The sequence below is a fragment of the Theropithecus gelada genome, chromosome 20, assembly GCF_003255815.1.
Source record: "Theropithecus gelada isolate Dixy chromosome 20, Tgel_1.0, whole genome shotgun sequence".
NCBI lineage: Eukaryota > Metazoa > Chordata > Mammalia > Primates > Cercopithecidae > Theropithecus > Theropithecus gelada.
In genome coordinates this window covers 61,110,557-61,182,470 of record NC_037688.1, presented here as the reverse complement: position 1 = coordinate 61,182,470, position 71,914 = coordinate 61,110,557, and the positions used below count along the sequence as shown (strand labels likewise).

General features: G+C 45.6%; 1 protein-coding gene across 1 annotated transcript; it reads left to right on the top strand.

The window, feature by feature from the left end:
• Nucleotides 1–26,862: 26,862 nt before the first annotated feature.
• SCNN1G (sodium channel epithelial 1 gamma subunit) lies at nt 26,863–58,478 on the top strand. The gene is made up of 13 exons (XM_025371145.1): nt 26,863–26,966; nt 30,399–30,759; nt 33,571–33,871; nt 36,552–36,742; nt 38,361–38,464; nt 41,389–41,552; nt 52,604–52,702; nt 54,881–54,998; nt 55,536–55,614; nt 55,695–55,752; nt 55,961–56,022; nt 57,573–57,648; nt 58,098–58,478. Exons 1-13 carry the CDS (start codon nt 26,888–26,890, stop codon nt 58,476–58,478), a joined length of 2,073 nt encoding a protein of 690 aa, XP_025226930.1. The 5' UTR covers nt 26,863–26,887.
• The last annotated feature ends 13,436 nt before the right edge of the window (nt 58,479–71,914 follow it).

The window sequence follows — 71,914 nt, the reverse complement described above, 5'->3', positions numbered from 1 at the left end:
TGCCCCATACATTTAAGATTTTTTAAAATTCTGTTGTATTCCATTGATAAGTCTCTGTATTCCAGGATAACATAGGTTTAGAATATGCTGAAATGTTTGATAGAGCATTATCTCCTAGTATTTTATTATCTATCTGTTTGCTTAATCTCTCAAATGAATTTAATCTTTTAGGGGTGTTAATTTGTATAGATTAAGTTAGGGAAAACTGGCATCACCACAATATTTATCTTCTATATCTGAGAAAAAAGTATGTCTTCAAAAAATTATACAAGGGCTTTTAGTACCCCTCCGAGTACTACAGTTTCCTCCCGTAGGTCTTGCATAATACTAATAAGTTTATTCCTATTGGTTGCTATTATGAATGGGATATTTTATGTCATTACATTTTCTGTTGTTTGTTTGTCTACAGGAAAAAAGTTATTTTTATAACCAGTCACCTTGATGTACTTTAGTTCTTTCTCATAATTTTCAGTAGATTCTGTTGAGTTTTTCAGGAATTTATATCAACATATGAGATAAAAACCTTGCCACTTTGTTTATAATACTTGTACCTCATCTTTTTTTTCCCTTGTTTAATTGCCCTTCCAGAATTTTGTCTGTAATAATAAGGAGAGTAGGAAAGCCTGCATTGTTTCTGCCATTAATCACATTTCATCCAGTGCTTTACCATTAAGCATGCTTGCTTTTGGCTTGAGATATATATTATTTATTGCATCAAAGTGGTATCCATTTATTCCTACTTCAGGAAGGGTTATTATCAGGAATTGGTCTTGAATTTTATCAGATGCCTTCTGGACATCAACAGAGATGAGCCTTTGCACTTTTCTCCTTTGACTTTTATATCCATCGTAATTTCTTAGTTACAAACAACACAAATGACTTTTGCTAACTTAAGCAGAAAAGGAGATCTTTAGAAGGATATCAACAGCTCACATAACTGTTAGAAAAGCTTCAGAATCAGACTTAGGAAACCAAGGAAGACAGTACATAGCCAGAACTCTGCTCCAGAAAATGCTGCTTAAGATGTCACCACTGGTGCCATCGGTGAAGCTGGCACCACCTTCAGACAGTGGTAGCTGCACCACTTGCCTCTTAGTTCTGCTGTAGCCACTATGCAACCTTGAAGAACTTCCAAATGTCTCTGAACTTTTGCTTTCCTACCTGATATAGTTTAGATATTTTTCCCCTCCAAATCTTATGTCGAAATGTGATCCCTGGCCGGGTGCGGTGGCAGACGCCTGTAATCCCAACACTTTGGAGGCCAAAGGTGGGAAGATTGCTTGAGCCCAGGAATTTAAGACCGGCCTGGGCAACATAGAGGGACCCCATCTGTACAAAAAAATAAAAAAAAAAATAGCCAGGCATGGTGGTGCACATCTGTAGTCCCAGCTACTTGGGAGGCTGAGGTGGGAGAATCACCTGAGCTCAGGCAGTCAAGGCTGCAGTGAACTGTGATCATGCTGCTGTACTCCAGCCTGGGTGACAGAGCAAGACCCTGTCTCAAAAAAGAAGAGAATCGAAGAGATGAGAAGGGAAGGGAAGATGGGAAGGGAAAGGAAGGAAAAGGAAAGGGAGGGGAGGGGGAGGGGGAGGGGGAGGGGAGGGGGAGGGGAAGGGAAGGGCAGAGGGAAGGGGAGGAGAGGGAAAAGAGAAGAGAAGAGAAAAGGAAAGAAAGAAAAGAAAAGAAAAAAGAAAAGAAAGGAAAGGCAAGGAAAGAAAGGGAAAAGAAAAGAGGAGAGATGAGAAGAGGAGAGGAGAGGGGAGGAGAGGAGAGGAGAGGAGAGGAGAGGAGAGGAGAGAAGAGAAGAGAAGAGAAGAGAAGAGAAGAGAAGAGAAGAGTAGAGTTGAGTTGAGTTCCAGGAAATGAAAGGAGAGGATTGAGGAGGGGAAGGGAGAGGAGAGGAAGGGAGGGGAGGGGAGGGGAGGGGAAGGAGGGGAGGGGAAGGGAAGGGAGGGGAGGGGAGGGGAGGGGAGGGTCCCTGATGTTGAAGGTGGGTCCTAGTGGGAGGTGTTTGGGTCGTGGGAGCAGACCCCTCATGAATGGCTTGGTGCAGTCCTCGAAGTAATAAGTGAGTTCTCACTCTGTTGGTTCACAGGAGATCCAATTGTAAAAAGAGGCTGGCACCTCCTCCCTTCTTTCTTGCTCCCTCTCTCACCATGTGACACGGCTGAGTCCCTTTAACTTCAGCCATAAGTGGAAGCACCAGACTGGCGTGGTGCTTCTTGTACAGCCTGCAGAACCATGAGCCAAAAGAAACTCTTTTCTTTGTAAATTACCCAGTTTTGGGTATTCCTTTATAACAATGCAAAATGGGCCAATATAATACCTTCAGCGTTCTAAGTTCAAAATGAAGCATCCATTTGGTTGGGCTAGGTCCTAGGTCTGTCACCAGCAGCTGGAAGGTAGGGAAGGAACCACCATCTTCCTCCAGCTTCCATAGTGGGAGACAAAGCTGCCTCTCATCTGTCTTGAGGTTCCCCCAAAATGGGAGATTACTCAATGCAGGACAGTAAAAATAGACAAACGTCCACTACATCTCATTAATGTGGTATGTCATATTGATAACATTAAATTGTTGCTTTATCTATTTACTAAATTTATGTTTTGAAACAGGGTCTTGTTCTATTGCCCAAGCTGGAGTGCAGTGGCACAATCATAGCTCATAGTAACCTCAAACTCCTCCTGGGCTCAAGTGATCCTGCCATCTCAGCCTCCCAAATAGCTGGGACTACAGGTGTGTACCAGCCTGGGCAACATGGCCAAACCCTGCCTCTATTAAAAATAAAAAATAAAAATTAGCTGGGTGTAGTGGTGCATGCCTATAATCCTAGGTACTCAGGAGGCTGAGGCATGAAAATTGCCTGAACCTGGGAGGTGAAGCTTACAGTGAGCCAAGATCGTGTCACTATACTCCAGCCTGGGCAGCAGAGTGAGATTCCGTCCCAAAATAAATAAATAAATAAAAATAAATGAATAAATTTTGGAGGGACACAATTCAGTCTGTAACACTGACATGTTAGGGACTCTGTGAAGAGTTAAAGAAAGAGGAAAGAAACACGAAAAGTGGCTCAACAAAGACAGGTTTATTTTGGAGAATAAATCTAAGAGGGGCTTCTGGTTGATTTCTGTCAGGAGCGCTCTCTCTTACAGACTAAGAGTATTTTTCGGTTTTAGGGTGAGAGAGCTTATAACAGGTTTGCAGGGCAGAAGTTTATGGTGGGGTTGGAATGTCTTTGGTCGGGAGGTTATCTTGGGGCTAACATCTCTCTGGTCAGAGGGGAGGTTATCTCGGGGCTGGCATGTCTCCGGTCGAGGAGGGGTTTGGAATGTTTCTGGTCAGAGATGTCATTTGTGGTTTATGTTCATGCTGACCTTAGCCATTAGGTTGATGCCCTTTAGAATAAGGCAGTTTTTGATCAAGGGGAACTATAGAATGGCAGTGCTTATCCAAGATGGCGATGTTCCTGCTCTGTCAATGTGCATGCTGTTGGCTTCCTCTCTGCAAGTATTTGAGAGCTACAGTTCTCAATACTGCTAATATCTTCACCTGACTTCCAGCTTTTTGAAACCTCTTGACATCTCTCTGCTGGATTGTCTGTTATTAACCTGACAGCATTCCCTCCCTCTTCTACAGTGTTCTCTGCATCACAGAATTACATTTTCAAGAATCTCTTTCTTAGAGATTGCCAATGAGAGGTACTTGCAAAGATTTGGAAGACAAAAGAAAAAGCTGTTCTTTGGCAGCAGCTGTGGGCAGACTGGATGAATAGAACTGCAGACCTGAGGTCTTATTGGCTTCCAGGTACGCTGTTGCAAATGACGCATCTCAGGGCTGTGGGTCGCCAAGAAGACAGTAACTTAGTCCTCACAGAGCTCTTGAGCAGAGATGAGATGGGGGAGACGTGAGTGAGAGAGGGTTGTGCAAGTGCAGAATTGGATGTTGTTTTTATTAAAAATTCAGACATTTTGTTGATCATGGGGTTTTTTTTCACATTGTTTGTTTTTAAAAAATATTGCATTGAAATGTTAATTAGCTGGATTGGTTCTTTCTACAATGCGTGCATAGATCAAAACATCACATGGTACTCCGTAAACACATAACTATTCCTTGTCAATGAAAAAAAATTTTTGTTTGATGGGCATGGTGGCTTGAGCCTACAGTCCCAGCTACTTGGGAGGTTAAAGTGGGAGGATTGCTTAAGGCCAGGAGTTGGAGACCAGCTTGGGCAACATAGCAAGACCCCTCACCTCTATAAATAAATAAATAATGCTTAAAAATATACTCCATGGCTGGATGCAGTGGTTCACGCCTGTAATCCTAGCACTTTGGGAGGCCGAGATGGGTGGATCACTTGAGGTCAGAAGTTCGAGACCAGCCTGGCCAACATGGTGAAACCCTGACTCTACTAAAAATGCAAAAATTAGCTAGGTGTGGTGGTGGGTGCCTGTAATTCCAGCTACTTGGGAGGCTTAGGCAGGAGAATCACTTGAATTCGAGAGGCGGAGGTTGCAGTGAGCCAAGATCATGCCACTGCACTCCAACCTGGGGGACAGAGTGAGACTCTGTCTCCAAAAAATATACACATATATATATATTTTACATATATATGTAAAAAATATATATGTATATATATGTATATACATATACACATATGTATGTGTATATATATTGCACTAAAATATTCTTTGATGCCCCCTTAAAACTTGTACCTGAGAAGACTGCCTCACTAGTCCTACTCCAGTCCCAGCCCAGCCCTTAAAAGATCCACAGAGTTTCCATGGGAGGTGGTGAGATTCACTCACTTCAGTGCTATCGTCTAAGACTGGTGGCAGTGGCTTGCCTGCCCTTCATTTCCTCAGCCTTCCAATGGTGGGGTAAGCCTGAAATTCCCCATATTCAAACCTTTCCTACTTGAAATATACAAGTTGGTTTCTGCTTTTCCAACGGAACCTTGACTTACACAATCCCTCATTGACTGGGTTCTCCTCTTCTGAGCTCTCTGTTGTGGATCTACATCTTTTTTACTCTTTTACTCTGATTTTAGTAAACTTCTGGTGTGGAGCAGAAGAAAACTGATATGTTTAACTGACACCAGCTTTCTAAAAATCCCTCCTCTACCCTCAAATTTCATTTCTAAAGTTTTGAATTCAATTACACATTATCCATTGCATTATAAACATGATCACTGACAGCATCTTCTAAATTTTTGTTTTTGTTCAGGTAATCTTCAGCACTCTATACCAAGTCCCCATGAGGTCCTTTTATTTATTTATTTATTTATTTATTTTAAGACAGAGTCTCACCCTGTCGACCAGGCTGGAATGCAACGTAACAATCTCGGCTCACTGCAACTTCTACCTCCCAGGTTCAAGCTATTCTTCTGTCTCAGCCCCCCAAGTAACTGGGATTACAGGTGTGTGCCACCATGCCTGGCTAATTTTTTGTATTGTTAGTAGAGACGGGGTTTTGCCATGTTGACCAGACTGGTCTTGAACTCCTGAGCTCAGGCTCAGGTGATCTGCCTGTCTTGGCCTCCCCAAGTACTTGGATTACAGGCATGAGCCACCGTGCCCAGACTAAAGATTTGATAGAAGAAGTTTAAATTGAAAAGAAGAGTTGGAAAATAAACTTGTAGAAATCTCCTAAAAAGTAGAATAAAAAAGCAAACAGATGCAAAGAAAAGAGAAAATCATAATAAAATTAGATAATTAATTCATTGAACGTTAATAATCACCTGACAGGAGTTATGCAAGAAGAGCGGTAATCTCCATCAGAAAATAATAGAAGAAAATGTCCAGAACTGAAGAACATGAGTGTCCAGATTAAAAGCATCCAGCACAATGTGTTTTTGAAAGACCCATGCCAAAGCATGTCATTGTTAGGTTGGTGCTATAGTAATGGCAAAACCGCAATTCATTTTGCACCAACATAATAGGAAATTTTAGATCACCAAAAACAGATATATCTTTGAAATGTCTATAATGAAAAAGCACAGGCCACAGAGTTACATTAAAAAGTAACATTGGGAGGCTGAGGTAGGTGGATCACTTGAGGCCAGGAGTTTGAGACCAGCCTAGCCAACATGGTGAAACCCTGTCTTTACAAAAATAAACAAAAAATCAGCTGGGCGTGGTGGCGCGCCTGTAGTCCCAGCTGCTTAGGAAACTGAAGCATGAGAATCACTTGAACCCGGAAAGCAGAGGTTGCTGTGAGCCGAGATGGCTCCACTGCACTCTAACTCAGAGTAAGACTGTCTCAAAATAAATAAATAAGTAAATAAATAAATGTGACAATCAGAAAAAAGACAATCAGAATGTCCTCAGACTTTTAAAAGCAACACAAGAAGCAAAACACAATGAAGTAATGCTTTCAAAATAAGAAGGAAATATTATTTCCAATACGGAATTCTATTCCCAAACTATCAATCAAGTGTGAGGGTGGAATAAAGGCATTTTCATGCGTTGTCTCAAAAAATGTACTTTTTATGACTTCTTTGTCAGGAAGCTATTGGAAAATATGGTCAACCAAAATGAAAGATTAAGCCATAAAGATTGGCAGGAGAGCCAGGATACAGAAAACATAACACAGAGAGAGGCCACAGAAAATTCCAGAATGCTTGGAGAACAACCAGTTCAGACTGAGTAAACTTATAGGAGGCCCTAGGAGAGATACGTCCAGGGAGGGAATTAAAAGAGAAATTTGATGTGCCTGACCACATGAAAAAAATATTTTTAGCAGAATTTTGCAATTCTGTTGGAGAGCTTAGAAAAAATTAGAGACAGCAGCCAGGCACGGTGGCTCACGCCTGTAATCCCAGCACTCTGGGAGGCTGAGATGGGCAGATCACCTGAGGTCAGGAGTTCGAGACCAGCCTGACCAACATGGAGAAACCCCGTCTCCACTAAAAATACAAAATTAGTCAGGCTTGGTGGCACATGCCTGTAATCCCAGCTACTTGAGGTGGAGGCAGAATTGCTTGAACCTGGGAGGTGAAGGTTGCGGTGAGCCGAGATCGTGCCATTGCACTCCAGCCTGTGCAACAAGAGCAAAATTTCATCTCAAAAAAAAAAAAAAAGAAAAAGAAAAAGAAAAGAAAAGAAAGAATTAGAGATAGTGACAGAGAAAACTGAGCATACAAAAACAAGAAGCCATAATTCCAAGGAAAATACAGAAGCTGACCAAAAGAGAAAATGTAATCATAGTACTTGGCACGGATCAGTAGGGAATAATATTTGCATAGTCATAATAACATAGAACATTAAATAAAAACTGTGCCTTAACCATATTGAGAGAATGGTAGGAGTACATGGTGCCATGAAACTGCTAAATCCTTTTCTATGTTGTGGCTGACATTGCTGGTTTCCCACCTAATATCTTTTCTCCTCTTATGATTTACCAATAGAACATTGATTCTGTTTGGAGCAGCAATGTACCTAATTTTAAAATCTCATTTTCAGCCAGGCACAGTGGCTCACACCTGTAATTCCAGTACTCTGGGAACCCCAAGCAGGCAGATGACTGGAGGCCAGGAATTCAGGACCAGCCTAGGCAACATAGTGAGACCCTGTCTCTATTTAAAAAAAAAAAAAAAAAAAAAAGCTGGGTGTGGTGGCACATGCCTGTAGTTCCAGCTACTTAGGAGGCTGAGGCAAGAGGATCACTTGAACCCCAGAGTTAGAGGCGGCAGTGAGCCAGTCACTCAAACCCAGTGATTGCACCACTGCACTCCAGCCTGAATGATGGAGTGAGCCCCTGTCTAAAAATAAAATAAAATAAAATTTAAAATTTAAAAATCCCAGTTTGCCTTCTAATGACTGAAATAGAACAGAAATCTGTAGTGACTTCTGAGAAAGTTTTTCTTTCTTGATCTCAGTGCTATCTTTTCCACCTTGTCACTTGCTGCTTCTTCCTCTTGGGAAAGGGTATTCCAGGCTTGGGGATGCCGTAGTCATTTTGTGACCCTGACGATGAAAACCACATGCTGAAGATGGAGAAGCCACAGAAAACAAGAGGCTGATTCTTGACGACATCCTTGAACAGCTGCACTAATTCCAATGTATTAGTAACACACAAGTAGAAAATAAAATTAAAGACTGGGTGTGATAAGTCACACCTGAAATTCCAATAATTTGGGAGTCCAGAGAGGGAGGACTGCTTGAGGCCAGGAGTTCGAGACCAGCCTGGGCAACATAACGAGACTCCTATCTCAACAACAACAACAACAAAAATTAAAAATCAGTGAGGCGTGGTGGCTGGTGCCTGTAATCCCAGCTACTTGAGAGGCTGAGATGGGAGGATCACCTGAGCCCAGGAATTCAAGGCTGCAATGAGCCATGATTGTGCCACCACACTCCAGCATGGGTGACAGGGCAAGATCCCATCTCTAAAAGAAAAAGAAAAAGAAAATGAAATGGAAAACACAATCATTTGTAACAATAGCAAAACTCATCAAATACCTAGAAATAAATCTGACAAGAAACATGTAAGACTCCTGCACTGAAAACTACAAAACATTGCTGATAGAAATTAAGAAGCCCTAAATAAATGGAAAGATATACCACGTTCATGGTTAGATGACTCAATATTGTAAAAATGTCAGTTCTCACAAAATTGATCTGTAGATTCAGCACATTCTCTATCAAAATAGCAGCAAGCTCATTTTTTATGTATGGAATTTGACAAGCTAATTCTAAATTTTATGAGGACATGCAAGATACCTAGAATAGACAAAATAATCTTGAAGAATGAGAACTTACACTACCAGAGATCAAAACTTTATATTAAAAAACTTATCTTCATTACTTTGTTGATCTCTACTCTTTATTATTTTCTTCATTCCAACTGATTTGGGTTTAATTTACTGTTCTTGTTCTAGCTTGAGATGGAAGCTTAGATCATTGGTTTTCAATTTTTTTAAATGTACCTTTTCATTTTGAAATAATTATAAGAAGTTATAAAATTAGTACATAGAGTTTCTTTTCTTGGTGTGTTTTTGTTTTGTTTTGTTTTGTTTGTTTGAGACAGGGTCTCACTCTGTCACCCAGGCTGGAGTTCAGTGGCCCAAATCTTGGCTCACTGCAGCCTCAACCTCTCTAGATCAAGCAATCCTCTTGCCTCAGACCACTGAGTTGATGGAACTATAGGTGCACACCACCATGCCTGGCTAGCTTTTGTACTGTTTTGTAGAGATGGATCTCCCTATGTTGCCCAGGCTGGTCTTGAACTCCTAGGCTCAAACGATTCACCCACCTTGGCCTCCCAAAGTGCTGGAATTACAGGTATGAGCCACTGTGCCTGGCCCTCATAGAGTTTCTTGAGCCCTTCACTCAGCTTCTACTTATGGTGACATCTTACATAACTAAAGCAAAATGTCAAAACTAGGAAATTGACATTAGTACACAATTATTGACTAGACTACAGATTTTATTTCACCAATTTTAACATGCATTCATTTATGTGTGGGGTGGGGAGGGGTGTCTGTGCAATCCAAACTCATGTATAGATTAATGTAACCATACCACAATCAAGATACAGAACTGGTCTATCATCATAAAGCAACTCCCTCCTGCTGCCCCTCTATATTTCCATCCATATGCTTTTATCCCAGTCCCTGTCCCTTAGCCACCACCAGTCTGTTCTCCATCTCTATAGTTTTGTCAGTTTGAGAATGTTATGTAAAGGGAGACGTGGTACATAACCTCTTAACATTGACATTTTTTCACCAAGCACAATGAAAAAGTTCGTCCAAGTCATTGCATGTATCAATATTTCATTCTTTTTTATTGCTGAGTAGTATTCCATTGTATGAATGAACCAGAGTTTGTTTAATCATTCACCCACTGAAGGACATTCCTTTTATTCCCAGTTTGTGTCTATTAAAATAAAGCTGTTATGAACATTGATGTATAGGTATTTAACATGCACTCATTTATGTATGCGTTAAATAGACAGATATTTGTCTGAACATAAGTTTCTATTTTTATGGGGAAAATGCCCAAGAATGCAATTGCTAGGTTTTGTGGTAAGTATATGTTTAGTTTTACAAGAAACTCCCAAACTATTTTCCAGAGTGGCCATGCCATATGACGTTCCCACCAATCTCTCAATATATAAGAGATGTAGTTTCCCTGCATCCTTGCCAGGAAATATTCTTTTAAAATATATCCATCAAGGCCAAGTGCAATGGCTCACACTTGTAATCCCCCCACTGTGGGAGGACAGGGTGGGAGGATCACCTGAGGTCAGTAGTTCAAGACCAGCCTGGCCAACATGGTGAAACCCCATCTCTACTAAAAATACAAAATTAGCCAGGTGTGGTGGCACATGCCTGTAATCCCAGCTTCTTGGGAGGCTGAGGCAGGAGAATCGTTTGAACCTGGGAGATAGAGGTTCCAGAGAGCCAAGATTATGCCACTGCACTCCAGCCTGGGCAACAAGAGTGAAACTCCATCTAAAACACAAACAAACAAATAAACAAACAAAAAATATATGCATTAGAGTTATAAATTTCCACCTGAGCCTACTTAGTTGTTTAAGTCACGATTAATCTGGGCTCCTAATACTCAGAGCTGACTGTAATCTTAATTGATTGCAGCCTGTCCAACCCCAGAGGGTCACCAATAACATCATGATCTAGTGCTTTAGAAAATACAATTTGAAGGCTTCTATTAAATATCTTGAATTAAATTGCAGGGGTAAACCTGATTAGCATGGTCTGGAGAAAACCTGGAATCTCTTCAAAGATGCTCTTTTCACTTTAAACTTTAAACATTTTTTTTTGCATAATTATATCATATTTTCATGAAAACTTGCCATCTAAATGGGATAAGGAAAAATATCTATAGACCAAAAAGTATTGGAAATATTGTGAGGCCGTTAAAAAGAATAAGATACCTCTTTATGGATTTATAGGGAAAGATCACCATAATTTATAGTTACATGAAAAAAAATTACAGAAAAATATAAGCCCACTTAGGTCATATATGTAGTTTTCTATATTTATATAACAATTTTTAAGCCTAAAAGAATACACAAAATTGTTAACAATGAGGTGAGATTTTTGTGTCTGAGGTGAGTGATTATTGAGCAAAATTTTAATATTTAAATATTGCTTACTATGTTATTAAGCAAAATTTAAGTACATTTCAAAGTTTTGAAAAAGAGACAGTCCTTAAACCATTAATACCTTTTCAAATAGCAGAATTCCCTCCTGCTAGTTTAAGTTGATTATTTACCAAAAGATGCTTAAAAACATTGAAAAGGGTCAATCAATCATTGGGTAAGCTATTGATCAGACCAGGGAGCAACAGATTATCTTCATCTGTAAACGAATAAAAAAACCTAGAAATGTACATATTATGTCATTGATACTGCCACATGGCATATTTTATACAGTATAGATATTTATATTACACATATTACCATATATGTTATTCTACTTCTTACTTTCTAAACTTTTTATTATGAAGTTTTATAAGTATACGAAAAAGCTGGCAGGGTGCACTGGCTCATGTCTGAAATCCCAGCACTTTGGGAGGCCAAGGCAGGCAACTGCTTGATCCCAGGAGTTCTAGAGCAGCCTGGGCAACATGGAGAAAACTTCCCTCTACAAAATATACAAAAATTAACTGGGCATGATGGCATGCACCTGTAGTCCCAGCTACTCAGGAGGCTGAGGCAGGAGGATCACTTGAGCCTGGGAGGCAGAGGTTGTAGTGAGCTGTGATCATGCCACTGCACTCCCAGACTGGGCAACAGAGCACAACTCTGTCTCCAAAAAAAAAAAAAAAAAAAGGAAGAAAAGAAAGAAAAAGAAAGAAAGAAAGAGGGAGAGAAAGAAAGAGGGAGAGAGAGAAAGAGAGAGAAAGAAAGAGAGAAAGAAAGAAAGAGAAAAGAAAGAAAGAAAGAGAAAGAAAGAAAACTGAAAGAATCGTATGTTGAACATCCATTCTTCTTTTTTTAATCCAATACAAACAGACAAAATCTCTGCTCTCGTAGAGCTTAAATTTAGTGAATGTTAGCTTACAGCTTACTTTTTTTTCCTTCAGAGCCTAAACTGACTAGCCCATGTTTTCAACCTGAGTACTGGCTCTCTTCCTGCTAGAAAAGCTCCAAGTTCAATTGGATTCTATTAAGGTTTGGTCTAGCAATTATCCACCTTTATCAATGTTTTTCAGTGTTTTTGTTTTTGTTTTGTTTTGTTTGTTTTTTGTTTTTGAGATGGGGTCGCACTCTGTTGACCAGGCTGTAGTGCAGTAGTGCAACCTTTATCAATGTTTTTCAATGTTTTTGTTTTTGTGTTGTTTTGTTTGTTTGTTGTTTTTGAGATAGGGTTACACTCTATTGCCCAGGCTAGAGTGCAGGGGTGCAACCTTTATCAATGTTTTTCAGTGTTTTTGTTTTTGTGTTGTTTTGTTTGTTTGCTGTTTTTGAGATAGGGTAGCACTCTGTTGCCCAGGTTGGAGTGCAGGGGTGCAATCACAGCTCATTGCAGTCTCCACCTCTCAGCCTCCCAAAGTGCTAGGACAACAGTGCCTGGCCTGTCAGTGTTCTTAAGTGCAAGGAATCTGCACACCCATGACCCAGTAAAAATGAAATAAAATGAAGGAGCCGAGCCCGTTGTTCAAAAATTTCTAAAAATTTCAAGACAGTAAAGGATCAAACCAAGCCCAAGGTCCTTTGAAGCATGGGGCCTTGGACAACTGCACAAGTCACATACCCATGAAGCTGGTCCTGTGCCTATCATTCATAACCAAATTCTAGCCCATGTAGAATATACAAATTGTAATATAACTGTCTCTGACTGGCCCATTCAACCCTCCAGCCTGCATTTCCATTGTCTGAGACAACCTCTTTCTCAAGCATAGTCTTCTGGAGACAGAGGAGACAACCGTAACCCAAATCAGAACTGGTTCTGTTATTTTACTCACTTGTTCACTCACAAAATGTATGTTGAGCTCCCATTGTGTGCCAGGCACTGTTCTTCACACTGAGGATAGAGCAGTGAACAAAAGACAGAAATGCCTGCTCTGGAGGAGCCTGCATTCTAATGCAAAAAGACAGACGACAAACAAGTAATAGACACAGTGTATCAGACAGAAATTGATGCTATGCGGAAAGACAAACATCACATGTTCTCGCTTATTTGTGGAATCTAAAAATTAGAACAATTGAACTCATGGACATAGAGAGTAGAAGGATGGTTACCAGAGACTGGGAAGTGTGGTGGGGTGCGATGGTTAATGGGTACAAAAAAAATAGAAAGAATGAATAAGACCTATTATTTGATTGCACCACAGGGTGGCTAAAGTCAAGAATAATTTTTTTTGTTGGGACAGGGTCTCACTCTTGCCCAGGCCGGAGTGCAATGGCACAATCTCAACTCACTGTAACCTCTGCCTCCCAGGCTCAAGTGGTCCTCCTGCTTCAGCCTCCTAAGTAGGTGGGATGACAGGTGTGTGTCACCACACCTGGCTAATTTTTGTATTTTTAATAGAGACAGGATTTTGCCATGTTGCCCAGGCTGGTCTTATACTCCTGAGCTCAAGCGATCCACCTGCCTCTGCCTCCCAAAGTGCTGAGATTAGAGGCCTGAGCCACTGCACCCGGCCTAAAGTCAATAATAATTTAACTGTACATTTAAAAATAAAGAGTGTCATTGGATTGTTTGTAACTCAAATGATAAATGCTTGAAGGGATGGATACTCCATTCTCCATGATGTGTTTATCTCACATTTCATTCCTGTATCTAAACATCTCATGTACCCCATAAATATATGCACCTACTATGTACCAACAAAATTTAAAATTACATAAAAATAAAAAAGAAGTGTTAGAAAATAAAGAAACCTATCCCATAGATGTAAATTATTAGAAATATATATATATATACTTAAAAGCAAAAAAAAAAATTTTAAAGAAAGAAAATTGGCATTATGGAGAAAATAAAGCTGAAAAGGGGAACAAAAGACAATGTACATGGGGTTGAAATTTTAAATAGCGTGGTCGTGAATAAATAGCAATGGTCCCTTGCTGGGAGGGTGACTGTTGAGCAAAGATCTGAGGGAGGTGAAATAGGGAGCCAGGCAAAAATCAGGAGGGACAGCATTACAGCCAGAGCAGAGCCAATGCCAAAGGTTTTGAGAAAGGAACGTACCTGGATGAGTGTGTAAAACACCAAGGAGACCAGAGTGGCTAGAGGGGAATAAACACGGGGTGAATAGTGGGATGCAAGGTTTGAGTGGCAACGGGTTTAGTGGTACCAAGATAGGAACAGCACTGGGTGGTCACAGGAGGATGGAAAAACCCAAACAACAGCTCAAACAAGAACTAGGCAAAGAAACCACAGGATAACCGAAAACCCAAAAGAAGGAGAGAAAATGGCCAAAACCCCGGTCAGGATGGCGTGCCCATGACTCTTCCAGGCAAACACATAGGCAGTAATTGGGGTCCCTGAAATTCCCTCCTTTTGCAGAATACCTACTGATTATTCCAGCCCCTAATTGAAGAGATACGCATAGAATTAGAAACCCAAACTCCATCATGTGAGATTCATTCTCCCAAGCACGCCTGCCCTTCTCTCTTGTGTGTGTTCCCACTTTGCAATAAAAGCTTCTTGCTTCATTTTGACTCATCCCTGAATTTTTTCTTCTGACAGTGTAAAGAATCTGGCCAGTGGCTGGGACTGAGGCCTCACCGGCATCAGGAGACCTTCCTGAGCCTTCTGGCAACGTTGCTAAATCATGCAAGTCTCCAGGATAGACCATATGACAGGCCACAAAACAAGCCCAACCAAGTACATTTAAAAAAGACTGAAGTCATGCAATGCTGGAGGTCTGTAATGGGATGCCAATCTCCCATGAAATGCCATTCACAATTTTGGAGTGAATACGGTAAGAAGGATGAAGGAGTGAAAGGGACATTCTCCAGCCAGCCTATTCAGTCTGCATGGATGAGCGATATCATGGTCACATTACCTTTAGAACTGGACATGTAAAATGTTTTTCTTTTTTCTTTTTTTTTTTTTTTATGAGATAGAGTGTAGCTCTGTCACCCAGGCTGGAGTTCAGTGGCACCATGTCGGCTCACAGCAACCTCTGCGTCCTGGGTTCAAGTGATTCTCCTGCCTCAGCCTCGCAAGTAGCTGAGACTACAGGCACTCACCACCACGCCAGGTTAATTTTTGTAGTTTTAGTAGAGGTGGGGTTTCACCATATTGGTCAAACTGGTCTCGAACTCCTGACCTCAGGTGATCTGCCTGTCTCAGCTTCTCAAAGTGCTGGGATTACCGGCATGAGCCACCACGCCCAGCCAATTCTTGCTGTTATGGATAGCTATGTTCTATAAAGTTGCCACAAACACTGACTTAGTGAATACTGAACCATTCCTTGTTCTTCTTCTTCTTCTTTTTTTTTTTTTTTTTTTGGCCAGGTTTCAAAAACTCGCTTTATTCCAATGTGAAATGAAGACGCAATGGTATAAAACCAAGAAAAGTTATTGATCAACTGTTGTGGGGAAAAGAAAGAGAGATCAGCCTCTTACTGTGTCCAAATAGAAAGAAGTAAACATAAGAGACTCCATTTTGTTCTGTATTTGAGATGCTGTTAATCTGTGACCCTACCCCCAACCTTGTCCTTGCTAGAGACATGTGCTGTGGTGACTCAAGGTTTAATGGATTTTGGGCTGTGCAGGATGTGTCTTTTTTAAACAAGTGCCTGAAGGCAGCTTGCTGGTTAAAAATCCTGCCCGTCCCTGGGCAATGGAACATCTCGGTGTGAGAACCGATTGTATGCTCTGTTTACTGAGATAGGAGAAAACCGCCTTACGGCATAAGGTGGGACTTGCTGATGGGACTTGCTGGAGCAATGCAGCTAAGAGGTTTCTGGAGATGTTTGCATATGTGTATCAAGGCACAGCATTTTCCTTTGAACTTACCCATGTCACAGATATCTTTATCCATATGTCTTACTGCTAATTTTCTCCCTAAAGTGATCCTGTTGTCCTGCCACTCCCTTGTCTTTAAGATGGTAAAGATAATTATCAATAAATACTAAGGGAACTCAGAGACCGGTGGCCGGCGTGGGTCCTCTGTAAGCTGAGCGCCGGTCCCCTGGGCCCACTTTTTCTTTTTCTATACTTTGTCTCTGTGTCTCATTTCTTTTCTCAAGCCTCTCATTCCACCTAACGAGAAACGCCCACAGGTGTGGAGGGGCAGGCCACCCCTTCAAACTGTGAGGATGCTTTGCTTGCTAGCTCGCGCCCACCGCTTTTGAAACAACATGTCTGGACAGACCACACCCATAAGCTGCTCTCCGAAGAGACCCAGGCAGATGCCCCAGCCCCTCAAGCTCACAAGGCAGCCATCTACTCCCCCAGTCAGAGCTCCAACAGCAGGCTTGGAGAAGCAGCATGGGCAGCGGGGAGGGGAAGCAGTGGGGCATGTGGGGGTCCCCGCCACCCACAGAGCTAGTCTCTGTAGAAGGTGCTATGTGGCAAGGACCAGGAAGGGAACTGCGCTACAGAAAGCTGACACCACTTCTGCATCTTTAACTTTCCCCAGAATCCAAGATTCAGCCCTGCTTCCCCAGCCCCGCCCCAGCCCCACTGTGCATTAGGCGGCTCAGGTTAAAATGGGGAGAAGATCAACCATTGCTTCTAGACAAAATACAGAGTTAGGTTTCCGAGAGCCTCTGGTCACAACATTTTCATCAACTGATCAATACGTAACTTTGCTTTATGTGTGTTTCCATTTAAGGTCACCTTATTTAATATGTAGTTGATGCAATAACGTTGACATCATGGCCAACAGCACTATAATTCATGCCTTAATAAAGTCTATCTAACACATGCCTTTCTCAGTAAGGCACATACAGCCTTCCTGTGCTTAGGAATACTAGGTAGCACTTCTCACTACACTCGGGAGCCATTGTACTCTGAGCACAATTGAGTGGAATTGTAAATCAGTGACAGAAAGAAATTTGGGAAATTCACATATATGTGACAATTAAGACACTCCCGAATAAATATTGGATCAAAAAAGAAACCACCGTCTGGGCACGGTGGCTCATGCCTGTAATCCCAGCACTTTGGGAGGCTGAAGAGGGTGGATCATGAGGTTAGGAGTTCAAGACCAGCCTGGCCAACATAGTGAAATCTCGTCTCTACTAAAAATACAAAAAATAGTAGAACGTGGTGGCAGGAGCCTGTAATACCAGCTACTTGGGAGGCTGAGGCAGAATTGCTTGAACCCGGGAGGTGGAAGTTGCAGTGAACAGAGATTGCATCATTGCATTCCAGCCTGGGTGACAGTGCAAGACTCCGTCTCAAAAAAAATAAAAAAACAAAAAATAAAAAAACCCAACAGGGAAATTAGAAAATATTTTGAGATAAGTAAAAATGACACAACATATACAAATTATGGGATGTAGCTTAAGCAGTTATTAAGGGGAAATTTACACCTGTGGACACCTACATTAAAAAAGAAGAAAGATCTCAAATCAATAACCTAACTCTACACCCTCAGACTCAAGAAAAGGGAGAATGAATGAAATCATGTAGGGCCTTATGGGGCACTGTAAGAACATCAGCTTCCATAACCTCTGAGTATCTTTTGTATTCTGAGACCTGGAGAAAAATCCAAAAGATGAAGAACCAACCCACGGGTTTAAAGAAAACTAAAAAAAAAAAAAGTCAATTCTTATTATTCATGGATTTCATATTTGCAAATTTGCCTACTTACTAGAATTTATTTGTAACCCTAAAATCAATACTTGCAATGCCTTTAGGGACATGTGCCAAGCAGCAGAAAATTTAATCACCCACTGTGCTTGTTCTCAGCTGAGGTCAAATAAGGCAACACTCTACCCTCTTGTTTCAGCTCTTATACTGTAAACACATGTCCTTTTTTGCAGTCTATTTAGTGCCACAATTTTCACATTTTTGTTTTGTTGGTGAGTTTGCCCCCTAGTGCTGAAGTGCTATCTAGTATTCCTAAGCACAGGAAGGCCATATGTGCCTTACTGAAAAAATTTATGTGTTAGATAAGCTTTATTCAGGCATGAGTTATATAGTGCTGTTGGCCATTATTTCAGTGTTATTGAATCAACTATATATTAAATAAGGTGACTTTAAACAGGAACACACATAAAACAAAGTTACGTGTCGATCAGTTGATGAAAATGTTGTGACCAGAGGCTCTCAGGAACCGAACTCTATATTTCGTCTAGAAGCAATGGTTCAGTATTCACTAGTTCAGTGTTTGTGGCAGCTTTATAGAACATAGCTACCCCAAATAGCAAGAATTGATTGTACATGTCCAGTTCTAAAGGTAATCTGACCATGATATCTCTCATCCACACAAACTGAAGAGGCTGGTTGGAGAATGTCCCTTTTACTCCTTCATCTATTCATTCTAAAATTGTGAATCGCATGTCATGGGAGATAAGCCTTCCACTGGAGACCTCCTGCGTAAAAGGAGAAACTATGGCTGCTGTCCGCAGTGCTGATATCTAAAGCCAGCTTCTCTCAAGAGAAGCAACATCAAAAAAATCATTGAAATCCACACAACTGAATCTGAGAACTCTGGTTCCTACTCCCCAAAGGTCAAAGACGGTAGGTTGCTCCAAAAGACTAAGTCAGTAAGAATGCATGAAGAGACAGCATTGATCCCATCTTGGTGGAGCAAGATAACATCCACAAGAACTGAGGGACATCATTCTAGATTTGTAGGAATCCTGGAAACAGTCAAACTTGGGAGCAAGATTACTTATCTCCTCTGGGTCCCACGTTTAGCCAACCCTGTGCCACAGATGCCTAAGCCTTAGTAGCAGCTTAATCAAGTTTTCTAAGCCACTTTATATATCTATATATCTCCTCTGACTCTATGGAAGATTTAAGATCTCCTGCTATCTCTTGTGACTAGCCTCCTGAGACCCTGGACCCCAGCACTGATCCTCTAAGGACCAGAAACTCGACAGAGGTATTGCAAAAACGTTCCAAGGCTGGGTGCAGTGGCTTACGCAGCTCTTTGGGAGCAGCACTTTGGGAGGCCGAAGAGGGTGGATCACGAGGCCAGGAGTTTGAGACCAGCCTGACCAACATGGTAAAACCCCGTCTCTACTAAAAACAAACAAACAAACAAAAATTAGCCAGGCGGGGCGGCACATGCTTATAATCCCAGCTACTCAGGAGGCTGAGGCAGGAGAATCACTTGAACCTGGGAGGTGGAGGTTGCAGTGAGCCGAGATCACACCACTGCACTCCGCCTTGGGTGACAGAGTGAGACTCTGTCTCAAAACAAAAACAAAAACAAAACCCAAACATTCCAAAGGAGTATAAATAGAATTTCAGAGAAAGCGATGCATTGGAGAAGCCAAGAGAAGAGTGTGTTTCACTGAGACAATGATCGTTTGCAAGTGCCAAAGAAGGCAACAGTAGAGAAACTATGCAATATGAGATGTTTTTGCAATCCAGAATTTATTCTGATTTTGCGTGGAAAGAACCACTTCTTCCCCATTCTCAGCCTTTGTGTTTTGCGTGAAGCTGAATCTACCCAGAGATGGAGCATATAATCCAAGCCTGAGCCAATCAACGCATCCCATTCTTCTAATCATGGTGTTCAACTAGAAGTTGAAACAGCCAGGCACGGTGGCTTGCACCTTTAATCCCAGCTACTCAGGAGGCTTAAGCTTAGAAATTCAAGGCTGCAGTGAACTATGATTACACCACTGCCCTCCAGCCTGGGCAACAGAATGAGACCCTGTCTCTAATAAGTAAAAAAAGGAGTTGAAACATGCCTCAAACAAGGCAATAAAGCCCAATCAAGATTGTCCTACAATATGTGCTTAAGCTATCAGTCCATCTGGACTCAGCATTATGTATATGTAGGGGCTAGAGCTAGAGTAGCCATCTTGCAACAACACTGGACAGAGAATGGTGTGAACACTAATGAATTAGAACTAAGACTCAAAGGCAGAAAAACCAGGACCTGGTGACATCTTTTGAATTCAAGTGTAAGCTGAGCCTGAAGCCAGACTCCCTTATACATAAGCCAATTTGTTTCATTCTTTAGCCTAAGTTAGTTCATGGTTGTTTGATTCTGATATTTGCAATATACACAGTTTTACCTGAATTAGAAATAAGCACTGGATGCAGAATGTTTCAAGTGATGCATGATAAAATGTGGAACTGACAAGGGTGAAATAGGTGGGGTATAGGGCAATAAAAGCCCCTCTGACACAGTTGGAAAGCTGTGCATTCAATGAACCCCCATCACCATAGGTAATCTGTGCATTCTCTTGACCCATAAAAGAGTCTAATTAATAAAAGAATGTTTCTTCACTCTGAAAGGCCAAGGCAGGCGGATCACTTGCACTCAGGAGTTCAAGACCAGTCTGGGCAACATGACGAAATCCCATCTCTACAAAAAAAAAAAAAAAAAAAAAAAAAAGTGTCTTACACTAGAAAAATGATGCTAACTTTTGCCAGAAACATATGTGTACCCTTTGGGGAAAAAGGGTCCTAGAAAATTAACGTAACCAACTTTATATTTCTCTATTTCAACAACTGATGCTATTGGCTTAAGCTAAGACTATACACAGAAATAGCATCCAGGTCACTGAATTAGAGTCCAATTAATAAATAAGAATGGTCTTCTAGCATGCCACTACCCTTCATCAGCCCAGCAAGAAAGACTTTCATTGTCTTCAACAAGGAAGACTTTGTTGCTTGCTTCTTAGAATCCTCCCATCCTACTACATAATATAAATGTGATCCTGGAAATGTGAGTCCCATTCACCCCACACCTGACTCATATTAGCCTTAGGTCCTATGAAGATAATTTGGTAAACTTTGGGTCTTATTGAGATAGCTGGCCGGGTGTGGTGATGTACACCTGTAATCCTAGCACTTTGGGAGGCTGAGGTAGGTGGATCATTTGAGGTCAGGAGTTCGAGACCAGCCTGGCCAACATGGTGAAACCCCGTCTCTACTAAAAATACAAAAAAAAAACATAGCCAGGCGTGTTGGAGCACACCTATAATCCCAGCTACTCAGGAGGCTGAAGCGCGATAATTACTTGAACCCAGGAGGCAGAGGTTGCAGTGAGCTGAAATCACGCCACTGCACTCCAGCCTGGGTGACAGAGTGAGACGTCATCTAAAAAAAGAGAGAGAGAGAGAGAGAGAGAGATCTAGGATCAAGGGCAATCTATTTCCCTGCCAGAGTTCTAATTACCTACTATCCCTTTAAGTAGCTCGGGGTCCTCCCTGTTGTTATTTGGCATAGAAAAATGTTCCTCAGATTTGTAGATATTCATCTGGGACCAGATACCAAATACACTCACTTTAAGAAACAGAAGAAGGCATCACCACATCCAAGAGGGAAGATAGGATTTTTATTCTCTATGTTAGTTGGGACTTTTTTGGTTTTGAGTGAGATAAACTGAACTCAAAATGTCCTAAACACAATCTCAAGATTTTTTTTTTTTTTTTTTTTTTTTTTTTTTTTTTTTTTTTTTGAGACAGAGTCTCGCTTAGTCGCCCAGGCTGGAGTGCAGTGGCGCGATTTCGGCTCACTGCAAGCTCCGCCTCCCGGGTTCACGCCATTCTCCTGCCTCAGCCTCCCGAGTAGCTGGGACTACAGGCGCCCGCCGCCTCGCCCGGCTAATTTTTTGCATTTTTAGTAGAGACGGGGTTTCACCATGTTAGCCAGGATGGTCTCGATCTCCTGACCTCGTGATCCGCCCGCCTCGGCCTCCCAAAGTGCTGGGATTACAGGCGTGAGCCACCGCGCCCGGCCTCACAATCTCAAGTTTATTGGCTCATATGACTAAGAATTCCAGGAGGTAGACCCAACTTTAGGTAGTGCTGGGTCCAGAGACTTGCTGGAATCCTCTCCATCTCTGGACTCTGCTTTTCTTTGTGTTGGTTTCACTCTAAGGCCCTATGTGATACTCTCCAAAGTCCTTGGATTGCACAGTCCTTTCTGCTAGAAATCCCTGTAAAAAGAGACATCCTCCTCTGCAATATTCCAGACAAAGTCTTGGGTGGGTGTAATTCTCACTGGATTGAATTTCGGTCTGTGCCCACTCCTGAGCAAAAGACTGTAACCTGAAGTCCAGGCACGGTGGCTCACGCCTGTAATTCCAGCACTTTGGGAGGCCAAAGTGGGCGGATTGCCTGAAGTTAGGAGTTTGAGACCAGCCTGGCCAACATGGTGAAACCCCATCTCTACTAAAAAAAAAAAAAAAAAATTATAATTATCCAGGCATGGTGATGTGCACATGTAGTCCCAGCTACTTGGGAGGCTGAGGCAGGAGAATCGCTTGAACCCAGGAGGCGGAGGTTGCAGTAAGCTGAGATAGCACCACTGCATTCCAGCCTGGAGGACAGAGTTTAAAAAAAAAAATTTAAAAAAAAAAAAAAAAAAGACTGTAACCTGAGTGGACAAGATAAGCTGATTTGCTAGAGCCAGAGATGGGGGTCAACCTAGGTTGAACCACGTGAATGGGGTTGGGTGGGGTGTGGGTAGGATTGAATGGTTCTCCACAGGAAATTCAGGGATGTCTCTAAAATAAAAAGAAATGGATATCGGTAGAAAAACAAGCAAATGGCTTCTATACCATTGCTCTTGACAAGCAAGTCTAAAATCTTAGTATCTAGGGGACAATGTAAGTCTCATCTAATACTGCTTTTTCCTAAGTGGACCAGAAGTGTTTTTTTGAAAACAAAGGGAAATTTTGGTTCACTTGTTTTAAGGTTTCTTCCTCACTTACAGCCACATGATCTGAGAATTTCACATTTACCGGTAGTGGTGAACCTCTTCCGTCATATTTGTTTTACCCGTTCCTACCCTCACGGTGTTAGCTGATTGGACCAGGAATGAATACACCAGACTCAAAGAATCTAGCTCATTGGCAGGCCAGTGGCCAATCAAATTCATCTTCGGGACCCACTGAGAATAAGACAGGCTTTGAAAACTCAAGAAAGCCCACAAAATTCTCTGCCAGGCACAGTGACTTACACCTGCAATCCCAGCACTTTGGGAGGCCAACGCGGGCAGATTGCTTGAGCCCAGGAGTTCGAGACCGGCCTGGGCAATATAGAAAGACCTTCATCTCTACAAAACCACAACATGTATCTGGGTGTGGCAGTGCATGCCTATGTTTCCAGCTACTCTGGAGGCTGAGGTGGGAGGATCACTTGGGCCTGGGAGGTGGAGGTTTCAGTGAGCCAAGATCGCACCACTGCACTCCAGCCTGGGTGACAAAGCCAGACGCTGTCTCAAGTAAAAATAAAAATGAAAATAAAGAAAGACCACAAAATCCTCCTCCTGAGAGATCCAGACCTTTCCTGGTTCCCATTCTCCTGAGACCCTCTGTGTTTCTTTGGAATCTGTAAAAGAGCTCTGCCTGCATCCATTTAATAATTTATTGATTCTGCTTGAGCTAATTTGAGTCTGTTTCTGTTGCCTGAAACCAAATGACTTTGCCAAGGCTAGGTCCAGTCATAGTCACATCCAAGGATGGCACAGAGGCCAGCGAAGGTGAAGCAGAATATGCCAGAGTGTGAGTAGGAAGAGATGAGGGCAGAGGGACAACAGGGTCAGACGACGGAGGGCCTTGTAGATGATCATAAGGACTTTGGCTTTCATTATAAATGAAGCAAGAAGACATTGAATGGGTTTAAATGGAGAAATGGCATGTCTAACCTTAATTCAATAAGAATCTCTTTGGCTGGCTTATTGACAATAGGCCGTGGAGGGCAGAATTAGCAAGACTAGTGAGGAGTCTATGGCAATGATTCGGGTGAGAGACAATGATCAATTGGAGCATGGTGGTGGCCCCAGAGGTGGGGAGATGTAGATTCTAGGTATGTTTTATAAATCTGAACACTAATGCTTCAACAGGGAGAGGACGTTGCCTATGGTCTTATGATGACAGGAGTGGTTTACAGGCAATACCACTCTGTACTGAAGAATCAGATGGTGATGGTCATAGGAATGTACACATTTACCAAAACTCCTTGACTTGTACATTTTGGGCCAGGTGTGGTGGCTCATACCTTTCAATCCCACTTTGAAAGGCCAAGGCAGGCGAATTACTTGAGGCCAGGAGTTCAAGACCAGCCTGGGCAACATAGTGAAACCCCATCTCCACAAAAATAAGAAATTAGCCAGGTGTGGTGGCACAAACCTCTAGTCCTGGCTACTATTTTGTAATCTGAGGCAGGAGGATTTCTTGAGCCCAGGAGTTGGAGGCCGCAGTGAGCTATGATCACACTACTGCATTCCAGCCTGGGTGACAGAGCAAGACCTTGCCTCAAAAACAAACAAATAAAAAGAATTGTGCATTTCACTGTATATAAATTTTAACTTGATTTTTTAAAAAGCCAGTCTAGCCTAATTCCACGCCTATAATTCCAGCACTTTGGGAGGCTGAGATGGGTGTATCCCTTGAACTCAGGAGTTCAAGACTAGCCTTGGAAACATGGTGAAACCCCTTTTCTACCCCAAAAAACCCCAAAAATTAGCTGCATGTGGTGGCATGCACCTGTGGTCCCAGCTACTTGGGAGGCTGAGGTGGGAGGATCCTTGGAGCCACAGGAAGTTGAGGCTGCAGTGAGCTGTGATCATGCCACTACATTCCAGCCTAGCTGACAGAGCAAGACCCTGTCTCTAAATAAATAAATAAATAAATTTAAAAGACAAAAAGAAGAAAAAGCTGGCTTTATTTTACAGTGAGAATATAACTGTGTATTGTCATTCAAAACAAATATAGAATGTGAACAGTGTGTGTTTCAAAATCCCATTGTATAGGTATGTGTGTGTGTGTATAGATATATACACACACACATATATATAAAATATGTGTATGTGCACACACACACATACACATGCCAAATAATCACCAAACTATTAGCCATGCTTATTTGGGAAGGGGTGGGGTCACAGATTATTGTTTTAATTCTTTACAATGAGCATATATAGTTAGAAGAAGGAGCTGAGATTTTTTAGAGGATATTCTTTAAATTTCTCTCCAATAATGCTGGACCTGTTTCCACCCACCTGGGCAGGCAGCCCTTGGACCAGCAACCAAGGCGTCTCCTAGGAATTTGGAAATTCAGACTCTTAAGACCCACTCCACCCTGATCGAGTCAGAATCTGCATTTTAACAACATCCATAGGTGATTGTAAGTGCATTCAAGTCTGAGAAGCTCTAGGTGAGAACAGATCCTTTCCTCTCTCTGGGTCTCAGTTTCTCCCCTGCACAAAGAGAAACTGGTCCTTCCCAATTGCAGTTTTCTAATCTCGTTTCTTGTAGTCATCTGAGTCCCTATAAAAAGGCAGCTGAAGCCAGGCAAGGTGGCTTACCTCTGTAATTCCAGTTATTTGGGAGGCTGAAGTGGGAGGCTCACTTGAGCCCAGCAGTTGGAGGCTACAGTGAGCTATGATTGCACCACTGCACTCCAGCCAAGGTGACAGAGGGCGACCTTGTCAAAAAAAGAAAGAGAGAAAAGAAAGAAAGAAGGAAAAAAAGAAAGAGAGAAAGAAAGAAAGAAGAGGGAGGGAGGGAAGAAGGAAGGAAAAGAAAGAAAAGAAAGAAAGAAGAAAGAAAGAGGGAAGGAGGGAGGAAGGAAGGAAGGCAAGCAAGAAAGAAAGAGAAAGGAAGGAAGGAAGAGAAAGAAAGAAAGAAGAGGGAGGGAGGGAGGGAGGGAGGAAGGAAGGAAGGAAGGAAGGAAAGAAGGAAGAAAGAAAGACAAAGAAGAAATAAAGAGGGAGGAAGGAAGGAAGGCAAGCAAGCAAGAAAGAGAAAGGAAGAGAGAAAAAGAAAGAAGAAAGGAAAGAAGGAAGGAGGGAGGGAGGGAGGAAGGAAGGAAGGAAGGCAAGCAAGAAAGAAAGAGAAAGGAAGAAAGAAAGAGAAAGAAGGAAGGAAGGAAGGAGGGAGGGAGGGAGGGAGGGAAGGAAGGGAGGGAGGGAGGGAAAGAAAGAAAGAGAAAGAAAGAAGAAAAGCCAGGCCAGGCGCGGTGGCTCACGCCTGCAATCCCAGCATTTTGGGAGGCCAAGACGCATGGATCACCTGAGGTCAGTAGTTTGAGATCAACCTAGCCAACATGGTGAAACCGCGTCTCTATTAAAAACACAAAAATTAATCCGGGCTTGGCGGCGCGTGCCTGTAACCCCAGTTACTTGGGAGGCTGAGCCAGAATTGCTTGAACCCGGAAGGCGGAGGCTGTAGTGAGCTGAGATCACGTCATTGCACTCCAGACTGGGCGACAGAGCGAGACTCCGTCTCAAAAAAAAAAAAAAAGAAGAAGGAAAGAGAAAAAGAAAGAAAAAGGAAGGAGGAAAGAACGAAAGAAAGAGAAAGAAGCAGCTGAAAAGGGCAAAGGATGAGTGGTCTGGCTGAACAGCCCCTGCTGCCTACAGCCGGACGCAGGTGGGCCCTGAAGCGGCCTCACGCTGCGGGTCTGAAGTGAGTCCGAGGAGCGCGGCTGCGTGGGATTCCTGCTGGTGCTAGGGCAGGCGCCTGCCATCCGCGAGAGTGGAAGGAAGGCGCGGGGCAGTAATAGGGGGCGGGAGGCGCTGCGAGGCGCCTTGGGGTAAGTGCCGCAGAGACCCAGCGGGCATGCAGGGTGGCAGGGCGGCCTCGGGGCGGCAGCAGGCACTGCGCGGTGGCCCAGGAAGGCGCAGCGCAGGCCGGGCTGGGGCGCAGGGCGGCCTCGTGGCGCCAGGGGGCGCTGCGAAGTCGTGGCCCGCTTCGGGCTGCCGCAGGTGCCTGGCGGACTGGGGAAAGCACCTGGGCAGGTAGGGGCGGGGCCTGGGGAGGCGGGGCCCTAGGGGGCGGGGCCCTGCCGGCCCACAAGAGCCCGTGGTGGCGCTGCCAGGGGATGCTAGCCCGAGAGCGAGCAGATGAGCAGCGCACCCGGATCGCTCATTCACGAGCCTTGGACCCTTTGGAACCGAGAGGTGAGTTCAGCCGGGTTGGGTCGGACCAGCTCCGGGGTTCTGGACACTAGAGCGACTGCAGGGCGCCAGGGCGTCGCACGCCGTCAGCGCGGTAGGTGGCCGAGCCAGCATCAGCCGGTGGCGGGTTCCCGGTGCCCGGGATGCTGGGACACCTTGCCCGGGCGGTAGCGGCCAGCTCTCCGGGGTCTACCCACACCGTGACCCGGAGCACGGAGCCAGTCGAGAGCCACTCAGGAACCGTATCCGGAGTCCGGCGGTCTGGGGGTCCTGGGCCGCACCTCGCCTTTTTTCTCTGCCCAGCGCCTGCTCAGCCCCCTTCCCTGCCGGGATGAGTCGCATGGACCTGTCGGCTACTGTTCCTTCTACCCTCTGGAATGCTTTCTCCGGGGTGACTTGGTGCAGAAAGAAGCAAACACTTGAAGTGGGCTGGTTGGATTCGCTCCAGCGTCTTCAGCCGGGGCTCCCCGTGGCAGACGTGGCTTCCTCACAGGACAGCGCCCGCTTGCTCCGCGCCGGGAGGGCAGGGGCTGCGGGGTCGCTCGGTAGGAGCTCAGGTCCCGGCCCTGAGGCTGAGGGCTGAGTTCAAGTGATTTCTGCACAGGAGTCGCCCCCCGGGACGGGCACTGGCCGGGAACTCTCCGGTCCAGCGAACCCAACGCTAGACTTGGGGCAAATCTCTCATCCTTCCCCAAGCTTTGGGGTCCTGCACTGTGGGATGGGGGACAGGCAAAGTCGGTGGTAGGCGAGGAGGGGGTGCACGGAGTCGCTGCGGCGAGCCAGGACCGTGGAATTCTAAAGAATCCTTCAAATCCTTTCTATCTGTGTGGTCTTGGGCAAATTACCTAACCTCTGTGCCTCAGTTTCCTTCTCTGTGAAATGGGCCAGGTAATAGCACCTCATATAACTGTAGTGAGGATTAAATCAGGTAGTGTGTGAAAAGGACTGAGTGGGATGCCTGGGAGTAGAGAAAGGGATGAATAAGTGATAGCTGCTATTATTGCTGCCTTCCCCGCTGCTGTTATTATTATTAATGATTGAGGAGCAGCCTAGCTAGTCGTTAAAGGGACTCCTAGGTGCAAATCCCCGCTCAGCCACTTTCTAGTGTGACCTTGGGCAAGCTACTTAACCTGTCAGCATCTGTTTCATTTGTATAATGGGGGTGGTTGTGACACCTACCTCAGAAGATTCTTGTGAAAATTAAATGAGGTGACACCTACAAAGTACTTAGAAGAGTAAGTGCTGGATATCAGCCAGTAATTCTTCCACCAAGGTATCACATTGGATCGGGCTGCATAATCTAATGGTAGCTACAGTCTTGTTTTGCTTTGAAGTTGAAATATTATTTATATGAATATTTTATCTGTTTTGCAAAGTGCAAGATCAGTTCCCTTCCTTCACTTGGGGCTCCTCTGACATTGTCGACTTATCCATTGGGGTCAAGGTCATTTCTGGGGAAGGAGCTGATGGGACAGAGAGACCCCTGAGAGTTGGGGATAGGAGCTTCCAGAATCACAGCTTCTGTTGAACATTCACAGAGAAGGGCTGCAGTTTTATTTATTTGACAAGCAATTGAACCTGGACCTAGATTTTAAAAACAAACTCTTGCTATTTTTTTCTTTCTTTTCTTCTTTCTTTCTTTCTTTCTTTTTTTTTTTTTTGGATTGTAGTGAGGGAGGAGGTAAGGATAGACAATATTTTAAGTGATAAAAACAAAACAAATTATATTCCTGTTGTCCAGAAGCTACTAGCATCATTTTGATGGTGTTCTTTATCCCGGTAAAATCATATCAATTCATGGAGGGTTTAGAGCAGTTTGGCTGCTCTGGGCATCTCACCTCCATGCCCAGCACTCCATTTCCTTTGCATCAGAGACCTCAAACCCACTAGTATCATAAGCTTGGAAGCCTCCTAGCTTTGCCCCAGCTTCCAATTTTAGCCCATATTTCATGGGTTCAGGGTGGGAAAAAAAACCATAACTCTGCAGGACCCGAATCCTGCCTAAAAATCTTGATGGGGCACATCGAAGTCACAGACACAAGCCCTTTCTGGTCCTGGGGACCTCCCTGTATACCCTAGGACATGTCCTAATTTGCCTCTGTCACTGTAGAAGGCATAGGGGGACACAGTTTTCATATACCCCCCATCCCCAATACTAGTGCTCACAAGTCTTGGGAAGTGGTCATGTGCACTGTTCAGAGTTTGTAAATTAAATAGCTCAGGGTTCCTTCTCTTTCCTCTACCTTTAGTTCTTGGTACTGTTAATTAACTCTCTGCACCCAGCATACTACCAGGCCCCTCAAAGGCAAATGCCATAGTGGTAAAGGCTGCAAGGTTCCATCCAGCTCCTCCACTAACCAGCTGCATCATCTTGCCCAAGATATTCAACCTCTCTGAGCCCATTTTCCTCCTCTGTAACATGGAGATAATAATAGCATGACTACTTCATGAAACTGTTGAAACACAAAATGAAATATATATAGGCTATGTGTGTATTTATAGAGAGAGACTAATTTACTTATGAGACTAATGAGACTATATATTATGAACATGAAATAAGTTTTTATGTAGTATATTAGTTCACTTCTAAAATTATTTTTCATTGTAAAGTTTGTATAGTTGAGATGCCTCGTGTACATTGATGAATGTGATAATTTGCTTTCCAATACTGGTACTCTCCTCCAAAGCTGTTATTAAATCAAGGGCATTCTCCAAATTAATGGTATATTAGAATCAAGGAAATATGGCACAGTGCCTGGCAAACACTAGGTGGCCAACAGTTGTAGGTTATTGTTACATCAGGTGATCTGGAAACATTAAGAGCTTGACTATAAAGAGAAGAAAGGAAAGAGAAATCGTTTCACTTATAATAAAGCCTCAGAGAAAAAGCTGGGGAAAATACAGCCAGGAACATGATCTAAGGTGGCTGCCGGGAAATTTTCTTGGCAGATTTCATCTGTCAGTTACCATCTGAGGAGCACTGCTCTGTGCCAGACACTGTGCTAGGCACCAGGGGGCATAATGAGATAGGAATGCTGCCCTCGAGGAAGGCAGGCCACTGGAGGTGATAAGGCACGGGTACTCCTGCCTGATAAGAAAGTTGATGTGGCTGCTTCCAGAGCTCCTGCCCCAGGAACCCGGGGAAAGGTCCTGTAGCCTGTCCAGCCAGTGCTTCGCAGGTTGCACCTCACCCAGCCCCGGCGCGGCTAGGCCTGGGGGCCGTAAGAGAAGTAGGCAGCTTCTCTGGCAGCTGTGGTGGCCAAAACCAAACGTCGTGGAGAAGGGGCCAAGGCTTCGGAATGCAAAGTGTCTAAGCCACAAGGAACAGAGGAAGGAGGCCTCTAAGGGCGCGTGGACTGGTGTTTCTCAGGCTGTGGCCTCCAGGGACACACTGGGGCCTGACAGCTCACCTGCTTCTCTTCTCTGCCCCTCCAGCACGCCCGTCCTCAAAGTCCCGTCCTCACAGTCCCATCCTCGCCATGGCTCCCGGAGAGAAGATCAAAGCCAAGATCAAGAAGAATCTGCCCGTGACGGGCCCTCAGGCGCCGACCATTAAAGAGCTGATGCGGTGGTACTGCCTCAACACCAACACCCATGGCTGCCGCCGCATCGTGGTGTCCCGCGGCCGCCTGCGCCGCCTCCTCTGGATCGGGTTCACACTGACTGCCGTCGCCCTCATCCTCTGGCAGTGCGCCCTCCTCGTCTTCTCCTTCTATACTGTCTCGGTTTCCATCAAAGTTCACTTCCGGAAGCTGGATTTTCCTGCGGTCACCATCTGCAATATCAACCCCTACAAGTAAGAGGCATGAGCAGGGAAATGCGAGTAGGGAGCCAGGCCCCCTACGGAGGCCAAAGCCCCTCCCGAAAGTGACACACTGGCAGCCTGGAAGTCGATTCCAGCCTACAAACGTGCTTTCTAGAAATTTGAATTTGTTGCTAACACTGGTAAACAGCCCTCTCCCCGGTTCTAAATCTGTATGTGCCAAGTTTTCAGACCATCAGTGACTTTTTTTCTTTTTCTTTTTTCTTTCTTTCTTTTTTCTTTTCTTTCTTTTTTTTTTTTTTTTTTGAGATGGAGTTTCACTCTTGTTGCCCAGGATGGGATGCAATGGCACGATCTCGACTCACTGCAACCTCCACCTCCCAGGTTCAAACAATCTTTTCAAGTAACTGGGACTATAGGGGGGCACCACCATGCCAGGCTAATTTTTTGTGTTTTTAGTAGAGACGGGATTTCACCATGTTTGGCCAGACTGGTCTTGAACTCCTGACCTCAGGTGATCCACCCGCCTTGGCCTCCCAAAGTGTTGGAGTTACAGGCGTGAGCTACTGCTGCACCTGGCCTTTTTTTTTTTTTTTTTTTTTTTTTTTGGAGACAGGGTCTCATGTCACCCAAGCTGGAGTGCAGTGGTGCAATCATAGCTCACTGCAGCCCCGACTTCCTGGACTCAGGCAATTCTCCCACTGCAGTCTCCTGAGTAGCTGGGACTATAGGCACATGCTACCACATCCAGCTAATTTTTTTTTTGTTTGTTTTTTAAGGGATGGGGTCTCGCTGTGTTACTCAGGCTGGTCTCAAACTCCTGAGTTCAACTGGTGCTGCCACTTTGGTCTCTCAAAGTGCTAAGATTACAGGAGTGAGTCACCACACCCACCCCATCAATGATTTCCGAGGCTGGGCTAGCCCGGGGAGAGCAGAAAGAGGAAGCTGCAGGCTTTTTTCACTTAGAAGAGGCCTGGAACGAACTAACCCCCTCTGCACACTCCCCATATTAAGCCCAAATTAGCCAACCCCCATCCGCATCTGCGCCCCTGGTTCTCCAAGCTCACATGCTCACTCCCCCTGCAGCACGAGTGAGCTCAAGGCTGACTCAGAAGTGACACCCAGGTGACTTCTGTGAGCACCTCAGCTGCCCCAAACCCTCATCTGAATAAACCCAGCCCCATTAATTGAGATCATCAGACTCTGGGTGTGATCAGTCCTTGGGACTGCCCTATCATCCTCGGCAGGACCTGTTCTAAATAGGTCATCAGAGTCCTTCTCAGGATTATGGAAAACTGGTCCGTGAGGCAGGTCAGAATCAGGCAGACTTTGTCAGAGCAGGGGTGGGGAGAAGGGAAGAAGAGCAGGGGAGGAAGATTATCAAAGGAAACTAACTTGTCCAGAGTCATCACCGAGGTGGTGCAAAGCTCCTAACCAAGATCAAGTCTAAGACTCTTTCTCCACCCTCCATGTCTTCCTCTTCTTTCTTTCTCCCTCCCTCCTTCTCTCTCTCTCTGGTCCTCCTTCCTTCTTTCCATTCATTATTTGTTCCATAATAATTTACTCAGCATCTATAAACTGTCATGCACTGTACTAGGTTCTGGGATAGAGAACTGAACAACCCAAACACAGTATTTGCTTTAGTGGAGCTTATATTGTAGTGGAGGAATAAAGTCTTAATCAATATAATAACACTAATATAATTAACAGTAGAAGCACAGTGGCTTATGCCTGAAATCTCAGCATTTTCAGAAGCTAAGGCATGAGGATTGCTTGAGGCCAGGAATTCGAGACCAGCCTGGGTAACAGAGCAAGACCCCATCTCTAAAAACATTTTATTTTAAATTAGCCAGGTGTGGTGGCACACATTCATAGTCCTAGCAACTTGAGAGGCCAAGGTGGGAGGATTGCTTGAGCCCAGGAGTTCTAGGCTGCAGTGAGCCATGATTGCACCACTGCACTCCAGCCTGGGCAGCAGAGTGACCCTGTCTCTAAAATAATAACAACAATAGAGGCCATTTAATTATCTATATGTATATCTGTGTGTGTTTATTATATATAATAAACTCATTGAACCTTCCCAACAACCCCACTTTACAAAGGAGAAGGCTAAAACACAGAAAGGCTAAGACATTTGTCCAAGGTAAGGTAGCCAGTACCAAGATGGGGAACCTAAACCCAGGTAGGTTGGCTCTAGGGTTTCTACTCTCAATTGCTATGCTCTGCTGCCTATGCCTAGAGCAAGGGAGAGAAAGGAGAGAGGAGAGAGTTAAGAGGAGGCTGGAACCATTTGATTTGTGAAAATTAAAAGATGGTATATTGTGCTTCATGAAGGTAACTCCTTTATAACTATTTTGTGTTCCTGGGGGTCGTCGAGGTAACAGTTATACCCTCCTTCCCCCCAGCACAGATTTGAGGACAATCAGAGGGCAGAGGCAGAGTGAGCTGGGTGGAGAAGGAGCCTGCCCACTAGGTAGACTGTTGGTTGGCAGTTATTTACTTGTCCTCAGTGTGGCTGGTTTATGGGAGGCACCTGACAGTCACCACTCCAGAAATGCTGGTCGGGACAAATTCATCAACACACCCCGAGAGCAACCAGATAGTGGCCGCAGAGGTGAGGCCACAAGAAGTCACACACAGGTCACGCATGAGCCTTTCCTCATTCGCGGGAGCCAGGGTCACTCTGGATGCATCAAGTCATGAAAGGCGTGGTCTCCTCTGCCAAGGTGCTGGGAAAGGTGGGCACGAGGCTGACACGTGTTGATGGAAAACAACCCAGAGGAGCACCAGGGTTCTGCCAGTGCCGCCTCCCCTCTCCCTGACTTTTCCTCCCCACCTTGGCAGGTACAGCGCCGTGCGCAACCTTCTAGCTGACTTGGAACAGGAGACCAGAGAGGCCCTGAAGTCCCTGTATGGCTTTCCAGAGTCCCGGAAGCGCCGAGAGGCGGAGTCCTGGAGCTCCGTCTTGGAGGGAATGCAGCCCAGATTCTCCCACCGGATCCCGCTGCTGATCTTTGATCAGTATGAGAAGGGCAAGGCCAGGGACTTCTTCACAGGGAGGAAGCGAAAAGTTGATGGGAGAATCATTCACAAGGCTTCAAATGTCATGCACATCGAGTCCAAGCAGGTGGTGGGATTCCAACTGGTAAGATTTCACCTTCTCATTCTTTCACTGCTTAAGGGCATGGGATGGGCTGGGTCCAGGACTCTTCTCCTTAGCCACTAGCCCCTGTGGTCCCACTGGAAGAAATACACCCCGCTGGGGTTAGGCACAGTGACTCATGCCTGTAATCCCAGCGCTTTGGGAGGCCAAGGCGGGCAGATCACCTGAGGTCAGGAGTTCGAGACCAGCCTGACCAACATGGTGAAACCCGTCTCCACTAAAATACAAAAATTAGCCAGGCATGGTGGCACATGCCTGTAGTCTCAGCTACTTGGGAAGCTGAGGCAAGAGAATTGCTTGAACCCAGGAGGTGGAGGTTGCAGTGAGCCCAGACGGTGTCACTGTACTCCAGCCTGGGTGACAGAATGAGACTCCGTTAAAAAAAAAGGGGGGAGGTAGAGGTGGGGGGCAAGCAGAGGGAGAGAATTAGGACAAACACCTAATGCATGCAGGGCTTAAAACCTAGATGATGGGTTGATAGGTGCAGCAAACCACCATGGCACATGTATACCTATGTAACAGACCTGCATGTTCTGCACATGTATCCCGGAACTCAAAGTAAAATTATTTAAAAAAAAAAAGAAAGAAAGAAAGAAAAGAAAGAAAAGAAAGGAAAGACACCCAGCTGGGGTGATTCAGCTGCAAACAACTGAAACTGACTCAGGTAATTTTAAGTTGGGGGGTGCAGAGGGAGGGGGAAATGTGTTAGAAGGCAACCAGTAACTCATAGAGGCCTCTCAAGGGGCAGAAATTAGGACAGATGCAGGGATCTAGGTAGCAAGGCATAATGAAAAGTCATTTCAGATATTGCTGCTGGAGTAAAGAAGCGTCAAATATGTTCAGTTTTTGTTGGTGTTGTTAATGCTTAAGAGTCAGATTCCATCTTGGGACTATCTGGTTGGTCAAGCTTGGGTCACCTAATCACCCTTTGGCTAATGGATGGTGGAGTATCTTCATGGACAATCACACCAGGCTGTATCCAGAGGGGGAAAGGAAATTTTTCCAAAGCAAAATTGACGTGCAGGCACCAGAAAGAAAAAGACAGACAATAAACGGCAGAAACATCAGTGTTCCTGCAGTACTTGCCTTCATGAGGTGCCTCATCTGACTTCATTTTCCCTTTTGGTCCCATTTGAGGGAATTTTTTTTTTTTTTTTTTTTTTTTGAGACAGAGTCTCACTCTGTCACCCAGGCTGGAGTGTAGTGGTGCGATCTCAGCTCACTGCAACCTCTACCTCCCGGGTTCAAGTGATTCTCCTGCCTCAGCCTCCCAAGTAGCTGGGATTACAGGCATGCACCACCATGCTTGGCTAATTTTTTGTATTTTTAGTAGAGACTGGGTTTCACCATGTTGGTCAGGCTGGTCTCGAACTCTTGACCTCAGGTGGTCCCCCCCCACCTCGGCCTCCCAAAGTGCTGAGATTACAGGCGTGAACCACTGCACCTGGCCTGAGGGGCTCTTGAGAAATGCCATTCACTGAAAATGAATTCTAGTACCTTCCTGGGCAAACTCTATCACCACCCTCCCTCTCCATGCCCCAGTCACCTCTGGAGGACAGGGGCTATGTCCATACCTTATAGGCTTGATTGCCAATTGTGTGACCTTGTAGCTATAGTCCCAAATCCTGAAAAATGGACCTTCTTCTAAACCATTGAGATTTCAAAGTCTTCTTGGGTCCTTTCATAGGATATCTGCAAGGTTCTTCTTGATACCAAAATCAACTCTTTATATACATGTTTGTTTGTTTTAGAAACAAGATCTCACTCTGTCATCCAGGTGGGAGTGGTGCAATCACAGTTCACTGCAGCCTAGAACTCCTGGGCTCAAACAATTTTCCCACCTCAGCCTCCCAAGTAGCTTGGACTACAGGAATGCACCACCACACCTGGATAATTTTTCTATTTTTTTTGTGGAGATGGGGGTCTAGCCATGTTTCCCACGCTGGTCTCGAATTCCTGGCCTCAATCAGTCTTCCCACTACAACCTTCCAAAGCATTAGGATTACAGGCATGAGCCACTGCAACCAGCCAAAATCAGTTGACATCTGTCCATTTAGAAAAGTTTCCCAGCTTTGTGTGACGAGAACATTTGGAATGTACAATGGCTTCCCTATGACGTTTTCATTATTGTATATTTCAAACATGGGTCCTCCCAGCTACCACACGTGGTTGGGAAGGATGGTGTTTCAGCCAATATTTTGTGGGTGAGATAATGGGTACAGAATATCTTGCCTAAGATCCTGCAGAGAAGTAGTCTCTCCTTCTCCTGCAGAGTCCGGGCTGGAATCCAGAGAGCTTGACTGTTGATATGATAGGAAATGGGAAAGGTTGTTAGGAACATAGTAGCATCAATCAGGTGAACCCCAGGGTACCTGGGGACCCTGAAGAAGCTGGTTTTCCTTCTTGCTTGGTGGGCAAGTAGTGCAGAGTTGCAGGAGTAGGACTCTGTGTCCTTTCTCACTCAGCCCCTTTTTGGTCTTTGAGGTTTGAGGATGATCACTCCCAGCCCCTAGAAGTCAGAGGAAACTCATCCTTGCCCCACATATCCAACCTGTTCCCCTGAGTATCTGGCCTGGAAGTCTCAGTCCCTCATTCTTACGGTCTTTCTGAAAAGCAGCGATAGGATCGATGGCTTCAGCCTCGTGTCTCCTCTTATTCACAGTGCTCGAATGACACCTCTGACTGTGCCACCTACACCTTCAGCTCGGGGATCAATGCCATTCAAGAGTGGTATAAGCTGCACTACATGAATATCATGGCACAGGTGCCTCTGGAGAAGAAAATCAACATGAGCTATTCTGCTGAGGAGTTGCTGGTGACCTGCTTCTTTGATGGAGTGTCCTGTGATGCCAGGTCAGGAGAGAATGCTGCTCTCTTAGCCTCTGAGTACCAGCTCTGAGTACCAGGCCCCTTGCAGGAACCTACAGCCTTGATGATAGGTCTTGGGAGCAAAAGGTGCTCTTCTCACTGACGCTGCCTTTTGGAAATTGCTTACATGGGAGCTGTGTTCTAGAGTCAGTGAGTAAGGTGTGCATGACATAAAATCAAAATATTCTTAAAGTCATTAGACTACTCATTAAAAACAAGGTAGTTGGCCGGTCATGGTGGTTCATGCCTCTAAATCCCAGCACTTTGGGAGGCTGGGGTAGGTGGATCGCTTGAGGTCAAGAGTTCAAGACCAGCCTGGACAACATAGTGAGACCCCATCTCTACTAAAAATACAAAACTTAGCCAGGCGTGGTGGTGCATGCCTGTAGTCCCAGCTATTCAGAAGACTGAGGCAGGAGAATCACTTGAACCCGGGAGGCGGAGGTTGCAGTAAGCTGAGATTGCACTACTGCACTCCAGCCTGGGCTACAGAGCAAGACTCTGGACAAACAAACAAACAAACACACCAACCCACAAGGTATTAGATTGGTACAAAAGTGATTGCTGTTTTTGTCATATAGTGTGCATATAACCTAACCTTGCATATTACCAAAATGCATACTGATGATTAAGAACTATCGTTCGAAGGAAGGAAGGAAGAGAAGGAGGGAGGGATGGGGGGAGAAAGGCCCATGTTCAAATATGTGAGATGTCAAACCGTTCACCTTTAGGATAACACTCAGATCCCTCATGGTGACTGGGCAGTGGGTGAGACATTCTAAAGTGTTCCTGGACTGGGCACAGTGGCTCACACTTGTAATCCCAGCACTTTGGGAGGCTGAGGAGGATGATTGCTTGAGCTCAAGAGTTTGAAACCAGCCTGGGCAATGTGGCAAAACCTCCTTTCTAGAAAAAAAAAAATCAAAAACTTATCTGGGCATAATTGCACACACCTGTCGTCCCAGCTACTCAGGAGGCTGAGGTGGGAAGATCACTTGAGTCTGGGAGGTTGAGGCTGCAGTGAGCCATAATTGTGCCATTGCACTTCAGCCTGAGCAACAGAGCAAGACCCTGTCTCAAAAATAAAAATAAAAATAAAATAAAATAAAACACTAAGCCTCTTTCACCTATACATATGTTAGCAGACAGATTGGTTCTTGTGAAAAGTAAGCAAATGGAATCATGTCTCCCTAAGAATTGGATTCCAAAGTCACGTAAGGGCACAGGTGATGTGATTCTTTCCCTGGGGATTATTTTCTAGGAATGGAAATTTGAATGGAAAATGTCAAATGTTGACTGAGAAATTCAAAAGTGGAGGAATTTGGGGACAGACATGGCACAAGGAATGTCAAGTCAGGATAGAGATGAAGGTGAGAGGATTCCAAGAGAAAACAGAAGGCAGAGAGTCTAGTTCTATGTCCACGTGTGTCAACCAGGATGAGGGGCCTTGTGTGTCATTTGATCAGGAGCAAGATGTGGAAAATGAGTCACGTCTCTCATGCATTCTCCCCAAAGAGAGTTGACTCCATTAGCACTGCCCTGCCCAACTTCAGCTAAGACGCATGGGGGAGATCCCTTTCTGACCCATGTTCTTCCTCCATAGGAATTTCACGCTTTTCCACCATCCAATGCATGGGAATTGCTACACTTTCAACAACAGAGAAAATGAGACCATTCTCAGCACCTCCATGGGGGGCAGCGAATATGGTAAGGAAACGTGTGCCAAGGAGATCTTGAGGTCCTCCAACAGTGGACATAGGGGCAGCAGGACAGTGGGGATGCGGGAGCCCTCTGGAAATGCAGGATCTCTCCCACTTGGCCAGAAACTAAGGATGCCCTTTTTTTCTATCAGCGTTTCCATCGGTGTTTATGCTGGTTCCTTCCTTCCATGTCGGTGTCTGTTTTCCTTTTTGACTTCTCCTCCACCTTTGAGAGAGTGACAGGGACATCGCTGGGGCTCCTTCTGCTAGGGAACTACTCTGGTTTAGACTCATAGCTAGGGTGAGTAATGCAGGACAGGTGGTTTCCAAATGGAGTTGAGCCCAAATATGCTGAACAGATTAGGGAGGTAGATGCCCATTTATCTTAGTTCAGGTGACAGATTCGGGATGGAGCCGAAACCCAGCTTGGCCACTCACTGTGTGACCTTGGGCAAGTTACTGTGCTTCATCTATAAAGTGGGACTAATAACAGTATCTCCCATATGAGATTACTGAGAGGACTTAAGATACAGACTTAGAATAAGACCTGGTCTGCACTCTCTTAGTCTGCTTGTATAACAAAATACAAGAGACTGGGTGCCTTCGACAACAGACATTTATATATCACAGTTTTGGAGACTAGAAAGTCCAAAATCAAGGCACAAGCAGACTCGGTTCTGGTGAGGCTTCTCTCTTTGGGTTCAGAAGTCTGACTGTCTTCCTTCCATGTCCTCACATGGTCTTTCCTCTGTGGTGTGTCCACAGAGAGAGGCCTGTGATGTCTCTCTCTCTTCTGATCAGGACATCAGTCCTATCAGATTAGAGTCCTCTGCTTATGACTTCCTTTCACCTTAATTAAGGCCCTATCTCCAAATAATATCCCTTTGAGGGTTAGGGCTTCAACATATGAATTTGAGGTGGTAAACAATTCAGCCATAACACATACTAAGCACACAATAAGTGCTAGTTGCTATTGTTATTACTACTATTATTACCGTTACTAGCATTGTTACCAGTCTACCACCATTGCTACTGCTGCTACTACCCCCAAAATAATACCATTGCAACTTCCAGCACTACTATTACTACTATTCCACTATGATTACATTGGTAGAGAAGGTAGAAACTGAACAGATTGGCCTGGCTTATGCCCAAAAAGAATGCTTGAAAGGTCCCATGCAAATAGAACATGATGTGATATGCAGATATACTCCCACCAGGACAAGCAAGGGCCTGTCATAAAGGAAATCCACATTTGGAATCCTGGCCTTTGTCACTGTGTAGTCTCTGCTCTTACTAAGTCTGCAAGGAATCATAATTCAGTGCACATACTTCATGGGGAAGAAGTAATCTGGAAACAGAGTGAAAAGTTGCAGAGTCCTGGCTCTGCTATGGAGGGGCTGTGTGACCTCAAGCAATTCACTTCCCCTCTCTGGGCTTTGTTTGTAATTGTTTACAAGTTGTTTACAAATTGTTTGCGATTATTTACAAGTTGTTTACAAATCATTTGCAATTGTTTACCAATTCTTTGCAATTGTTTACAAATTACCCTTGTTTACAAATTGAATGTCAGAATGACTCTCAAAAGTATCTTCTTTCCATCCATATAGACCCCGCTGATTCACTCATCCACTTACCAAGCATGGAGTTTCTCCTGTTTGCCAGGCCCTCTTCTACACACCGGGGACACAGCAGTGAAAAGACAGATGTCTTCTCTGCTGTTAGGGAACTTAAATTTTCCTGGGGAGAGACAGACAAAAAATGAGTACACAACTACACAGACATGATCTAGTTACAAATCCTAATGACTGCTATTCAGGGAAGAAAGAGGCAGAGTGGGAAGACAGTGGCTGGGGTCAGGATGGGGGGGTGGTTAGTTTGGATAAGATCTCTAAGAGGGGGCTATTTAAGGAGGAAAAGATTCATGTTAAGATCTACATAAGAACATTCCAGGGACTAGCAAGGGCAAAGGCCCTGGGAAGGACATGAATCAGATGTGTTCTAGAAACAGAAGTAAGACCAGTGTGCTTGGAGCTTACTGAGGTGGGGAGAGAGTGGGAGGAGATGAGGAGGGAGAAGTAGGCAGGGGCTGTATCATTATCACCTGGACAGATGCAGCCAGGTTTATGCTGTGGCATTCCCATATATCCAGTGAGATGCCACTGAAGAGTTTCAGGTTTCAAGGAGTGACCTGGTCTAAAGTCCAATTTTCAAAGGACCTCAGCCCATACATGAATGAGCAGGGTCTCTATGGATGGAAAGAAGAGAATTTTGAGTTATCCTGACATTCAATTTGTAAACAAGGGCAATCGGTAAACAATTGCAAATGATTTGTAAACAATTGCAAGCAATTTGTAAATAAGCCCAGAGAGGGGAAGGGAATTGCTGGAGGTCACAGCCCATCTGTAGAAGAGCCAGGGCCCTGCAACTTTTCACTCTCAGTTCCCATGTGCACTGTGTTTACTCTGGTGCTGGGTCAGCATAGACTGCAGGGGACAAGAGCAGGAGTGGGAGAAAAAGTTGTGCCAGTGATCAGAAACACCATTAGTGATTCATCTCTTCTCTGAGTGCCCGCCCTGAGGGGTTAAGCAGCCAGAGCAATGCATGTTCTTTTGAATATTCTGAGCTCCCCATCTCAGAGGACCACATGGAGATGCATGTCTCGGGCAGAGTGGCAATTTCCTTACACTTGGCAAAAACGTACGCTTAGCAAGAACTGTGACAGTGATACTGTTTGAGCCCCTGTTTTGGGCTAAGCTGTGGGGGCACAGCAGAAAGCAAGTCAGGCACGCATTCCAATCTCATGGAGCTTCCAGTCTAGCCCTTGTCCACCTGTCACTTGGAAATACCTGGTCTTGGATTTGAAGCTTCTGAAGCAGTGGGAAATGTTTTTCTAGCCTTGGATCACAGCAGGTTGCCTTATCCCCCCAGGGCTGCAAGTCATTTTGTACATAAATGAAGAGGAATACAACCCATTCCTCGTTTCCTCCACTGGAGCTAAGGTGATCATCCATCGGCAGGACGAGTATCCCTTCGTCGAAGATGTGGGAACAGAGATTGAGACGGCAATGGTCACCTCTATAGGAATGCACCTGGTAAGAGAATATTCTCATTTCCATAGGTTTGGAGAGAACAGATTTTTTTTTTCAAGGATAACCAATGAGGTGCAGCCTGTGGAAAAGGGTGTTTGTTTCAAAAGGGAACATGGTCCCAGATTTTCCCATGGTTACCCCATTCATTTCAGGAGTTACATTAAAGGTTGTGTTTGTATCTTCTGGCCAACTGCAGTGGCTCACACCTGTAATCCCAGCACTTTGGGAGACCGAGGTGAGGTCAAGAGTTCAAGACCAGCCTGGCCAACTTGGTGAAACCTGTCTCTACTAAAAATACAAAAAATTAGCTGGGTGTGGTAGCACATGCCTGTTATCCCAGTTACTTGGGAGGCTGAGGCAAGAGAATAGCTTAAACCCAGGAGGAGGAGGTTGCAATGAGCCAAAATCATGAATCATGCCACTGCACTCCAGCCTAAGCAACAGAGCAACACTCCAATTCAAAAAAAAAAAAAAAAGGTTGTATTTGTGTGGATTAATAGGACAGGATGCCATTTGTGGAAAGAATTTAAAAAGCAAGACACCAGCATTTGTGGAACCTATGCTGGAAGCAAGGCGTTAGGACACTAACTATATATTTGTAGGGAATACAAATAGATAAGATTACCAACTATCTTTCTGGGTTGCTAAAAGGCCTATGAGGCATGTCAGTAACTGTATTAAAGCCTAGTGGAAAGTCACTCAGCTCTCCAAGGTCTATTTAGCCTATCACGTTTCCATCAATTTTACCTCATTTACCAAGAACCCCTTCTCCCTCCAAATTTGACCTTTGTGGACCTCTCTGGGCACTGAGAACACACAAACCTATCAACAGAAACACAAGTAAGCTGCAGACTCCAACCCCTGAGTCAGCCTTGCCCAGTGGGAGCTGAATGGCAAGGTAAAGAGCGGACTCTGATGGCCCTGGTCACTCCACTGCTTATGGAGTTTTCTTGTTTGCAGGCCTGGGGTCTTTTTATTCCAGGATCTGTCTGCCTCTCCTTTCTCTCTTTCATAGAATGACTGTTAAGAACTTATTTAGACCAGGCACAGTGGCTCATGCCTGTAATCCCAACACTTTGGGAGGCCGAGGTGGATGGATTACTTGAGCCCAGAAGTTTGAGATCAGCCTGGGCAACATAGCAAAACCCCATCTCTACCAAAAACAAAATACAAAAATTCACCAGGCATGGTGGCACATGCCTCTAGTTCCAGCTACTCGGGAGGCTGAAGTAGGAGAATCACCTGACCCCAGGGAGGTCGAGACTTCAGTGAGCGATGATTGTACCACTGCACTCCAGCCTGAGTGAGACTCTGTCACCAAGACTGGAGTGCAGTGGCGCGATCTCGGCTCACTGCAACCTCTGCCTCCCTGGTTCACGCCACTATCCTGCCTCAGCCTCCCGAGTAGCTGGGACTACAGGCGCCTGCCACCACTGCTGGCTAATTTTTTGTGTTTTTAGTAGAGATGGGGTTTCACCGTGTTAGCCAGGGTGGTCTTGATTTCCTGACCTCGTGATCCACCCAATTCGGCCTCCCAAAGTGCTGGGATTACAGGTGTGAGCCCCTGTGCCTGGCCCATAATGACACTTTTCTTTACCTGTTTGGGGGTGGGGAGAAAGAAACAAAATCCCCTTGTGGACTATACATCTGTTCACGCCTTTATTTAAATCCAACCTTAATATCCCCAATTAAACTTCCTAGCCTTTATCCCTCACAAACATATCCTCCAGAGCAGTGGCTTCCAACCCTGGTTGATTATCAGACTCAAAGTCACTGAATCAGAATCTGTAGAAGATGAGCCTAAGGATCTATATTTTTACCAAGTTGCAGTGGTTATTCTAAGAGGCAGCACACTTGGGAGCCTTGGTTCGACCTTTTTTTTAATGTTTAAATTTAAAAAATTTTTAGAGTCGGGGTCTTGCTCTGTCACCCAGGCTGGAGTGCAGTGACACAATCATAGCTCACTGGAGCCTTGAACTCCTGAGGGCCTCGGCTTTAGAAACTTGAGCAATGCAGAATTAGAGGAAAAAATACTGTGTCTTCCCAAGTGCAAGTGAAGCTAGAATGACACAAAGATCTAGCTGTAGCTTTGCATTGGGTTAGACAAAGAGATGGTGGGCATTTAGGGCTTGGATATCCATCTGTCATTTATCCATTCAACTGATATTTTCTGAGCACCTTCTATGTGCTAGACATGGGGTACCTCAGTCTGGAGGACACCGTCCCTGTCCTGAGAGAGTCTAGAGCCCAGCAGAGAGGATTGACTGATAAACCAGAAACGGCACAAATGATTCATTATAATTGCCGCAAGTGCTCTGAAGAAGAAATACAAGACCATCTGAGTGTATATTATGACATGACTGACCTGGGGCTCATTTTCAGTGGGGAAGATGAGGTTCAAGGAAGGCTTTCCTGAGGAGGTGCTATTTAAGCTGAGACAGTAAGATGATGAACTAGAATGGAAGTATGACAGACGAAGTCTGTGGCTTCACTGCCTCATGGTGCCCCATAGAAAGGACAACCCTGGACAAGGGAAACCATCAAAATGGTCTTTCTGGGCCCCCAGCTGCTCTCAGGAGGCATGTTACTTAGGGGCTTTGTTCCAGCATGGGAGGGAAGTAATGTGTATTAGCTTGAGCTGTGTGAATGAAAAAAGAAAAACTATCTCGAACACCCAATCTGCTCAAACTGTGACTTGAAAAGACTTTTTTAAGAGACAGCCACTTAAGTAGCTGGGCAACTCATTCTTTTGTTCACTGGCGGATGGCAAAACCTCAGAGCACAGTAGTGAGCATTTTGGTCAGACATGTCCCACACAGTTTTATCTGCACCCCGAAGTAGGATCCAGGATTTGCAGCGCATCCTTCCCTTATCCTTTCGCCCTCTTCCCTCTTTTCAAACTGGTGTGAGTTACTGGAGCTTGCAAAAGTACAAGAACTAAGGAATTCTGCTCTCTTGTTTTCTTGCTCTGAGCTTGGAAATACCCACCACATTGTTAAGCAAATGTTCTCTTTACCAGTGGTGGGTAAACACAGACATGAGTGAGTTTGCTGCTACACTTAATTTGAGATGTAGAAAATCAAAGCCACAGAGCAGGGTCAGTCAGCTTTAGGTCTGATTTATGAGCATTTAGAACAACAACAGAAAAAAAAAAAACAGGGATTATGAAGAGGTCAGCAGAGAGTCACTAAGAAAAAGTCTAACCAAACTAGACTTCCTTCCTTTCTGATTTTATTTATGTATTGATTGATTAATAGGTGTGTGTAGCTGGTAGGCTCAGTCAGGCTGGCCGGCAGTTGGTAAACAAAACTTCCTTTATTCACTGAGAGATTGCATGTCCAAAGTACTGAATATTAAAAGGTGAACCCAACAGAGCTCCTACCTTCAAAGTTCTTAACTTGAAGAGGGGAAGACGAAAGTTTGTTTGCTTTTTTAAAGACAAGGTATTGCTCTGTCATCTAGGCTGGAGTGTAGTGGTGTGATCACAGCTCACAGATCACAGCAACCTCGACCACCTGGGGTCATGTGATTCTCCTGCCTCAGCCTTCCAAGTAGCTGGGACCACAGGCACATGCCACTGTGTCTGGCTAATTTTTAAATTTTTGTAGAGATGGGGGTCTCACTATGTTGCTGAGGCTGGTCTCAAACTCCTGGCCTCAAACAGTCCTCCCATCTTGGCTTCCCAAAATGCTGGGATTATAGGCGTGAGCCACCACGCCTGACCAAAGACAAAAGTAAGCACAACTTTACAATACAGTTTCCATCTCTGTGGAAACAGACCTTTTCTGCCTGGTTCCGAAGCTTGCTTCTTAGAACATAACAGATCCTCAGTAAATATTGATAGATGACAGATGGATGGGTGGATGGGTAGATGGATAAGTGAGTGGGTGGATGGATGGTTGGATGGATGGATGGATGGTTGGATGGATGGATGGATGGATGGATGGATAGGTGAGTGGGTAGATGGGTAGGTAGATGGTTGGCTGGCTGGCTGGATGGATAGATAGGTGAGTGGGTGGGTAGGTGGGTGGATGGATGGATGCCCAGACAGAAGCTATTGGAGAAGGCTTTATAAATGATGGATTTAGAAGGACAAGTGCAGGCAAATAGTCAAGAAGAGCCAGTCCAGACAAAGAACGTAACAATTACAAAGGAGTCACAAAATGAGTTTATTTAAGCTGTGTAGTGAAACTTTTCAAAGAAATCATTTTAATGGAAGTATTATCAGTATACTGGAGACAGTACATTTGTAGTAATTCTAGAAAGAAATGATGTGGACCTCAGCTGAGGCAATGGCTGTGGGGATGAGCAGAGGGAATAGATTTCAGGGATATTACAGCACAGAAGCAACAGGGCTTGATGGCCAATGTTAGCGAGAAGGGCCAGGGGGAAGTTAGATTGATATTTAGGTAGTGGCTTGGGCAGAGAGATGGAGGAATGCCAGGCTCAGAATTAGAGAATCCAAGGGCAGGGTATGTTTGGGGGAGAAGACCACTTCAATTTGGGACAGACCCAATTTGTTATGCCTTTGAGAAGTCAAGGTGAAAAGAAAGCATTCATTAGATGCTATGGACCTAGAGCTCAGGAGAGAATCTTGGGGGGTAATTGTAGACATGGAAATAAATGCCATCACCCAAGACCTGAGACAGAACCCTAAACATGCAAATGTTTAAGGGGTGAGTGGAAAGTTAAAGGAGAAAGAGAGGCAGAGAGGTAGGATCAGAAGCCAGAAAGAGTTGGCATCAGATAAATCAAGGAAGATAATTTTACAGAAGGTGTGACCAAAAGTAGCAAGTACAGTCGAGAGGTCAGGCAAGGTAGAGGGCAAAAGCATTCTCTGGTTTTGGCAGCCAAGAGGTCACCAGTGTTCTGTGCCAGAGACGTTTTCAGTGGAAGGAGTGGAACAGAAACCAAAGTACAATGGGTTAAATGGTGAATGGAAAATGAGGAAGTGGACATGGGTGGACCACTCACCCAGTGGAGTTGGGGACCAGGCCCTGGAGACTGGGGAGACTCCATGTCATTACAAATCCTGTTGTACCTTTTGATTCTAAAGCACATACCCAGACTTCATTTCACAAGTTCAATCTATGCCAAACAGGGATTAAGAGCTCTAATGGCTGAGATTCAAACCCCAGTTTTGCACGTTGGTTGTGTAATCTCTGACTCAGTGATCTCATCTGTAAAATAGGGATGATAATAATGATGTTACTTCATGGCTGGTGAGAATTTAATGAGTTGGTACATGTGAAACGCTTGGAAATGTGCTTGGCATATAGTAAGTGCTTAAAGTATATTGGCTTGGCTGGGCACAGTGGCTTACACCTGTAATCCCAGCACTTTGGGAGGTTGAGACGGGTGGATCACTTGTGCCTAGGAGATTTGAGACTGGCCTGGGCAATATGGTGACACCCCATCTCTACAAAAAATATAAAAATTAGCCAGCTGTGGTGGCACACACCTGTAGTCCTAGCTACTTGGGAGGTTGATGCGGGAGGATCGCTTGAACCCAAGAGGCAGAGATTGCAGTAAGCTGTGGCTGTGCCACTGCACTGCAGGCTGGGTAGCAGAGTGATACTCCATCACACACACACACACACACACACACAAAACAGGATGTGTGTGTGTGTGTATATATATATAGAGAGAGAGACTGTTACTATATATTTTTTAAGAAAAGAGGTGAAGAGAAGGAAAAATAACTGAGTGAAAAAGGAAAAAGAGGGGTTAGGGAAGGTTTCTATTGTCTTTTTTGACACCTCTCTCCTTTATGAATTATATATATACACACACACATATATGTATACACATGTATAATGTATATTTATATTACACACTACTAGTACATTATATATAAAAGATACTATTAATAATTGTACATACATAAAGGATAGTGATTATTTGCCATATGTGTTGCAAGTATCTTTCCCAGTTTGTGGTTTTCTTTAGGGTACTTTTTCACATGCAAAATAGTGAATGTTTACATAGTCAAAGTCTTTGTTTTCTTCTTTAGTCATTATGTTAATGAGAGTTCTTCCTCTTTGAGACCAGATACTAAATTGAGTTTGCTTCCAGTTATTTTATTATTTCATGTAATATTTTAAGCCATCAGAATTGTTTTCACTGGGTACAGTGGCTCACACCTACAATCCTAGTGCTTTGGGAGGCCAAAATGGGAGTTTACTGCCGCTCTGACCTTGTGGGTTCAAGCAATCCTCCCCCCTCAGCCTCCCGGGTAGCTGGGATTACAGGTGTGAACCACCACACCTAGCTGATTATTGTATTTTTAGTGGAGATGGGGTTTCACCATGTTAGACAGGTCTCGAACTCCTGACCTCAAGTGACCCACCCTCCTCAGCCTCCCTAAGTGCTGGAATTACAAACATGAGCCACTACGCCCCGTCTATTGTTGTTATTGTTTAATTAAAATCCAATAGCCACTAGGTAGCACAGTGGGAATCTGATTTCAGATTTATTCGGACCCAAGCCCACATTCCTGACCCCTTAGCTAGCCCGCCTGGTGCTACCGGTTGTTTAGGAGTGAATGACCATTGACCATAACACGGTTCCTAGAGAAAAAGCCTTCTAGAAGGGCCCAGAATTCAATCCCCTTATGCCCGTGGTCAGAGGAGACCATCAGGATAGGGTCATGGGAGGGGCCCTGAGACAGCCTAGAGACTCAAAGCAAACAAAACTTCCTCAATAATGAGTCCAAGCTGGGCACAGCAGCTCATGCCTGTAATCTTTGGGAGGCCAAGGAGGGCAGATCACTTAACGTCAGGAGTTCAAGACCAGCCTGGCCAACATGGTGAAACCCCATCTCTACTAAAAATACAAAGAAATTAGCCGGGCGTGGTGGCACACGCCTATAATCCCAGCTACTTGAGAGGCTAAGGCATGAGAATGGCTTAAACCCAGGAGGTGGAAGTTGCAGTGAGCCAAGATCATGCCACTGCACTCCAGCCTGGGCGATAGAGTGAGGCTCCATCTCCAAGAAAAAAAAAAAAAAAAAAAAGTCCCTCCCAGGTCTGCATAGTTCAAGAAGAAAACCATCCACCTGTTTCATCCCCAGCCTGGCCATCCCTGCTGTCCCCTGCCTGGCAGAAGCAGCAGTCCATTCTGAGAAACAGGGGCAGAGCATGGAAACCAAGGGAAAGAAAGGCTCCGCACCCACCCCCAGAGCCCAGCTGCCACTTTGGCCTGTTGACTGGGGCTGGTAGACACCTCCACCATGCCCTCAGTGGCTGGGGGAGGAAGTCCTTTTTACTACTGGGAGAATCTCTCACTCAAACAAAGTTTTACCCAGAAATGTACACAATGGAAATAGAAATGCGGGATGAATGTAGTTGAGCCTGCGAGACAGACCAGCCTGGTTACCACCCACCCTTCTGTGATGGGCCCTAAAACAGGGTGCAGACAGAACAGAATTTGCAAACCGCTAAGCTGTGGCAAGGCAGGCAATCTTTCTGAGAAGGTGACTTGGGATTACTGGCTGGGACAAGAGTTACCACTGAAATGTGAGAACAATAGCCACCTTGTCTGAGAATAGCTTGGCTGGACTGACCATCTCACAGATGAGACATGATTATACTGGTTGGAAGTTCTCAAGGTTGCAAGAAGGTGGGAGCTGGCTCTCTAACCCCAGAAGCCGTGGGGGCTTTGATAAAGGCCCTCCTCTTGTCACCTGCCTGCCCCTTAGGCTCTGTTGCCATCTGTACTTTTACCCTTAGCACTGTTTATACCTTCAAGAATGAGCTTGCTGGGTGCAGTGGCCCATACCTGTAATCCTAGCACTTTGGGAGGCTGAGGTGGGAGGATTACCTGAGCCCAGGAGGTCAAGGCTGCCATGAGCCATGATAGCACCATTGCACTCCAGCCTGGGTGACAGATCGAGACCCTGTCTGAGAGAGAGAGAGAGAGGGTGGTGACCTAAGGACTCCTATGCAATTGTCTCCTTCCCCCAAGATCTTCAGAAAGAAGCAGATAGAACCTGGTTTGATATAAATGGGCTCCATGTCCCACACATATACCTCTATACATACACATACATGCACACATACCTATGCGTGCACACACATACACACTTTTACATGCATAAGTGTATGCATAGATACACATACAAACTCACACATATGCACACATATACACACTCTTTTTTTGTGCGTCCCCAGGGGTCAGCTTAGAAGTCAAAATGTCTTCCTAGCCTCCACAAGCCAGCAGTTCTGGAAAACTGAAAGCTGGGTCGGAGGGAAGAGCATTCTGTCAAAGTTACTGCATTCGAGGTTTTGAGAATCTCAAGACCTACTCCACTCAGAACAGGAATTTCGCTCCATTTGCTCTACTTCTGGTTGCTTCAGAAAACAACCGGAACCTTCTAAGAGCTGTGAGTTTGATAAGCATCGTTGCAGAATGAAGGGCCATTGAGTACCCAGAAAGCGTTGAAATCCAAATGGTTTCTCATAATTGGTTTCCTGGAAGCAGCCCATGGGCTGGTTTTCAAGGTAGAGGGAGCCCCAGCCACCCCTGCTGGCTGCACACGGCTTGCCTAAGTGGACAGACCCCTCATCTGGATGCCAGGGTATTGTGCTTTCCTACCCCAGGCAGGTAGAGCCTGTAGCTGACACTCTAGACTCCGGGAACAGTTCAGCAGGACCAGGGGGCGCCCAAAGGAACACGTCTGCCCAGGGATCCTGCTGCTTGAAGAAGCTTAGAGGATGGCAAGGAATTGTGACCTCCAGGAAGGCCACTGCTTGACATCTTTGCACCTCTGTGCCCAGCCCAGCCCTGGCGTGTACTAGAGGCCCTGCATGCATTTTCTACCCAGCTATTAAGTCTATTTATTCTGTACTGACATAGAAAGACACTCACCCTTGTTAGTGAGAAGGGCAGGTTGCAAGGCAAAGTGAATGTGTGAGTCCATGTCTGTCTGTCTGAGATGCAGGATCTCGTCTGTTAGCGCAGGCATCCTGGGAAAGAGGGGACGCCAGACAGCCACTTTCCCCTTTGTTTGCTGCTGTTGTTTAAACGGTTTTAAATGGGAATCGTCAATTGCCCCGGAGGTACTTGCAGTGAATTGAGGGAGACTAATGGGTCAGCAGATGAAATGCAATACAAACAGAAAGGGATTATAGCCAATTGAGATGGCTACAGTTTCCACCCGCCTCAAACCTCTTCATTCCTTCCCCCGCCCCCCCGCCCCCGCTTTTCATTCTTTCTTCAAAGTGAAAATAATTTTCTTCCCTCCCACAAATCTGCCATTCATTTTCTCTTTACCCCCATCTCCCCAACCAAAAAAATAAAAACGACTGTACATGGGCACGTGGATGCACACAGCATACAAACACACAGTTGTGATAAACTGGTCACGATTTATCTTCCATTGAGTTGCTGCCCTTAGAAGATGTTATCCTCCCCCCACCCCCATTTATGCTTGTTTGGCTTGGCTGGATTATTTATTTGCAGTGACAAATATTAAGCTAGAGCAACATTTAGTCATCCACAGTAAAACATCATTGAAGCCAGGTGCAGTGGCAGGAGCCTGTGGTCCCAGCTACTCGGGGAGGCTGAGGCAGGAGGGTCCCTTGAGCCTGGGAGGTGGAGGCTGCAGTGAGCCTTGATTGCACCACTGCACTCTACCCTGGGTGACAGAGTGAGACCCTCATCTCTAAAAAAAAATAAAAATAAAAAATTATTGAATAAGGATTTTGAACTTTGAGTGACAATGCTGTTTACCTCCTCTGATGATCAGGGTAGCATTCTACTCTGTTGAACTTTCCTTGGCTTTTTTCTAAGAAAGTCAACATCTTTCAAGTCAGCTTCTGGGACCAGAAAACAAGGCAATGGGTCCTTCACCTGAGCAGGAATCCCAAGCGACTCATAGTCCCTGCTGCCCTTCCTTTCTCTCTCTCTTTTTTTCTCTTTCTTTCTTTCTTTCTTTTTTTTTCTTTCTTTCTTTCTTCCTTTCTTTTCTTTCTTTCTCTCTTTCTTTCTCTCTCTTCTTTTCTCCTTCCTTCCTTCCTTCCCTCCTTTCCCCCTTCCCTCCTCTCTCTCTCTTTGTTTTCAAAATGGGGTCTCGCTCTGTCACCCAGGCTGGATTGCAGAATCATAGCTCACTGCAGCCTCAAACCCCGGACTGAAGCAATCCTCCCTCCTCAGTCTCCCAAAGTGCTGGGATTACATGCATGAGCAACTGTGCCTGGCCCCTGCTTATCTTTCTAATCCCTTCTCCTACCTCCCAGCGGATTCGCCAACTACAAATCCATTTCATTCAGACAATCAAATCCAAATTTCTCAGCTGGGCATGATTTGGCCTCAACCTCCCTGTCTGACTTCATCTCCAGCAATTTCTCTATTTTGCCATTTTCAGCCACACCAGCCCCTCTTGCCTCAAGCCTTTCCTGTTTGCTCTACCCAGTCATCCTCTGTCCACTTCTTCATCTTCTTTTTTAAAGATAGAGTCTCACTCTGTTGCCTAGGCTGGAGTGCAGTGGTACGATGATGGCCCCCTGCAGCCTTGACCTCCTGGGCTCAAGTGATCCTTCCACTTCAGCCTCCCCAGTAGCTGTGACTACAGGTGTGTGTCACCATGCCTGGCTTCCTGTTCACTTCTTGACAAGACCAGCTCTTTCTTGCAGTTCCATGTTGAGCCCAACAGGTCCCTTTTTCAGAAATACCTTCCCCAATCACTCTATGGGCAAAACTGCCCATCTTCTCTTAACCCCTCCAGTTTCCCTACCCCATTTCATTAAACACCATCCAGATTTATCCAAAATCATCTTGTTTACTTAATTGCTTGCTGACCATCTATTTGTCCCACTGGAAGGTATGTTCCAGGACAGCAGGAACTTATCTGTCTTGATCATTGCTGATTTCAGTGTCCACCATAGTACCAGGCACCTAATAGGTGCTCACTAACTTTTCGTTAAATGAATGACCAAATAGCTTCTCAGCTCCCAAGGGTTGGTTGCAAAGTCCTCTGTCTGGTGCCCCCTGCAAAACCCTCCACCTGGGTCCTGGGGGACGACAGGGCTGAATGTGTGCTGCTGTGATTGCAGACAGAGTCCTTCAAGCTGAGTGAGCCCTACAGTCAGTGCACGGAGGATGGGAGTGACGTGCCAATCAGGAACATCTACAACGCTGCCTACTCGCTCCAGGTAACAGATTGCTGGGGGCACTCAGCCCTGGGTTTATGGCCTGGACTCAGGAGACAAAGTTATATCTAGGCTGGGGTGTGGCTTGCACCAGGAACTCTGGTGAGGATCCCTGGGGTTCATCCAGAGACCTCAAGAACAAATGATGCCAGCTGGTTCCAGTCCTCTGCAGTTCATCTGTAACCAGAGCTTAATTGATTCACCGAGGTTTCTGTGGAACTCAATGTACAGCTGAGACAGACACACCTCCTAAATAGGCCTTGGCAAGGGAGGAACAGGAGAGAAGCTGTCTGAGAGAGACACTGGCCGAAGGGTCAAGAGCATGGCTTCCAGGCCTGCTGGTGTCCCTCACTTGATGATGGCCTTGGACCAGCTGGGTTCCCCTCAGCAACCACAAGGGGAGGTGGGATTGGATCAGCGGCTGCTAATTTGCAGCTCCCAGTCGCCTTCCAGGTGGCATACCCAGTTTTTCAAGAGCCTGGGTGGTGTTTAAAAGTCAGAGAATTTCACAAGAAAATCCAGATTTCCAGTCTCTCGAAAAAATGAAACGATACGGCAGCATTGAGCCCATATTTCCTGCAGGATAAACAGTGGGTGTAGCCACCCCAATAAATGAAGCAGGTGTTCTCTGGCTCCCACAGTTTTCACCACCCCTCCGTATGTCACTTACATCACTGTCTCCTGTAGACATTTGACTTTTTAACACTTAAGTGAGACGATCTGTTCTGCCTCCTCTCACATTCTGGGAATTTATAGTTCACCTCCTACCAGGATACCCCAGAGAGTCCATGAAAATCAGTCCAGCAGAACAAAAGGACCAGAAACCTTCAGCACTGAGTCTGCCAACCTAGATAAGAGCTGAGTTGAGAGGTGATGTAGACAATGAGTAAAAGAGGACTTTTGGGCCAGGCGCGGTGGCTCATGCCTGTAATCCCAGCACTTTGGGGGGCAAAGGTAGGAAGATCACTTGAGCCCAGGAGTTTGAGACCAGCCTGGGCAACATAGCAAGACCTTGCCTCTGAAAAAAAAAAAAGTTTTTAATTAGCTGGGCATACTGGTGCACACCTGTAATCTCAGCTATAAGGCAGGCTGAGGAGAGAGGATCCCGTGAGCCTAAGGGTTCAAGGCTACAGTAAGCCATGATCACACCACTGTACTTCAGCCTGAGTAAGAGAGCAAGACCCTGTCTCTAAAAATAAAAAAAGTGAGCTCATCAGAAAGATACTTCTGGATGGTATTTAGTGAGAGCTACCATGCACACACACACCTTACATGTATCAATTCATTTCATGCTCACAACTTCATGAAGTTGATATTATTATAAAGAAAGCAAAGCATCTGAGAGGTTAAGTAACTTGCCTGATGCCAAACAGTAGATAAGTAGCAAAGCTGGGATTTGACCTGAATAGCCTGCCTTCAGGAACTCTGCTATTAGCTTTTATGCTATAAGCTCCATGGATATTGTGGTAGCTTATGATCCATGAAGACCCAACATGGAGGGCTTGGGCTTGAGAATAGGAACACTGGGACTGTGTTCATTTCTCTCTGTTTCTGGAGGACTCCTCCAATTTTCCCATTTAACTTTGTGTTGGCACCCACATGATGGAAAATGACCACTCCAGCCCCAGCTCAGCCCAATCTCCATGTCTCAGTTAGTCTAAATTCTTAATACATTGGCCAGGTGCGGCGGCTCATGCCTATAATCCCAGCACTTTGGAAGGCCAAAGTGGGAGAATCACTTGAGGTCAGGAGTTCAAGACCAGCCTGGCCAACATGGTGAAACCCCGTCTCTACCAAAAATACAAAAACTTAGCTGGGCATGGTGGTGCACATCTGTAATCACAGCTACTTGGGAGGCTGAGGTGGGAAGATCGCTTAAGCCCGGGAAGCAGAGGTTGCAGTGAGCTGAGATAGTGCCACTGCACTCCAGCCTGGGCAACAGAGCAATACTGTCTCAAAATAGGTAAATAAATAAAAATAATAAATAAATTTTTAATATATCTTCCAGCTTGGGCCCTTTGCAGTTCCGGGACCATGCCCAGCCCAGTTGGCATAAGGGGCAGGTTCATGTGGTTGACCAAGGCTGAGGGAGGCTGACCCCCTGGGCTGAAGGATGTGCAGGGAACTCCCTGGCATCCCTGTGCAAAGACATGAATGGCATCCCTGGGTCTCCTCTTTCAGATCTGCCTTCATTCATGCTTCCAGACGAAGATGGTGGAGAAATGTGGGTGTGCCCAGTACAGCCAGCCTCTACCTCCCGCAGCCAACTACTGCAACTACCAGCAACACCCCAACTGGAGTGAGTGAGACCCAGCCCCAGCCTTGCATGCCCCAGGACCAGGGTCAGCCTAGCCCTGGCAATAGGCACTCATGGGACTCCAACCCTCTTGCCTTTTGCATGAGGGAGGTATTGGTTGAGAGCCATTTAACTAGAGTTTTACTTCTGTTGTCAAGCCTGCCTTGAATTATACTTTGCAACTGACCACCTTAGTCAACTCCAGAAGGTAGGAATGGGTCGATATTACCTTTTCACAGAATAGATAACCAAGACCCAGAAAGGCTAGACGGCTTGCCCAAGGTCACACAGCCAGAAAGGAACAGAGCTGGATCCAAACCAAGGGCGGTCTGACCTTCAACTCACACCCTTAACCACCACTGCTTTCTGTTTCCCAACATCACAAGGCAGTGTGTGTTTCCAGAGAGCCAGTGTTGGTAAAAAGTGGGAGGAGAAATCATTAAAATGAGACTGCGGGGCTGTCCTTGGTGACCCGGGGATGCCCAGGAAGGGTCCTGTGGCTTTTTCAAAGCTCACGCTGCCCTCTCCCTTGTCCCTCAGTGTATTGTTACTACCAACTGCATCGAGCCTTTGTCCAGGAAGAGCTGGGCTGCCAGTCTGTGTGCAAGGAAGCCTGCAGGTATGTGGACCCCAAGGGGTGAGATGGGCGGCTGGGTTGGGTTGGGCTACCTACACTCATACTGTCCCCTCCTCCCTTAGCTTTAAGGAGTGGACACTAACCACGAGCCTGGCACAATGGCCATCTGTGGTTTCGGAGGTAAGTTCTTCTGCCCACCCTTCCCCACTCAAGCCCCCAGCCTGGAGCCCCACTGACATTTTTGCTGTGTCCTCTGGCCTGGGACATGGTCCAAGGGGAAGAGAGCTACCTTGCGGAGGCTGGGGAACAAGTTGGGGAGCCTGAGGGCGGGAGGCTGGCCCTGGCCTCTTGGGCATCCTCAGACCCACTCTTTCTCTCTCCATTGTAGAAGTGGTTGCTGCCTGTTCTCACTTGGGACCAAGGCCGGCAAATAAACAAAAAGCTCAACAAGTAAGTTTCCTCTACCCTGTTCCTCTGCTCTGGCCGCCACAGTCCCCAGTCTTCTCACCTGCTTCCATATGCGTATGGGTATGGCCAAATCTCTTTTTTTTTTTTTTTGAGACAGAGTCTTACTCTGTCACCCAGGCTGGAGTGCAGTGGTGTGATCTCAGCTCACTGTAACTTCCGCCTCCTGGGTTTCAGCAATCCTCCTGCCTCAGCCTCCCAAGTACCTGGGATTATAGGTGCACAACATCACACCTGGCTAATTTTATATTTTTAGCAGAGATGGGATTTCACCATATTGGCCAGGCTGGTCTTGAACTCCTGACCTCAAGTGATCCATCTCCCTCAGCCTTCCAAAGTGCTGGGATTACAGGCAGGAGCCACTGAGCCTGCCCCCCTCTTCTTTTCATTCACTCACTCATTCATTTCCTCAAAGCTAGGAGACAGTGAACTCGCATCTGTGAATCATGCCGTGTGAACTCACATTTCTCTAAGCCATCACTATCTCCCTCATGCCCACTGCTGGGCCTGCCCACTGTGAGAGCCAATCTGGCCACTCTGGCTTCCAACATTCATAGAGCACCCCCTAGGTGCCAGGTGCTGTGTGAGGTGCTGGAGAAACCAGGACAATCAAGCAGACATGGTCTCTGCCCCCCAAGGTACTTACACTCTAATGATAAAATAGACTTTGACCAAGCAATTGCAAACCATTAAACCAAGTGTTGCAAACTGGTGACTGATCCTTGGCACAAATCTAGCCTCATGAACGCAACCCATTATTTCCAGCTTTTCCTGAAAGTTCAAAAGTTCTGGCAAGAACGACCCTCCACTGTTTTGTAGCACCGAAGAGCTGAGTAATACCTGCTCCTTTGGAATGAGTCATGGTCCAGTTTGCCATCGTCCTATCGAGAGGCAGTTTAGTGTGATGGTTAAGAGCATGGACTTTGAAGCCAAATCTAAATGAGTTGGAGTACTGGCTCAGCCGATTATCGACAGTGTAGTCTTGGACAAGTTCCTTAACCAATCTGCATCTCCGTTTCCACATCTGTGAAATGAGGATGATGAAACTATACATACCTGCCTCACAGGGCTGTTGGGAGAATTCAGTGAGTTAATTCACATAAAGTTCTTACGACAGTGCTTGGCAACATAGGAAGTGCCCCATAAATGCTCATTGCCATTGTGCCTATTATCATATTACGTCAACTACCCTGCTCATGTACATTACTTGTACATACTTGAGATTGCTATCAAACAATTACAAATGTCGACGTTTAATGAAGAACAGGGTATAATGGCAGTATGGCTGGGTCGACTGACTTAATCTGGAAGCTGGGGAGCAGTTATTGAGTGAATGAATGACCTGAGGACCAGTTCCAGGCTGGAGATATGCTCTGGGGTGTAGACGGAGCCCTTATGGGCCAGGTTCTGATACCTCCAAGGAGCTCAGTGCCTTGACTGTGCTGCCAGCTTGGGTAGGAGGGAAACAGCCATGCTGAGGACTGGTGATCTGGTAGGATGCCAAGGCTCTTGACTCACCTGTTGGAATTTTGCAGGACAGACTTGGCAAAACTCTTGATATTCTACAAAGACCTGAACCAGAGATCCATCATGGAGAGCCCAGCCAACAGTGTGAGTAGAGTGGCTTCCTTCCAGGACCTGTCCTGGGCCTATGTCTCTTGTCATTGACACTGGGGAAAGGTGTCCTGCATGCCCTTAGGCAGCAGAGAACTGACCCAGGGCCCTTGGAGTGTTGGTGGAGATCAGAGTGCCGTGGTGGAGGTCTGGGACTATGTCAGAGTGTCCTCACTTTGGGGGCAGATGTGAGCATCTGCCTGGCCTTGGGGAGCAGAATCAGGGAAAGGGGTTCCAGCCTGCTCTAGGAAGGCTGCTGTAGGCTAGGGTCTCAGGTCAGAACACACAGAGTAAAAGGAGACAGGAAGCCTGCCTGCTTCTTCCTCCCAGTCTGTGCAGGGTCAGGGCTGACCCGTGGCTCCCTTGGGAATCAGGGTTCCTGTGTGAGACCAACTTGTGGGGAGGTCCCTCTTGATGGGACTTATGTGGCTTGGCCTCTCTTGCAGATTGAGATGCTTCTGTCCAACTTCGGTGGCCAGCTGGGCCTGTGGATGAGCTGCTCTGTTGTCTGCGTCATTGAGATCATTGAGGTCTTCTTCATCGACTTCTTCTCTATCATTGCCCGCCGCCAGTGGCAGAAAGCCAAGGAGTGGTGGGCTCGGAAGCAGGCTCCCCCCTGTCCAGAAGCTCCCCGCAGCCCACAGGGCCAGGACAACCCAGCCCTGGATATAGACAATGACCTACCCACTTTCAACTCTGCTTTGCACCTGCCTCCAGCCCTAGGAACCCAAGTGCCCGGCACACCGCCCCCCAAATACAATACCTTGCGCTTGGAGAGGGCCTTTTCCAACCAGCTCACAGATACCCAGATACTAGATGAGCTCTGAGTCAGGGATGAGAAGACAGATCTAGTCAGGACCACCAGCCATGGTCTAAGGACCACCAGCCACGGTCTAAGGACATGGACCGGGTGCCCCCAGATGTGCGCACAGGGGACCCTCTGCCCCATTCTGGGCTTTTCAGAGACTCCAACCAAAAAGCCTACTTTAAACCGCAAGATGGGGCCTGGACATGTGCAGGAAGACCCATCGGGTACTACGCAGCAACACTCACAACTATCCAGGCTGAGATATATCCTGGGACCTGAACTATTAGCACGTCAGTAGAGACTGGGGGCCGAGGCAGTGGTGCCGGCCCAAGCGAAGGCGAGTGAGGGCTGATGCAGCTCTTTGCAGGTCTTGAGAGGGAAGGACTCTTCCAAAGCCCCAAAGCCGAGGGTTTCACCCGCACTGCCAGCCTGGGTCGGGGCCCAAGGATGTGACCTTGAGTATCAAGGCTGGACAGCTACTGCCGGATGCCAAAGATAGGAGAAAGTGCCAGCCCTGAAGCCGGAGCTGTTTGTGAATAAACTGTTCTTCTTCGTCACTGACACTGGGGAAAGGTGTCCTCCATGCCCTCAGGCAGCAGAGAACTGGCCCAGGGCCCTTGGGGTGTTGGTGGAGATCAGAGTGCCGTGGTGGAGGTCTGGGACTATGTCAGAGTGTCCTCACTTTGGGGCAGGGGTGGGCCCAGGAGATGGATCTGATTATCCCATTTTGTAGATGAAGAAACTGAGGCACAGAAAGATTAAGTTACTGGCCCAAGGTGACACAGTGAGGAGGTGGCAGAGCTAGGATTTGAACCCAGACAATCTGACTCCACGATTTTGCATCCAATTTGTGTCTGTACCTTTTAAAGGGTGAGGCCCATGTCACTTTGGGTGGGAAGACGGGGAGCATGGTGGGCCATGCTCTGGGCAGCTATTCCAAGACAGAGCTGACCCCCCCAACACCAATGGCCTGTCCCTCACCAACAAGCCAACTGCGACAGATGACCCACTTCATATCACATTCACATCTTCCCACCCGAAAATGGCTAACAGGTATTAAATCCTTGGTTGGTGTTTAAAGCCAACCCAAGAAAAGGTGTTAGGTACTGTTTTAAGCACCTAGATAGGTTAGCATAGGGGACTGCAAATGGTGTTCTGCAAACGAAATTCTGTTTTTGACCATGAACTAAAATTTTTATTTTATTTTATTTTATTTTATTTTATTTTTTATTTTTTGTAGAAATAGGATCTCACTATGTTGCCCAGGCTGTTCTTGAACTCCTGGCCTCAAATGATCTTCCCACCTCAGCCTCTCAAAGTGCAGGGATTACAGGCACAAGCCACCGTGCCCAGCCAAGAATTTTTATTTTTGCTTTTAAATAGCAAAAGAAGAAGATTCTGTAACTCATGAAAATGATATGAGATTCGACTTTGAGTGTCTATAAATAAAGTTTTGTTGGTACACAGCCACATCCATTTGTTCAAGTTTTGTTTACGGCCATTCATTGCACTACAGTGGCAGAGCTGAGTAGCTACAACCCAAACCTGCAAAGCCAGCAAACCCTAAAATATTTTCCCTTTGGCCCTTTACAGAAAACTGTGCTGACCCTTGGATGAGCACATTCGATGGATATGATTATCCCATTTTGTGGATGAAGGAACTGACGCATAAAAGATTAGGTTACTTGCCTAAGGTGACACAGCTAGGAGGTTGCTGAGCTGGGATTTGACCCCAGACAGTCTGACTCCAGAGCTGGTGCCTTTTATCGCTCCATTATTTTGCAGCCAATCTGGTCTGTACCTTTGAAGGATGAGGCTTCATCCTTTATTTTGGGTGGGAAGGGGGAGAGGCTAAATACCCTGGCTCTAGGGCTGAAGGAAGTCCTTCATCTATGATTGGCGAAGGTCCACAATTCAGGACTAATTCCCTTCATGAGAATGGCTGCTAGTAAGGGCAAGAGTCTTGGTAAAAGAGAGGACTGTAGGGACCCTGTCTGGACCTGGGCACCCCTGGTTCAACTCAACCCAACCCCAGGCCTGTGACTAGAGTAAGTCTCTGCCCTACGTGGTGTTTCCACTAGACCTCATGGGGCAGGGCATTGCCAGCAGGTATGCCAGTCAGCAAGGAGGAGGTCATGGTGACCCCAGACTGGAGGGAGCTCCCCCATGCAGTGGGCTCAGGAGCCAGGCCCATGCAGGTGGGGATTGGGTTACAGAGGCCGTGAGCCTGGCTCTCATCCACGCTGGGCTCTGGTGGCTATAGCCGGTGCCGACAGGGAACTTGCAGCGGATGCCTACCTGGGCACAACGCAGACAGGAGCTTCCTCGTCCTCCTCCATGGTGGGGGCAGGAGGTGCCCTCAGATTCATGGAACTGGCCAGCCTCTGCCTGATGGAGGAACACTTCTAGTGAGGCTTGCCAAAGGCAAGGCCACGAGAATCCAAAGCCAACAGCTGCTCGACTCTCCCCAAGCACACAGGCGTGCACACCCAGCAAGCTCTAGCTGTCTCCATTCTTGTTTGGCTCTTACAGTGTCCAGCATTTCCTTGCCTCCTTTCCCACTTCACCCTTCCAGGCCAACTGCAAATGTCAGCGCCTCTGTAAAGTTTTCCCTGATCCTCTTCCCTTGCCCCAAGAAGTTGGAGCTTCCACCATTATACAGCTTTCATACATATGTGTGTGTATATATATATATATATATATATGAAACAGGCAAGGTCTTGCCTCTGTCTCCCAGGCTGGAGCACAGTGGCATGATCATAGCTCACTGCAGCCTTGACCTCCTGACTCAGCCTCCTGAGTAGCTGGGATTACAAGCGCATGTCACGACCCATGGCTGGTATTTAAATTTTTTATAGAGACAAGATCTGACTATGTTGTCCAGGCTGGTCTTGAACTCCTGGACTTGAAACAATCATCGCTCACTGTAGCCTCAGCCTCCTAGGCTAAAGCAATCCTCCTGCCTCAGCTTCCCAGGTAGCTATAACTACAGAAGCACATCATTATGCCTGGCTAATTTTTTTAAATTTTTTGTAGAGATGGGTTCCTATTATGTTGCCCAGGCTAGTTTCAAACTCCTGGCCTCAAGCTATCCTCCCATGTAAGCCTCCCAAAGTACTGGGATTACAGGATGAGCCATGGTGCCTGGCCCTGTATAAATTTTTTCCTACATCTGTCTCTATCATTAGACTATGAGCTCTGCAGGGGCAGGAATTGTGTCTTATCTCTTTGTCCCTAGATGGGGACAGGACAGAGTACAGTGTTGGCATTTAGGAAAAGTTTGTGGCACTTACAAAAACAGTAACAATACTAACAATGGCTAACATGCATTTAGCTCTTACAGTTTGCCAGGGATTCTGCTAAGCACTTCACACACATCAGCTTGTGTAATTTTAACAGCTCAGGAACTCATAAATAAAGAAATGGAGGCCGAATGTGGTGGCTTACAACTATAATCCCAGCACTTTGGGAGGCCAAGGTGGGCAGATTGCTTGAGCTCAGGAATTTGAGACCAGCCTGGGCAACATGGCAAAACCCCATCTCTACAAAAAATACAAAAAATATCTGGGCATGATGGTAGTACACGCCTGTAGTCCCAGCAGCTACTCAGGACGCTGAGGCAGGAGGATCTCTCTAGCCCAGGAGGTTGAGGCTGCAATGAACTGAGACTGTGCCACCGCACTGCAGCCTCGGGAACAGAGAGAGATCCTATCTAAAAAATAAATAAAATAAAACAAATAAAGAAAAGAAAAGAAAGGAAAAGAGAAGAGAAGAGAAGAAAAGAAAAAAGAAAAGAAAAGAAAAGAAAAGGAAAGAAAAGAAAAGGAGTCACAAAGAGTTCTCATGGCCACACTGCTAATAACTGATGTGCCCAGGCTAGCAGGCAGAGCCAGTGCGCTTAAGCACTGTGCAAACTGCCTTTCAGATAGAAGCTTTTCCCCAGAGGCTAAGTGTGTCTTCCCCTGAAGTTTTCTCCAGCCCTCTTTAGCTTCAGATCCAGCCTGCTCAGCTGAGGGGCCTTCTCTTCCCAGGACAAAGGTGAGGACGGAGTAGAACAACTTCATTCCAAGACCCTTTCATAAGCAACTGCCATGGCCAGGAGTTATTGATTCCAAGGGACAACGACTCCATTTGTAAGTCACAGGAATGCCTGTTCTTAATGTACCCCTGGTCTTCTCAAATGGAGCCACCACCCTCACTGCTTCTCAGAGGGTCACTGAATCCCAGACCCTAGTGTCCTGCCACCCATGGACCACCTCCCTGATGAACAGAGGCACTGCAGACTCAGCCCATGTCTTGCGAACCTGCACAAGGGAAAATATTAGATAAACATGCCAATCTCTTCTGGGGTTAAAAACTCAGGAGAGAGGTCTGGGCTAGATGGAGACATGGGTGTCATCCAGGCAGGACAAAGCCAGGGGTGTGGTTTAGGTCACCATGGAGGGAAGCAGATCAGAAGAGGAGCAAAGGGTTTGGTGCAGTGGCACACACCTGTAATCCCAGCACTTTGGGAGGCCAAGGCAGGAAGATTGCTTGAGCCCAGGAGTTAGGGGCTGCAGTGACCCATGAGTCTGTCACTGTACTCCAGCCTGGGCAACACAGCAAGATCCTCATCTTGAAAAAAATAAAGCAGAGGAAAGAGTCAAAGATGGAGACTCCAAGACTCTGACGTTTAAGAAGGATCCTTAATAAGGACAAAAGGTGAAGTGACAGGAAACTCCCTCCTCTTCATGAATCTCCCTTCTCCCAGCTCTCCTTCCTCCTTCCCTACTCCAGGCTATGCCAGGAGAATGTCTCCGTAGTGCAGACTGGACCACAACACCTCCTGCTTAGACACTTCTTGGCAGTGCCCCATCCGCCCCATCACACCTTGGCCATGTTTCTCAAGTTGCAGGACTCACCCTATGGTGATAATTTTAGGTAGCACACAGACTTATCTGCAACTCTGAATGGTTCCCTCTGTCTTCCTCCACTCACCCTCCACTCATTCATGCATCCTTCAAGACCAGATGCAAATGTCACTCTCTCTATATGGTCTTCCCTTGCCCCAGCAAGTTGGAGCATCAAATATCATTGACTAACAGAATACGAAAGCTAGTCCATTTTCCAATGTGCAAGAACAAAGTTCCAGCCAGGTGTGGTGGCTCATGCCTGTAATCCCAGCACTTTGGGAGGCCGAGGCAGGAGGATTGCTTGAGCCTAGGAGTTCAAGACCAGCCACAACACAGGTAGACCCTGTCTCTACAAAAAAATATACAAAAATTAGCTGAGTGGTGTGGTGTGCGCCTGTAGTCCCAGCTACTCAGGAGGCTGAGGTGGGAGGATGGCTTGAGCCCAGGAGGTCAAGGTCACAGTGAGCTGCGATTGAACCACTGCACTCCAGCCTGGGCAACAGAGCAAGACCCCATTGCAAAAATAAATCCCAAAAAAACAAAAAACAAAATCTCAGTTTGATGCTCATGGGTCTTCAACACTTTCTAACACTGTTCGTCTCCCTTTTCTGACAAAGAGAGAGCTGCCTCAGAGCCTGTAGCTCTCTAGTTCTCTTGCTATCTAATTTGAACTTAACAGCATCATTTCTTCACTGCATCTGTTTTCTCAGTGGTCTTCTGCTTAATGTAACCAATGCTTAATGTAATCAATAGAAGAAAAAAGTCAATTGATTGACTGAGATTTGCAAAATAAAGTGCAAGATCATGCATTATAAAAGAACACGTCTCCTTCGGTCACTAGTTTAACAATCACTTATTCATGCAACAAATGTTTATTGAGCACTGTATTCATTTCCTGTGGATGCTGTAACTAACTACCACAAACTTAGTAGCTTAAAACCACAGAAATTTATTCTCTTACAGTTCTGGAGGCCAGAGCTCTGAAATGAATCTTATGGAGCTAAAATCAAGCTATCAGCAGGGCTGTGCTCCCTCCAGAGGCTCTAGGGGAAAATCTGTTTTTTGTTTATCTGTTTGTTTTGTTTTTTTGTTTTTTGTTTTTGTTTTTCTGCCTTTTCCAACTTTTAGAACTGCATCCCTTGGTTCGTGGCCCCTTCCTCCATCTTCAAAGCCTGCAGAGAAGCCTCTTATTTCAGTCATCACATTGACTTCTGTTGTTGCCAAATCTCCTTCTGCCTCCTTTTAACAAAAACACTTGTGATTACATTTAGGGTCCACCCAGATGATTCAGGATATTTTCCACATTTAAAGATCCTTAACTTGGCTGGGCACAGTGGCTCACACCTATAATCCCAGCACTTTGGGAGGCCAAGGTAGGTGGATCACTTGAGCTTAGGAGTTCGAGACCAGCCTGAGCAACATGATGAAACCCCGCCTCTACAAAAGATGCAAAACTTAGCTGAGTCTGGTGGTGCGTGTCTGTAGTCCCAGCGACTTGGGAGGCTGAGGCAGGAGGATCGCTTGAGCCTGGGAGGCAGAAGTTGCAGTGAGCTGAGATCAAGCCAGTGCACTCCGGCCTGGGCAACAGAGTGAGATCCTGTCTCAGAAAAAAAAAAAAAAAAAAGAGAAAGATCCTTAATCACATCTGTGAAGTCTCTTTCTGTGCCATAGAAGGTAATGTTCGCAGGTCTCAGGCATTAGGATGTGGGTATTTGGGCGAGGGGGTCTCTTCGTTACCTTCAAAAGTGTTTACTACGTGCTCAGCACATGGTAGGAGTTAGGGATGCATCTGTCAGTCAGGCAGAAAAAACTCCCCACCCTTATGCAACTCACTTGGCTACTGGGGGATGAGAAACCACGAAAATGATCAATGGAAGAAAAAAGTCAATTGTTTAACCGAGATTTTCAAAAAATTGTACAAAATCATGCACGATAGAATGTATAAAATACATATGTAGGCAATCAGTGTTATGGAAAAAAGAAAACACGGAACAGTCAGGGGCGCTGAGAGGGCAAGGACAGGCAGAGGGAGCTGGGAACGATACTATTTGGTCGGGGGAGACCTTGAGAGGATATGATCTGAGCAACTGGAGAGAATCACTCATGCAGATATGTCTGGAGGAAGAATGTTCTAGGAAGGAGAAGCCAGTGGTAACAGAAACATTTCCTTTTAAAATAAGTTTATTCTGGGCCAGCTGTGGTGGCTTACACCTGTAATCCCAGCACTTTGGGAGGTCGAGGTAGGTGGATCACTTGAGGTCAGGAGTTCGAGACCAGCCTGGCCAACACGGTGAAACTCCGTCTCTACTAAAAATACAAAAATTAACCAGGCGTGGTTGTGTGCACCCGTAATCCCAGCTACTTGGGAGACCGAGACAGGAGAATCGCTTGAACCCAGGAGGCGGAGGTTGCAGTGAGCCAAGATCGCACCACCGCACTCCAGCTTGGGAAACAGAGCAAGACTCTGTCTCAAAAATAAATAAATAAATAAATAAATAAATTATTTATTCCCAGTGGAATATTATTCACCCATTAAAAGAAATGAACTCCAAAAGGTAGGAAGGTGGGAGGGGGATGAGGAATGAAACACTACCTATTGGAGACAATGCACACTGTTCAGGTGATGGCTACACTAAAAGCACACACTTCACTACTAATGCAATATATCCATGTAACACAACTGTACTTGTATCCCTAAATCCATAAAAATAAAACAAAAAATTAAAAAAGAGTGAACTACTGACGTATGAATGAATCCTGAAAACCTCATGCAAAGTGAACAAAGCCAGCAGATGCAAAAGGTCATATATGGTCCCATTCCATTTATACGAAATACTCAGAATGGATAAATTCACAGACAGAAAGCAGATTGCAGGGAGGAGAAATGGAGAGGGATTGCTTAATGGATACGGAGTCTCCTTTGTGGATAACGAAAAAACCTTGGAACTAGATAGAGGTGGTAGTTACATGGCATGGAGGACATAATAAATGCTGCTGAACTGTGCACTTTAAAAGAGTTATGTGGCTGGGCGCGGTGGTTCACCTCTGTAATCCCAGCACTTTGGGAGTCCCAGGCGGGTGGATCACCTGAGGTCGGGAGTTTGAGACCAGCCTGGTCAACAAGGTGAAACCGCATCTCTACTAAAAATGCAAAAAATTAGCCGGGCGTGGTGGTAGACGCCTGTAATTTCAGTTACTCAGGAGACTGAGGCAGGAGAATGGCTTGAACCTAGGAGGCGGAGGTTGCAATGAGACGAGATCATGTCACTGCCCTCCAGCCTGGGTAGCAAGAGTGAAACTCCGTCTAAAAAAAAAAAAAAGAGTTATGTGATAAAAAATAAAAAATCCAAAAACTAAATTTATTTAAATGAAAAGAGAGCGAGTTGACCTAATGAAAAATAATAAGTGAAATTATAAAGAAAAGCAAGATGCACTGAGCATAGAAGTCAGAAGAGCAGAAACTTCTGGCCTGGGGCTGGACTAGTGGAGGAGAAAGTAGAAGTGACTAGCGGTACACAGGGCATTTGGAAAACTGGGTAGCAAGGACCTATTTCTCACTTTAAGTGGCAGTAGAAACCCAAGTGTTTGCTTTGCTTTTTTTTTTTTTTTCTTTTGACGGGGTCTCACTCCAACACCCAGGGTAGAGTGAGTGCAGTGACATGATCATGGCTCCCTGCAGCCTTGACTTCCCAGACTCAGGTGATCCTCCCATCTCAGCCTCCCAAGTAGCTAGGATGACAGGCATGCATCGCTATGCCCTGCTAATTTTTGGTAGAGATAGGTTTTCATCATGTTACCTGGATGGTCTTGAACTCCAGGGATCAAGTGATCTGCCTATCTTGGCCTCCCAAAGTGCTGGGATTACAGGCGTAAGCCATTGTGCCTGGCCAGCTTTCCTATTTTTTAAAACCCCATAAGTCTTTTATGCATTCTTCTATAGTGCATGATTTTGCAACATTTTTTGAAAATCTCAGGCCAGACTCAGTGACTCATGACTGTAGTCCCAACACTTTGGGAGACTCAGACAAGAGGATCACTTGAGCCCAAGAGTTTGAGGTCAACCTGGGCAACATAGCAAGACCTCATCTCTACAAATGAACAACAGCTAGACATGGTGGCCTGTAGTAGTAGATACTGGGGAGGCTGAGTAGGGGAGGATCACTTGAGCCCAGAAGTTTGTGGCTACAGTGAGTATTGTCATGCCACTGCACTCCAGCTTGGGCAACAAAGCAAAACTTTGTCTTAGAAAAAAAAAATCTTAGAAAAGCAAGAAAATGATGAGTGGGTGTTAACACAGGTGTTGCATGGATGTTCATAACACATCCTAAAAGCAAACTAGCATTCAAAGCAATGTCCCCAAGGTGCAAATATCTTTCTGGCTCTGTCCCCTCCACAGGGGCATCCCCAAGAAATGATTGGCCACACATTCCCCAGGATGGCTGCCTTGGGAATGTCCCCTCCAGACCCACCTCTGGCTCATGCAGCCACCGCTACCTCCTAGGAAATGGATAAACTATTCTAGCTCCTTCTCTCCCAAGGCAGGACCAGCCCAGGGTGGAGAAAGGGTCTGGATCAGCAGGATTCCTGAGATGTGTGATCTAATTGCGGGTTGCAGACTGAAGGGGCCCCATTGTGCCCAGCTGGAAGTTGGAAGGAGCAGCAGGAGGAGGTGAAACAGAACTGATTGTCAAAAAGCTCCTTCGCCCTCCTCCAGGAACATTCCCAGTGGAATCTTCCCAGCCTCGTCTGCTCATACCTCTGGCCAGATGGGCAGGTGTTATTTGACAAACTCTGTTGTTCAACAGCTCTCTTTGTTAAATGATTGCATGTACTCAGGGATCTGACAGTTGTCTTTTGTTCTTTTTTAAGAACAATATTATTATTATTATTATTATTATTATTATTATTATTATTTGAGACAGGGTCTCACTCTGTCACCCAGGCTGGAGTGAAATGTCACCATCATAGTTTACTGCAGCCCCAACCTCCCAGGCTCAATCCTTCCACCTCAGCCTCCCAAGTATACAGTCAGTAGCCACACCTGGCTAATATTTGTATATTTTGCAAAGATGGAGTCTTACCATGTTGTCCAGGCTGGTCTTGAACTCCTGGGCTTCACCTGCCTCAGCCTCCCAAAGTGCTGGAATTACAGGCATGAGCCTCCATGACTGGTAACAACATTATTAAAAATGCATTTTTATTTGTAGTCATAGGAAAGTAGTAAGTATTGTGTTTGCAATCTTGTCTGTCAGTGGTAAAAGCCTAAATTACATTTGATTAAGAAAAAGTAAATACATATAGGCTCACGTAATTGAAACATCCATGGGTCTCTGCTTCAGGTATGGCTGGATCCAGGAATTCAGAAGATGAAATCTGAACTCTAAGTTCTCTCTCTCATTTGTCTTCCCTTGTGTTAGCTCCATTCTCAGACATACTCGCCATACAGTGTTAAGATGGGTGCTAGAAACCCTAGACATGTGTACCATCTCTTAGCACTCTCCTCATCCAAAGAAAGAGAACTTCTGTCTTATAACTATTTCAAACCCCCAAATTATTGAATGCGCTTGCATTGGACATCCTTAGGTCATGGGGCTTTTCTTGAACCAACCGCTGTGGCCAAATGAATGAAAACATTGTGGTTTGCCAGACCTGGATTTTGTGTGTACTTCTGAATTGGGATAGCAGCCCTCCCCCTAAAAGTCACATTAAAAGAGGAGGGTAAGGAATGATTGCCCAAGAGCCACCAGGGTTTAGTGCAACAATAGATACCCCATTCCACACTATAGAAAATTGGGCATTTTCAGAAAAGCACAAAGAAGAAAATAAAGACCAGCCATTACTCCACAATGACAGGCTTCCAAGAGATACCATCTGGGCTCTCTTTTCTTACATGAGGGAACTCAAGCCAGCTCAGAGGATTTTCCAACCCAGCAACATGAAATAGATTCAAGTACAAACATGAGAAAAAGAAGAAAAGCAAAGGGAGTTTTGGCAAGATAGTGAGGCTGGCTATCTGTGGTTGCCTGCCAACCTTCTGCAGCCAGTCAGTCCCCAGATCCCTGCCAGCCTCAGAACACACTTCTGCCTCCTGAATACCTCCAGCCTCTGAATCATCTGACATTAACTTGTTCATCCATTATCCATCCATTCACATATCCATCCATTCATCCATTCATCCACTCACTCTTCCATTCCCATATCAGTTCATCCATCCACTCATCCATCCATCCATTCACATATCAGTGCATCATTCATCCATCCATCCATTTACATATCCATCCATCCATCCATTCATCTAGTCACTCATCCATTCACATATCTGTCCATCCATCCACTCATCCATCCATTCATTCATCCACTCACTCATCCATTCACATATCGATCCATCCATTCATCCATCCATCCATCCATCCATTCACATATCCATTCATTCACCCATCCATCCTTTCACATATCAGTTCATCCATCCATTCATCTATCCATCCATTCACATATCCATCCATCCATTCTACTACACACCTATCCTATAATTATTTTTTACACTTGATCTTAGCCAAAAGGCCAAGAAGTGATCCATAATTCTTTTCTAAGCCCTGAAGTCAGACTACCTGTTCAAATCCAAGTCCCAACACTTACTAGCTATATGACTCTGGGCTAGTTTCTTAACCAGTCTCTGCCCCAGTTTTCTCATCTGTAAACGCAGGTGGAGGCGGGGGCAGGTAATGACAGTTTTTACTGCCTAAGCTTATTTTGAGAGTAAAATGAGATAAGGTTGATTCTGAGCGCTTGGCAGAGGGCATGAAAGATCCACAGCAGAATTTTCTAGTGTTGGATTTTTGTTGTTGTTGTTATAACATTAGGTATTTACCATGCATCAGACATTAGTAACGCCACCTACAGGGAACTGAATGGGCTAAGGTTGGGTAAGCACTGCCAACTACAATTTTTTTCCTCTGCTGTCCTAGAGGCAGATGCTGTAAAGAACTTTTAGGACCACAGGGAATTGTCCTCTGGGAGCTTCTGGTTTTTAAATCTGCTATATCTTGAACTTTAAAATAATAATAATAAATGCAACTCGGGCTTTGCAGCTCCTGAAGATCCTCAAGGGAGTTGTCTAGGGTCTGCAATTATTGACTTAAACTTTCTGGCTTAAGGCTGGGCACCTGAAAAATGACCAAACTGGACATCTATGGAGCCCCCACATTCATGCAGATCTGGGGAGTGGGGCAGGCAAATGCCAGCCCACCCTCAATGGACAGTTTATGGAAATTGATGGCCTTACAGAATATCTTGGGAGTCAAGGGGGTGTCCTCATCACATCCTCCCTTGGGGCAGAGACGTTGAAAAAGAAAGGAGGATTTAGGAGGTCACTAGCTGCTTCTTTAGGTGGAAAACTGGATACGGCTTTCTGGGCCATGGCTTGAGATCTTAGAATAATGTTCTTGGCCTTGACGAGTAACGGATGCCCCTCATGAAATAAGGAGAGACTATGATGGCCATGGGCCAGCCAGCATACACCAGGGGCTTTTCACTGAGTACGAAAGGAGGGAGAGAAAAAGGACAGGATCAGAGCTTGGCATGCGGCCTGAGTCGAGGATGAGCCAATGGCCAGAGGAGGGCCCAGTGCAGTCAGAATCAGGGGTCAATCAGTGGTCAGGTCAGGGTTAAACCCGAACAAGGGCCAGGCTCAGTTCATGTACAGGTCTCTGGTCCTGATGGTCCTGCCTCACTGTCAGGCTTTGGGTGGAGGCTACGGGCTGCTTCCTTGTCCATAGGCCTCCTCAAGGTGACCTTGACATTTTCCCAGGCTGTCTCTGCCACTTCCCTTCCACTGTACTATTTACAGCCTTCCTCCTTTGAAGACCCTGGCACCAACATACCACCTCTCTCACCCTTGCCAACACCACCCACCATCATCCAGGACCGTTTACATCCCCTGAAGACTTCAGCCCCTGCTGCCCTGTTTGCTCCTCTTGCATTTACGCATTTTTTTTTTTTTTTTTTTTTTTGTTAATTGAAGAGATGGAGTCTTGCTCTGTGACACAGGCTGGAGTGCAGTGGCACCATCATACCTCACTGCAGCCCCTACTCCTTGGGCTCAAGCCATTCTCCTGCCTCAGCCTTCTGAGTAGCTGGGACTACAGGCATGGACCGCCATGCCCGGCTCCTTAAAAGAAAAAAAAAAATTTTTTTTTTTAAATTTTTTGTGGAAATGGGTTCTCACCGTGTTGCCAGGCTGGTCTTCAACTCCTGGCCTCAAGTGATCCTGCCGCCTTGGCCTCCCAAAGCTCTGGGATTATGGACCTGAGCCACGGCACCCAGTCTTATTTGTGCTTTTTCAGGTATGGCAGACACCCCAGCTCACACTGGCTTTGGTAAACAGTGGGGGAGGGGGTTATTGTGACTCACTTAAATGAACTGTCTAGATGCATCTAGCTTTAAGGGCAGATGGACCCAATGTTCAGTCATTAGGGCCCCATCTATCGCCCTCCTCCATTCCCCTGATCTCCTTGACTTTCTTTGAGATCACTTCTCTCCACAGTGTGTGAAGATGGCCTCTGAC

Bases quoted from the DNA above. Each gene is read 5' to 3' on its own strand.
- SCNN1G (XM_025371145.1), top strand. From the start codon at position 26,888: ATGCTAGCCCGAGAGCGAGCAGATGAGCAGCGCACCCGGATCGCTCAT. The intron at 36,743-38,360 runs GTCAGGAGAGAA...CTTCCTCCATAG, and splicing joins GGAGTGTCCTGTGATGCCAG to GAATTTCACGCTTTTCCACC. The intron at 38,465-41,388 runs GTAAGGAAACGT...TTATCCCCCCAG, and splicing joins CATGGGGGGCAGCGAATATG to GGCTGCAAGTCATTTTGTAC.